This window comes from Eutrigla gurnardus (genome assembly GCF_963514095.1).
Source record: "Eutrigla gurnardus genome assembly, chromosome: 4".
Lineage (NCBI taxonomy): Eukaryota > Metazoa > Chordata > Actinopteri > Perciformes > Triglidae > Eutrigla > Eutrigla gurnardus.
In genome coordinates this window covers 13,919,096-13,991,184 of record NC_139918.1, presented here as the reverse complement: position 1 = coordinate 13,991,184, position 72,089 = coordinate 13,919,096, and the positions used below count along the sequence as shown (strand labels likewise).

At 41.6% G+C, this 72,089-nt stretch overlaps 4 protein-coding genes across 6 annotated transcripts in view; 1 reads left to right on the top strand and 3 right to left on the bottom strand.

The window, feature by feature from the left end:
• LOC311012227 (arylsulfatase I-like) overlaps positions 1-5,360 on the top strand; it is a 10,485-nt gene extending 5,125 nt beyond the window's left edge. The window contains exons 7-11 of the mRNA XM_084007599.1: positions 293-529; positions 1,087-1,233; positions 1,884-2,046; positions 2,285-2,856; positions 2,933-5,360. Coding sequence (XP_083863725.1) covers positions 293-529; positions 1,087-1,233; positions 1,884-2,046; positions 2,285-2,856; positions 2,933-3,352 — 1,539 coding nt within the window. The 3' untranslated portion in view covers positions 3,353-5,360. The remainder of the gene's footprint in view (positions 1-292; positions 530-1,086; positions 1,234-1,883; positions 2,047-2,284; positions 2,857-2,932) is intronic.
• Positions 5,361-11,390: 6,030 nt separating this feature from the next.
• Positions 11,391-42,776, bottom strand: LOC311012057 (enhancer of polycomb homolog 1-like). Of its 2 annotated transcripts, XM_084007355.1 has the most exons (15): positions 42,502-42,776; positions 38,222-38,311; positions 27,849-28,008; positions 24,203-24,348; positions 23,771-23,977; positions 21,839-21,987; positions 21,431-21,578; positions 21,032-21,196; positions 20,507-20,596; positions 19,969-20,117; positions 18,612-19,042; positions 15,048-15,169; positions 14,827-14,965; positions 13,629-13,992; positions 11,391-13,074 (listed from the first exon to the last, which is right to left on the bottom strand). In XM_084007355.1, exons 3-15 carry the CDS (start codon positions 27,946-27,948, stop codon positions 13,002-13,004), a joined length of 2,283 nt encoding a protein of 760 aa, XP_083863481.1. In that variant the 5' UTR covers positions 27,949-28,008; positions 38,222-38,311; positions 42,502-42,776; the 3' UTR covers positions 11,391-13,001. The 2 variants fall into 2 exon arrangements, with proteins under 2 accessions (XP_083863481.1, XP_083863480.1); XM_084007354.1 differs by lacking the exons at positions 38,222-38,311; positions 42,502-42,776 and adding an exon at positions 36,506-36,913.
• Positions 42,777-43,580: 804 nt separating this feature from the next.
• On the bottom strand, positions 43,581-65,807 carry LOC311011859 (integrin beta-1-like). Its single transcript, XM_084007034.1, has 16 exons — positions 65,463-65,807; positions 56,299-56,365; positions 55,672-55,757; positions 53,015-53,237; positions 52,345-52,515; positions 52,003-52,241; positions 51,720-51,875; positions 51,426-51,521; positions 51,233-51,322; positions 50,773-50,913; positions 50,185-50,387; positions 49,689-49,927; positions 49,379-49,601; positions 48,534-48,766; positions 47,899-48,065; positions 43,581-44,885 (listed from the first exon to the last, which is right to left on the bottom strand). Exons 2-16 carry the CDS (start codon positions 56,363-56,365, stop codon positions 44,820-44,822), a joined length of 2,400 nt encoding a protein of 799 aa, XP_083863160.1. The 5' UTR covers positions 65,463-65,807; the 3' UTR covers positions 43,581-44,819.
• Positions 65,808-69,893: 4,086 nt separating this feature from the next.
• LOC311012055 (neuropilin-1a-like) overlaps positions 69,894-72,089 on the bottom strand; it is a 79,367-nt gene continuing 77,171 nt past the window's right edge. For both annotated transcript variants that reach the window (XM_084007351.1, XM_084007352.1), the window contains exon 18: positions 69,894-72,089. This exon is cut by the window's right edge and continues 1,746 nt beyond it. The gene's annotated coding sequence lies outside the window, so the exon portion shown is untranslated.

Here is a 72,089-nt window from a genome sequence, read left to right as displayed (position 1 = left end):
ACCCTATATTTAAAATGTTCAGTTTTAGACCGCACCACTGAACAATATACTGTATATCAATATTTTATGCTTTATTTCATATAGTTTCAATAATATGAACTCAACCACTCGGCCTGTCTACAATTCTATTTTTATATATTATATATTTTTGTTATATTTATTCTGTTCTCTGTTTCACTTTCTCATCGAAACCATGGTAACTGCATGCCATTATTATAACCAGTTGAAAATAATGAAGTCTAAAATAGATCCAAAGACATGTAAGAACACTGTTGCTGATGTTTTCCTCCAGGCGGTTCACACTCCTCTGCAGACTCCCAAGTCCTACATCTACCCCTACCGCGACATGGCCAACGTGGCCAGGAGGAAGTACGCCGCCATGGTGTCCACGGTGGACGAGGCGGTCCGAAACGTCACCTACGCTCTGAGAAAGTACGGATTCTACCGGAACAGCGTTCTCATCTACTCCACCGACAACGGCGCCCAGCCGTTCACAGGAGGCAGCAACTGGCCGCTGCGAGGCCGGAAGGTAGGAATCTGACCTACTGTCCACTGTACATAAAATAAACCCTTTTATTTTGGTAAATACATGGCCTTTTGTTTTCGTAGAGCTGCTGTGTTTGTTTGTTTTTACAGTTGAAGAATATTTTATGGAGTCCTTTTTTGGTCAAATTGGGAGGATTTTCTATAATTTCATAACTTGTGTGAGACTTTTAAAGCAACATTCATGGATCAGGAAAAAGGAATGAGCACTCATAACATTGTCCTCACACAATGTGGTGAAAATGAATATTAGTGGTTTCGACAGAGGAACATGTTTTTGGATCTTCTGCCTACAAGTAGTTTATAGAATATTTGTAACTTTTCTCTTTTTTGCTGGTTTATTTATTCATTTATATAATTTGAAGTGAACAAATATAATCCACTGAACTGTTCAACAAGGTGAAGAATGAAGACGAACTGAATAAAATAATGACTTTCTCATACGGTAGCTTGTTGGAACTAGTAGTATACACTTTGTAGATGTCAAACAGATTACTTTGAGACTATGTAGGTATGAACTCAACTTCCTGACTGCGTTTCCAGGGTACGTACTGGGAAGGCGGCGTCCGTGGCGTGGCGTTCGTTCACAGTCCGCTGTTGAGACGCCGGAGACGAGTCTCCAAAGCTCTTCTCCACATCACTGACTGGTTCCCCACGCTGGTGGGCCTGGCCGGGGGGGACATCAGCGAGGTCAGTGGAACTGTTCTTGATATTTTCTACCCTTATTAGGACGATATGAAACTCTAACTTTAGTTTATGACCCTTGTTTTTGTGCTGTAGAACAGACCAGATCTAGGGATTATTCTCACATCCAAGCTCCTCATATAAAAGGTTTCGGTTCTGTATGATCTCCTCATTGTCTTCCACTGGTTTCATGTTGATGCATGAGTTACAGCGCCGGCTTCATTATATCATTGTAATTTGAGCCTCAGACTGTACTTCAGGTTTCAGCTCTACTGTAAACCTCTATTTATGTACTGTCATGTTGATAAGTGCTCGTGGCTATTGTGTTATTTGCACTATTTCTAATACTTTGCATAAATGACTGTTATTGGCAGGTCAGTGCAGTCTGTGTACGGCTCCCCAAAGAGCTTTGCTGGCTCAGCATGCAAGTACGTTTCTATTGCCAAAGCAGATAAATAAAGCAATCTTGGCTACGATCAGGACAGAATCTGACGAATCCACAAACTCAGCAGCCCCATTTAATAAAGGAAACGTGTTATTGCGTATTCTTGTGTGGTAAATGTGTTTCTTCTGGCAGGGAAACACGTGGATTGTTTTTTAGGGTTTCATTGTGCTAAAGTTTTCTGTGATTTGAGTGCATTTGTTTCCCCTCTCAGAGTCGCGGCCTGGACGGTTTCGATGTCTGGCCCGCCATCAGTGAGGGGAAGGAGTCGCCTCGTCAGGAGATCCTCCACAACATTGACCCTCTGCACAAACCTGGTCAAACTGCTAACGGGGCTAACTGGGCTAACGTGGCCAGCCCTGCTAACGGAGCCTCAGGTAACAACCAAATCTCCTGCTGAACGGCAGCATGTTAGCGTTTAGCTTAAAGCAGCGCCCGGTGCCTGAATACATCCTCACAGAGCTGCTGCTGCATCCGCAGACGCTTCGTGTTAAAACATGCAAACACCACAGACTGAGATATTCTTTGGAAGCAGAAGATGCATCAACACAGTTAATAGCAACGGTGAAAAGAGTGTTTACTTTGCATCCACAAACGTGTGTCTTTTCTTGAAAGGCCCAAAGAAGCCAAAGAAGAAGAAGAAGTTAAACAAACAGAAGCAGAAGTCAGCGTTCAGGGTGAAGACGACCAAGAAACCTGGGACGTTTTCCAAGCCGAGGATCAAACCCAAACCCAAGCCCCGTCCAAAACCCAAGCTGAAGCCCCTTCCCAAGTCAAAGGTCAAACTCAAATCCAAACCCAAGACCAAAGTCTTCCCGCAGACCCAGAGGCTGTCGCTTTACGATCCCCATGTGAAGTCCCAGTTCAGCGGCGCTCCACCGCCGTCGGGAACGTCTCAGCCTCAGATCCAATCACGTTTAAAGTCAAAATCCAGGCGCAACACATCCAAGGACCGGAACCCGTCACAGTCAACACCGCCTCAACCAAAATCCAAACCTGAGCTCAAATCGCATTTAAAGTCCATGTGGACGTTACGCCAGTACCAGAACACGTCCCGGCCAAAGTCCAACATAAGTGTCCAGCCGTCCCAGCCTCTGTGGGACGCGTCGGTCCAGGCTGCCATCCGAGTTGGAGACTGGAAGCTGCTCACAGGAGACCCGGGTCACGGAGATTGGGTCCCCCCCCAGGTACTGCAACACATTCAGCTCTCCTGTTACAAACCGATCGGAAGGAAGATCAATAACTACACATTTTGATCCTCAGGTCCTTCCAACTCTGCCCGGTCGCTGGTGGAACCTTGAACGTGCCGTCTCGCCGCTCCCCAAGTCGTCCCCCCACAAAAACGTCTGGCTGTTCAACATCACGGCCGACCCGTGTGAGCGGCAGGACCTGGCAGACCAGAGACCAGACGTGGTCCAGCAGCTGATGGCCAGACTGGCCTACCACAACCAGACGGCCGTGCCGGTTTACTTCCCTCCCGACGATCCCCGAGCCGATCCCAACCTGCACGAGGGGGCCTGGGTCCCCTGGGTGGAGGAAGGGGAGGACGAGGAGGGGAAGTACCACGGCGTGTACAAGAAAGGTAAGAACAAGAAGAAGAGGAAGAAGCCCAGGTGCCCGCTGTGCAAACTGCAGTCGTTCTTTCTGAAACTGAACACCGGGCTGATGTCCAATCGGATCTGAGCTGTGGACTTCACTTTTTTTTAAATGTTTGTACATCTTTGCTTCCTGAAACCTAGTGGGAAAAAAACCAGATGAGTTAATTCCACGATATTCTGTTGAAGCGAACCTCTTTCTCAAACATCTCCATTCACGGGCTTCACTTTACTATTCGAGCCTCTAAGAATCAAAACCCTTTATGTCACATAGCTGGTCTGAGATCAGGGATCTGAGCTGAGGCTCACAGTCCAGCTGTAAGGTGTAGGTTGACTTTTCATTGACTTTTAAAGGGTCCGTTCACTCAATCACACCATATTTCCTGTAGTACAGGGATCAGCATTGTTTTTGTTGTCAATTTTTCTTTACAAATTGTTTTATTCATTAGCGGTTATCAAATAACAACAAAAAAAAGACTTAAATGAATGATCATGTTTCGTCCACCTTGCTCTAAGCCTTGCAACCAACTGTGTCCACCCGACGAAGCTCCTGTTTCCAGGATGGTTGAAATGCTCGCTTGCACTTCAGCTCATAAACTTTGTCTTTGCCACTCAGCACTGTGCATGTGTGACTGAGAACAAAGCGTGAAAAGTGCTATAATACAGAATATATCTACTTAATCAGGTGGCATCATACTTAATGAGATAAGACTCACTAATGACAGGAAAATGGGTTTTTATTTGTGTGAACTGGCCCTTTAAATCCCTAACTATCCTAATAGTAACATAGTCTTTACTGTTGTTTCAGCACCGTCGCCTGATTATGTGGTTTTATAAATTGTTTGTCCACTGTTTCCTCATGTTTGTGTCTTTCTTCTTTAACAGCCGTCACTCACTAAACAACAGAGTTCTTGTAAGATGTATTTTAACACCGTAAATTATTTGATCATGTTTCTTTGAGACGCTGCTCTCAAGATTCTGTGTGTAAGGGAGGGAAGGTTTTAACAGCAACAGTTCAAACATCCCACATCTGGGCTCTGAAGCTAATGGTTTCCTCGTAGAGTGAAAGTGCATGATTGTGATATCATACGTAGCTCTATAATTCTGTTTGTTTGTTGTCTCCGTCGTGCTCAACTAAATAGGACAAGAGGTTTGAATACTTTCAGATTGTTAGTTGGACCTCACACAGCTTGTTGTTGTTGTTGAATATGTGTCAGGTGTTTGCTTCCTTTAATTGAATGTATTTTTGACTATGAATTTACAGTATGTGTTTTTACTTCACTACATTCTACTGTGAACAGCAGAAACTGTCATTAATATTCCACAATTTATTCTTCCCAGGGACTAACACAATAAAAATATATTTTTAAAGCATTTTCAGGACATAAACTGACAAAATTGTACAAGTGAGACTTATTTTGAAATGTAATTTCTGACACATTTTGTTAACAAATTCATCTATATTCAGGTGGAAGTCAAGTGCTTGATATGTTTAAAGGGATAATTGAATTAATTGGTCATTATCAGAGAGTAAGCAGACAAGGAAGAAAGAATAAAAAGCTTCCCGTACCTAACATAAGTATGTCTTGCTATCACAGACACTCCTCATGTTTGTGGACGCTCAATAAAAGCTCATGCCTTCAGGAAACGGAGAGGAGGAAGTCAAGCGTGGTACTTTTACCGGCATTAGAAACCTCTTTGAAGTAAAGGCGCTGGCTTTCTTCCCTTCAGCGAGACACCTAACCTCTAAATATTTCAGTGTATTTGCACAGAAATCCAACAAACCACGACTGTGGCGAGCGTGTGAGAGAGCTGCCGAGAAAGCCTTTAATGGACGCTCGATGTCTCCGCCTTGAGTAAATAAAGGTTAAATCAAATGAACTGTGACTGTCCTTTTATGTTGCCTGGAAACAGCATTCCATTCATGGAGGGTATGCATGTTTTAGAAGAAAAACAAAGTTTGAACATGTTTACTTTTTTGGTGGGGGGGGGGGCAAAGTCACAACTCTTCTTTCATGTCTCTGAATGCTGACCGTTCGTTTTTCAAACCTGTAACTAATATTAAGTCAGTGCACAAACTAATAAATGTACATACGTCTGAAAAAGGTCTGCCTGTTGCCATGTCATTTCTTTTTTAATGCATTGGGATTTTACCAGATCAAACTGGGGACTGGACACAAAATCTTCATTTTTATGAATTAAATCAAATCTACAGCTCTGATGTAAACTAAATTGATTGTTATTCATGGATACATCATCCCATTTGTTCGTGATAAATGTGTTTGATAGGAGAGCATCAATAATATACAGCGTTTCATTCAAAAAACTCTATGTAAACAACTGGTGTCACCACTAGGTGGAGCCAGATATCAAACATCCTTGCAGACTGGCAGTCTGGAGTCGACCGAGTCATCACACACACACACACACACACACACACACACACACGCACACACACACACACACACGCGCGCGCACACACACACACACGCGCGCGCACACACACACACGCGCGCACACACACACACACACACACACACACACACACACACACACACACACACACACACACACAGAAACTTGCCTGAAAGAGGATTTCCGACGCTTGACGCCGCCTTCCTTTTTCACGCTTTCCTCGAGGGAATAATTGAATCGGAGCTTCTTTCATCCCGAACACTAGTGGGATTATGTAATCCTCTGGGATGAAGATATCATGATCCTGGAAGCAGTTTGGCTGCTGAGAAGCTGTTGGTTTGATGCCCACTAAACTAAAACCAGGTGTGGAACGTAAAGGATGACATTTACATGAATTTAAGTAGCCTACAATTATGAGGTACTTGCGGATTATTATATTTTTCTCTGTACTCCACTATGATTGAAAGAGAATATTATACTTTTTACTCCAGTACATTTATTTGACAACTGTAGTTACTTTGTATATTCAAATTAATGCATAAATATAATTCAATTAACAAAAGCCATATATATATATATATATTCATCACCATTTTACCAGCTGCAAAATTAAAGTAATGAACACATTCATGCATTAATACTTATAAATCAATAATATATGATTCTGAAATGAACCATGCTGTGTCATCATGAATTTGTTTCCTTTGGGTACGTCACGTTTATTTTGATGCTCACACTTTTGTACTTTTACTCAAGTCAGATTTTGAACACAGGACTTTTACTTGTCACAGCGAGTGTTTTTACACTGAAGTATTCCTACTTTTCCTAAAGTAATAGATCTGAATACTTTACTGAAAACCTTGCTCGGAGAACAAATGTGAGTTAAATCCTCAGATCCGTTGGCTGTAAAATGTTGCAGCTAGAATATAAAGTGCACATCATGAACTCCGTTTGTTTGAGGCATTTACACGACTCCTTTTGTAATCCATGCTGCCAAGAGAAATGTTCTCTTGATTCTCTAGATTAACTTCTTCCAAAAACATTAAAGCCATTATAGTTTGTGGCTGAAACAACCCTGAGTAAGGATCTACCATAATCACTCAAACAAAGGTTACCAGCAATAACACACACACACACACACACACACACACACACACACACACACACACACACACACACACACACACACAGAATATGAGATGGGCCCACCCGTGGGCGGCTGTGAAATCAGGATTCCCTCACAGAGCGGCTCTCTGGAGGTTTCTGCTGACACAAACAAGAACTCATAATTGAGTTGTGTTCTGTGGTCACATTGGTACAAGCCTTTGTTTGGACTCTAAAATGAGATTTTTAAAAAATGCAAATGCAATCCAAAAAGGCATAATGTCCCCCTGAGTTATGATGATTCTGGCTTTTATTCTGGAACATTTCTAACATGACGTGTGTTGCAGGAGTCCAGTCAGATCAGTCTGACATTAAACGTGTATTAAAAACTATTAACTACTACTTTACTAGGTAAACTTGATTTTTCGTTGAGCTTTTCACAAAACATCATTTTCATATTTCTCCTCTCTGCTTTCTTGGCTCGCTGCCTGTTCCCATCACTCGCAGCAGAAGAAATAAATGGCTCTCTTTTGTTGTAGTTGTTGCTCTTGGAGGAGCTTTTTGGCTGCAGCTCGTGATGCTCCTTACCTTCTATTTATAAGGGTTGAAATAACGACGGGATGTTTACACTCATTATCATTTAAATTACATTTTCCTTTGGATCGTTTCATTTCGTTTAGCCCACTTGGCCCTTGAGATTCATTTAAGTTTTTTTCTCGTTAGCTGAAAAGGTTTCGTCTTTGAGAGAACAGAGTAAAGTGTCTCTAATGGAACCGTTCTGCAACATGCCTCATGTTGTCAATGTGTCTCTTAGTCCAAAATTAACGTCACTCTGCACCTCTCTGAAGAACCATAATTAATGTGCCTTCTTACTTTTCGTATGTGTGAAAACTTAAAAGCCACTTGAGGCAAATTTGTGATTTGAGATATTAGGGTTATGATGATAAAATTGACTTGAAAAGTGCTTGTGGGACGGTCAAACAGCATCTGAAACCCCCTCCCCTCCAGCACCGTTCCCACACTGAACCTGGGGTCTGCATTTGTAGCTTTCTACAACCAACAATACAACATTCACACCTATGATTCACACCAATTAAGAAAGAAAAACCCCTAAATCATCAAAATGTAAAAGGAGACAAACGTCATTGCAATCTTTACCTCACTGCTTCTTTTTTAACCCTTGAGATCATCAGCTGTTGCTGACTGTGGTGCTGCAGCGTCTTGTAAACCTGAGAGAATTCAGGGGGAAGAAAGGGGTCAGTGCAGAATTACTGGAGTGAAGGATGGAAAGCGATGGATACTTCCCTTTCCAACCGGAGTGGGAGGCTCTGACTGGGTTCAGAAACCAGACAGTTACCTCATCAACGTGTGCCGGCCTTTGCACATAACCTTGATCATCTGTATTTGCCCTCTGATTCATCGGACTTAATGAGCCTGCCAGTTCATCGTAAGTCTGCTGTTCATTAAGCCCCCCCCTGCTAATTGAAAGCAGCGACAGCAGATGATGATATGAAGGTGGCTGGAGAGATAAAGTCAGTGTACATGCAAAGCAAAGTGCACAGATAATGAGGCCTGGGTGTGAAAGGGTCTTTGTGCTTCGCTCTCTTTGACTTTGATTGCGCTCAATAGTGAATAACCTCGCTCAAAGCACCCACGAGCATCCCCAAAGGAGGCTTTCAATGTTAACCGTGGGACTTTTACAGGTTCACCATGAAAAAATCTTGTTTCAGTACTTTCTCTATATTTTGAAAGCAAATACTGTACTTTTTTCGCCACAACATTTATTTGATTGTATTTTTAGGATTTTTATTTTGTTTCATTTTCTTCAGGTTGTAAAACTAAACTAATATTTAAAATATACTAATATATAAAAATATTTAAAAAATATTCTACTCTGAACTATTGCTACATACAATACAATTGTTTGGTCTAAAAAAAGAAATAGGAAAACATGACCATCCCAATATCTCAAAGTCTTTGAATGTTTTCTTTTGTCACAAACACGAAAATATTCAGTTTAATAAGCAGGACATCTCCATATTTGAGAAAACAGCATTTTCTGCTATTGTTGCATGAAAATCTACTTTAATGATTATCAACATAGTATTTTTCTGTCAATTGATTGATCGGCTAATCATTGCAGCTGTAATTTTTACCTGATCGTGGTCGATGAAAAGTGTGGAACAGTTATGAGGATTCATCGACTGGGGAACAAGAATGTCAAAATTGGATTTTTAGATATTTCATTCTGGATCAAAGTAAATTAATCCAACCTATAATGGGCGTTCAGTAAAAGCAGTCAAACTTAGTTCAGTAAACTTTTAAACTAATAAATGTTTTCCGTACAGTGTGCAAACTTTCATAAAGTACTTGACAAATAGACTGTTTTGTAAAACCTCCTAACTACTTTCCTTTCCACCATCCAGTCAGTATTTTATCATTTCTTTGCAAATAAAGAAAGTTGCTTGTATCACTGCAGCCATATTTATCACTTTCAGACTATTAAACGCAGGTCTTGCACCGCCTTACTGAGACTCACACTTTCCCAAAGACCCGATATCAGTTTCTCTACCATCCCTGATAGCTTTGTGCACTGACAGTTTTCCTCTCGTTCTCTCTCTTTTTAGAACAAGCAATTACAAGCAAAGATCTGAATATGAAGTCAGACGCGTGCCGCTAACACAATCTCTCTCTGGGAGTTGGACTGAGCTCGGCACATTTACTTCCCAGTTCTTATCGACCTTCTTCTTTTTCTCCGCTAAGAAGCAGAATTTACATTTAAATGTCATCCCTTATCCTTGCCAATTTCTGTTTACGTCGGTGAATAAGTCACGAGTAAACAGCTACAGGGTTCCAGACTTGCCGTTTTGAATAACGGCCTACACTACTGTAATGCATTAGAGAGCAATAAAAGCTGGAGGTTCTTAGGATCCTTTTTCTACATCAGCGGCCTCGTTTAGTCCTGAACCACCTCGATGTCGACATAAAAGTGTGTTACAGAAAACTACTGTGAAAAACACACCAAATTGTTCTATTGATCTCATTGACCTTCATTCACACCACCTTCAGCCTAACTAAGATCTGGTGCACATAATTAGTAGTCCACCTGAGAGGTAACAAAGCTACTGGACCCTTTGGAGACATTTAGAGTGTTGGGCTCGTTCTCTGCAACCATTTGGCTTAAATGACTCAGATTTAACAACTTAATGCTTCAGTCACGCAATGTTTTAACAGCAATATTATTTCTGTAGACAAAAAATAAGTGACGACTTAATTTCCTGTCACCAATGTTGCATGAAAGCGTTGTAAAATTAGCAAGCTAAGAAGCCATCTGCCCGCTAGTTAGCTTGCCGATTCCACCATGCTTTCATACTGATAACAGAAAATAAGTCAAACAGTAAACGCGATGAAGTATTTTTGTGGGCAGAGCGTAGGTCAATGCAGAATCATTGTCTGAATCCGATCCAAACACACACTCTCCACTCAGCCCTCACACATCTTGAAAATAACCATCAGAATGACGTTAATTGATCCCAGCTCTGCATTAAAAACAATCACCCCCCATGAAACTGACTGGTAAACTCAGCATTTCCTCACTCTGCGTTTATTAAACAGATCTTCGGGCAGTTCAGGCTGGCAGCCTCACCTCATTCCTGCTAGTGACGAACACCGGAGTCCCCCAGGGCTGTGTGCTCAACCCCCACCTGTTCTGTCATACACCCGCGACTGTAAGCCCCGACATGAAGAGAACACCGGTATTAAGTTTGCAGACGACACTACCATCAACAATGTGACACCCCCGTCTTCATCAGAGGAGCTGAGGTGGAGAAAGTGGACAGTTTGGACATGGTCGTCACACATCTTCATCTTGGACAACAGCTGTATTGCTTTAGAAAATAAGGTTCTTGCTAACTTCTACAGAGTAGTAATATAAAACATCCTGACAGGCAACATTTCAAACTGACATGGGGTGGTTACAACCTAACAAAGAAATTAGCCATTGTAGACGGGGGAAGCAGCCAAACAGGTTTTTATCCACCTCAAAAGTCCTCATCAGTTTGAGTGGAAGCTTTACCGCATTTAGAATATTTTCACCGCTGAACCTTACCGTCAAACAGCACCTTCTGAAGGCCCCCTTCACAGCCAGGCTCCTTTGAGAAAGTCATTTTACCTCCCAGGATGCAGGAGTTGCTGGTCCATCACTGCCACTGTGACTTTATTTTGTATTGTGAGACTCTGGAAAAGAGTTGAGATTCACTAAAGTCACAGTATCTCAGTACCTCAAACAACCGCTTCAAAAAACCCAAACTAAGCCTTTAAACATCGACTTCTTTGACTACAGGTCACAAGAAGCCGTTTCACCCAAAATAACCAGCCACCGCCACCATGTTTAAGCAAGGACTTGAATGCAATGTGTTGGTTTACTGCAGACAGGATTGTGCTGGGTTTCATCATTGATGTCCTTCCTCACCTGAATACAGAGACACATGAAACAACCCTTTTAAATGTGGCAGTTATCCCCCCACAGAGAGTCGGCTACTGTTCTGCAAGCCGGTTCGCTTGAGGACACAAAGACAACAAAAAAACGAGACATGCTGGTCAAAACACATAATGCCCTGGATTTTTATTTCATTTTGTGACAATTCAAGAGGATTCTTAGTCTTTCCTGTGAATGTGTGTGTGCATGTATGTTTGAGTGTGTGTGAAGGGTCTACAAAAACAAAACAAAAACTCATGAATCAACTGGGCCACTGGAATGGGCATTGGGATTGTGGTACAGACAAAGAGAAACTACAAGTAGCCTTGTTCTGTACCAAACTCTTCACAGAAGAGAGCGATTTGTTTTTTATAAGGGTTTTATCTTTTTTTTTTCCCCAAATGAAGGCACCCGATAACTTGTGGTTCATGGCCTTTCAGCCTTCTGGAGAGTTTTTAAAAAGTAGAGAAAACTTTCTCTTTTTCTCAATATGTTTTCTTCCTTTTTATGTAGAAGCTGGAATGATAATAAATGTCAGTTACTGCAGTGTTTTTCTTCTCCCTTATAGTTTTTTTTTTTTTTAGATCAACAAGTAACAAAAGAATGAAGTTTTTCATGAGGAAATTTAAAATAAAAAGTGGGAAATACAAAAATATTTATTTTAAAAAATGATAAAGGGGGAAGGGGGATTATCTTTTTAAGAAAACAGAAATGGGGCCGTCTGGTGCAAACCAGAGGCCAAAAATCATACAAAAGCAGCATCAACCAATAAACAAATTATATAGTGCTTTGATAAGTCAGAAGCAGCAAAGTCTTCTGGGAAAGAGTCATCATCCCCATTTTTTTGTTACTTGTCTCAGGAATATTATACGTATGGAAGAGCTTTGTGGAAACTGATTAACCCACTGACAAACTGATGCCTACAACAACCAAATTCACACCCGTCGTCGTCGCCGTCTTCTACCGCCCTGCGTCTGAATCTGTATGAACGCATGTATCCATGGATTCAACATGACACATGGGAACATCGTGGAGGAACGCCCAACAAAAACGGGCGAGCTCCGGGCCATGTTCACAACATCCAAAAAAAATACAGAGTTTTTTTCTTTTCTTTTGTTTTTTTTAAATCTAGCTAGACACTGACTACAGCACGGGGAACCGGTGAAGGGTACAGTGTATTAAAAAAAAAGGATTTAAAAAAAAAAACATGAAAAAAAAAAAAAACCTTTGTAAACACGGCACAATAAATAGATCAAACAGCAGGTTCCGCACCATGCATGTGATGACATACATTTTTCTGTGGTACAACTTTCACACCTCATACTCGCACCAGTATGCAGTTTGTAGTTTTCTCTTTTTGATTTTTTTTAATATCTCGAGTGCAAAACATCACAAATGAACAATTCTGTATTCAAGTAATGTTATATACAAGAACAAGGGGGTGGGGTATTACAAATATGCAGTACTGTACATATAATTGCCATATTAAGAATTTACAGACAATCTCTTATTAACAGTAACAAATAGGGAAATGGAGGGGAGGGAGAAATTTTTTTTTGTACGAGACGAGCATTGCAATTAAGTCCCAAAACGGTTGCCATGGAAACCCAGCCTTGCTCATTCGGCCACCACTTTGCTTTCGCCACTAACGAACGATGCATAGCACCTAAAAAAAAAAAAAACAATAAAAAAACACCGACAACAAAAGGAGGTACGCTTCCCCCGTGCTGCGTTCAGGAGGCTACGTAACCTCCATGGCCACTGTGTTCTCTGATAGACTGTTCAGTGCTGGCTTGTCTTGATCGTGATTCTCCCTGAAGACAAACGAGGACAAAAGACACGGTTAGCTGCAGGACGTTACCATTTAAATCAGTAACATCGACATAGCAACAGTCAGAGTTCTTCCTGTCTTTTCTGCTGTAGTTTTTAAACTACAGTGCTTTTTGAATATACTCCATTAAAGAGGAAAATGTGTGGCCAACATCTTTACATAAAAAAAAGTTAAACTAATAAACAAGAGCTAGAGATGATCAAATACTAGAAGTGCTACCCTCCAAAAACACTTTGGGTCCTGCAAAGTAGCTCAGGCTATCAATGATCATACATATAAAACTTAAATAAATGCATTGTTGACAGTAAGTTCATCCCATCAACAGATGTTTAGTTGCAAGAACCTCACCAAGAATTTTAGAACTAAAGGGGGCTGAGAACAGAAACAAACAAAAACTGACTGAAGCATGTTGACACTCCAGACACTCATTTATTCTCCAAATCAACTCTGATATATTAACTTTTCTTTTATGTCACCGGTCAGTCTGCTTTGTTTTCACCCTTTAACGTCTCAACACTGGTTGCATGACTTCCTCACCTGGGCACTATGTCCAGCGGCGAGGCCGTAGTGACCTTGGGTTTCTGACAGTTGGCGGTTGCTGCGGCTGCATGGGCGAGCTTTAAGGCGGATGTTGACATGGTGGCGCTCAGCGTCCGGGGGACGTGGACGCGCTTGCCGGTGGGAACACCCAGACGGAGGCTGTTGTTGTTTCCCAGGAGGACCTGAGTGGCGGCGGAGTTAGTGGTAGTGGTGTTGGCAGGGTGGGCGGTGCCATTGTTGGTACTGGTGGCGGAGGTGGAGCAAGGGTGCAGCAAGGCGGGTGTCGGGGTAGAGATGGGTGGAGCCGGGGCGGCTGGGGATGGGGACACTGTGCTCGAGAGGTGCAAGCCCTTGTAGACACCTGGGGGGGTCAGAAGAAGCCAGGTGGTGGTGGGGTGGGGGAGGGGGTGGGGTTTAGAGACAGAAGGTTTCAATTATCAACTGATCTTTGAGGAAAACTTCCTTTCTTCATATTGGAAACTTCCAATAACTGTGCAATGTACTGTAAAGAGTGAATGCTTTATATAAGAAATGTGTGCACAGCTATAAAAGGATGTCAAACCAGCTCAACACATATCTCAACTTTAAAATATTAAGAATTTGTTACATTCTAACTTTGAGACAGAAGGTCATTGAGCTGGATTTATTCCTTTTCACCAGAATCACAAAGAAAACACCTCAGTTTTCTGTCGTTTTACTTTTAAAAGTAAAGTAGATCCTTGGTGCACTGTTTTCATCTGCAAAATAACCTCAAATGTAAACTCCATTTTGTCATTTCCCTCTGTTTTCTCTGGAATCCTGCTGCCTGAAAGTGACAATGGTAGTTGGGGGGGGGATAACTGCAGGTTTTGTTCTGCCTGCTTCGTGCTGTTATCTAGTCCGTCAGTGCACTCTATTATGGGGTTTTAGGAGAGTAATTACTTCCCCTGATTGTTTGCTGTGGCTGTTCAGTGTCATTGTATTGCCAGACTTGGGTGAAGTGCACTTTAACTTTTAATTGCTTTTAGTATTTATTACTTTGTGGTTCTTTTGGAAAACAAATTATATTTAGGGGAGGTACATATAATCACAAGCTAGGAAGTGTTGACATATGAACCCGTAAATGGTGCTTGCAAATTATAATTATAATAAATCAAGACCAATCACCACCCTCAAATTTTCATTTTCATATCGCGACATAAGTTAGTTGTCATACCTGAGGGGGAGAGGACGCCATTGACTCCGCCTCCCAGGGCTAGCTCCTCCTTGGTTTTGAGAGCCAGCAGTTTGTCGGTGGTGACTAGGGCCGAGGCGGCGAACTGAGCGCTGGCCGGGTCCAAAGTATTCGCCGGGCTCTGTAGGGGACAAGAAGACTGTTCAAGCCACTGATGAAATCAGTCGAGTTTGACGGGCAGAAGGGGCTTGTGGGATACCAACCTTTGTGCTGTTTGTAGTGGCGGTGCTGTTGGCTTGCTGTTGCAGCTGGATCTGCTCCAACTGCTGTTTCTGCATCAGGGCCAGCTGCTCCTGATGCTGCTGGTACTGTTCGGCTGTGAAAGCTGCCAGACAAGAGCTCGTTACAAATCTGGAATTTAAAGTCCTACCATCATATACATAATAACTGATTAAAACCAAAATCAAAAACAAATGGTCTCCAAGAAGAAGATGCACAGTGTCTGTATTATTTCAGAGACCAATTTGTCTAAGTGTGGGTAGTGTGTGACATCTCTGCCACTGTCCCGGATGTGCAGTTTGTTGCCAACAGAAACGTATTCAGTTTATTCACTCGCTCAAGCACCCGACTACTTTTGGAAACAACCCTTTAGTTGAGAAACATGGTGGTCTTAGGTGAAGGACGGTTTGATGGCACACGCTGAGCCACTCAAATCAATCACGCTGCATCTGTGTGGCATGTTAAGGTGTGCGTGGGAGGACACGTATAAGCCTCCGTTCCTCTCTCAACAATAGAAATCTGGCCATGAATATTTGTTTTGGATTTCTTCTTGGTGAATGAAATCATTCGTTTGGCAACAAACTTTCCCCGTAGGGATGGAAGAACGAGATTTTAAGTTAACACTCCTCATTGCTTGACCCCCCAAATAGACCATCTGGAAATGCGAAACTTCGTTGGTATGAGTGTTGACCACTTTAACTTGACCTGAAAATATCTTTTACACTTCAATATGTGGGCTCCATGCAGTCTGGCCGGGGAATTCAACTCTGAGTCAGGTAGTGCTGCTTGCTGTGGGAGGATCATCAACCCACCGGACTCGTCTTGAAAACACAAGTTTTATTCAAGTTTCAAACTATACTTTACAAGACTAAATTTGAACAAATTGTGACAGCATTATAATTTAGCTCCACCCAGTACTTATTTTAGCTGAGTGAAGCTTGAACAGCCCCCGTTGAAGCCGGTTAGCTCCGTGCTGTGGGCAGAAGACTTGCTCACTGCGATTACACTGAGCAGCAAGTGTCTGATTAAGTAGCTTACTTTGGACTTGCAGTTGTGACAAACTGTCTTCTTCACTCACTGAAACACGTGACCGAAAAAACCCGAATATATAACCGATTGCCTGGTCAGCAGCTCAACACCGCCCTTTTTCGGTTGATGAAGCTCCTCATAATACAGTTAGAAAAACATCCTGCATACACCTCAAGCGATGAGTGCGGTTGCTATGGTCTAGAACTCATGTGCTCGCCAACCAGTGCGTTTACTTTATTCACCAAGTAAATCAGTTGGCCTTCATGGTTTCTTGTGTGCATGTTCACCCAGTCTGATTAGCCTCACAGTTAAACATGTAAATAACATGCCGAACGTCTGTTTATTGGCGTTCTTTGGATTATGAATATTTCTAGGTATTAACGTGGCCTTGTGGCTCAGTGCGATATTGATTCTCTGCGAGCCTCTCAGTTCTCCACTTCACAGGATCCAGAACTCATCATCTGAAAGTCACAGCTCGTCCTCTGGCACCGCCTCCATCTAGAACACCCTTCATGCTTCTTTCATGCAATCTGGCGGTGTCATTTAATCAAAAACACTGCACTTATTAATGCAGCACCGCTTACAACATGCCTTTATGTCTGCTCTCTGCAGGATTTACCATGACAGTTAACAGAGTTTCCTGCAAATTGGCTTTATCACGTCTGTGTCTCAGTTGCTTTATGGTTTACAAGTAAATCCTTTTATTTTCCAACAAATCAATGCGCTGTTTTCATGCACATCAAAATCATAAACAACTCCTGTAAACTGCTTGCAGCGACATGAAGACACCAACTGCCTGACTGTCCTCACAGTAATGCCACCAGGGACCTGTGGCATTTAGTTTGTATTCAACGCTCCACGCCTGTTTGTCCACACACCCGAACAAATCCTCTGCATCTCATGAATTTATTTATCAAACCCCAGTGTTAATTGACACCTTGTGGACTGGGTGGGGTGGGAGGTGGTGCACGGTGAATGCAAAGCAACAGCTGCACACGGCGGACTCCACGGACAAAAACAGTCACACAGCAGCTTGAAGGCATGACGGACACTCATCCTGCAATTAAACCCACTCACTACAAACAGACGAAATGATCACCGCAACGGAAGGAAAATGTCGGAGTACAGGGGTAAAAGGGAACACAATCGTGTTTGGGAGTCTCCACTCTAATTCATCCCAAAGGTGTTCTATCGGGTTGAGGTCAGGACTCTGTGAAGGCCAGTCAAGGTCATTCACACCAAACTCTCTCCTCCATGTCTTTATGGACCTTGCTTTGTGCACTGGTGCACAGTCATGTTGGAACAGGAAGGGGTCATCCCCAAACTGTTCCACAAAGTTGGGATCATGGAATTGTCCAACATCTCTTGGTATGCTGAAGCATTCAGAGTTCCTTTCACTGGAACTAAGGGGCCAAGCCCAGCTCCTGAAAAACAACCCCTCCACCAAACTTTACACGTGGCACAATGCAGTCAGACAAGTACCGTTGTCCTGGCAACCACCAAACCCAGACTCGTCCATCAGATTACCAGATGGAGAAGCGTGATTGGTCCCTCCAGAGAACGTCTCCACTGCTCTAGAGTCCAGTGGTGGCTGCTTTACACCACTGCATCCAACGCTTTGCATTGCACTTGTTGATGTATGGCTTGGTTGCAGCTGATCGCCATGGAAACCCATCCATGAAGCTCTCTACACTGTTCTTGAGCTAATCTGAAGGCCACATGAAGTTTGGAGGTCTGTAGTGATTGACTCTATAGAAAGTTGGTGACCTCTGTGACCTATGTGCCTCAGCATCCGCTGACCCTGCTCTGTCATTTTTCGTGGTCTACCACTTCTTGGCTGAGTTGCTGTCGTTCCCAGTCTCTTCCACTTTGTTATAATCCCACTGACAGTTGACTGGAATATTTAGGAGGGAGGACATTTCATGACTGAACTTGTTGCACAGGTGGCATCCTATCACAGTACCACGCTGGAATTCACTGAGCTCCTGAGAGCGACCCGTTTGTAGAAACAGTCTGCGTGCCGAGGTGCTTCCTTTTATACACATGTGGCCATGGAAGTGGTTGGAACACCGGATTTCAATTATTAGTTTTATTTTCTGGTTTTATGTGCTCAGTATAAGACTCTTATTTTACCTTAACCACCCCCCCAAAAACCCCCAAACAAAACGCAACTTGTCTTTCCATCATCCACCAACCTTGTAAACAGTTTCCACTGAGATTACTCTCTACAGGAAAATAATTCATGTGAAAACTTTCAATTATCAACAGTAATTGGTAAATACTTTCTGGGTAAGGCACCGTGCATTCAGTGAGCTTTGGAAATGTCATTTTTAAAAGGAGGGAACAAAGGAAAAAGTATTGGCCTCCATTGTAGAGGGATGATGGCAGAAGTCTCAGGAGCAAATATCACTACACCTCAGCAAATGAAACAAACTACTGGTGAAGCCAGCCACTAATAATCAAAAGCTGAGATGGCGGTGTGAGGAGCGCAGTGTGTTAAAAACAGCAGATCCACCTACCAGCAACGGGTGCGGGTGCAGGGACAACCCTCACTGGGCGCTGTGAGCCATATGGCTGTCCCCCAGCTGTGGAGGCAGAGACTGGTCGCTTCAGGCCTCGACTCAACTTCCTGAATAGCGGGTGGGCGTTGTCGAGCTCATGTAGTGGTAGTGTCCGTGGTCTAAAGTGCCTCCATCGGCACGACTTTATATTCAACAGTATCTGACTGAGGTCCGTGGAAGAGGGAGAGGAAAGAGTGGAGTTGAAGGAGGAGGAACTTCTGTCCGAGGTATTTGTTTCTGAGGTACTGGCAAACTTGTCGGTGGCCGGCGAGCGTGAAGTAGTTGTAGGAGGAGGAGGAGGAGAGGGAGGGAGAGGCAGGTCGAGCATTTCTGGATCCAGTCCGTGGAAAACGTTGTCATAGTCTGTGAACGCCCTGTCCAGCAACACCCTGCAGGAGAGAGAGACAAGGTCAGGTCTTTGTAAAGATAGTGAACCTCCTTTGTCTGGCATCCTCTGAGGTTTGTGTGTCAAAACCCTCTTCACACAATTCTTCATTGCCAATATCAGTTATAATCAAGTAATCCACATATTTTTCAATTAATCTTATAATCAGATAACAATACTTCCACTAAAAGTAGCAAATAAGTTTAAACTTATAAACATAAGTTATAGTTAAGGAGTAAATAAACATGAAGCAGCTTTTGCATTATTGTCAATAAAGACACGTTGTCTGCAGTCACCTGTGAAATTTAAAAATCTGACACTAACATGCTGCATAGCATTTCACAAGCCATAGAAAAAGTTGTAATATGTAACAACTTCCTAAAAAACAATGTCCACTTTATAGAAAACAATCCCTTTCAAATCACCAACAGAAGTGTGTCATTATCTGCAGAGACTCTGAACCTGCCTGTTTCCCCTCCTTTTCTTCTTATCTATCCGTGTTCAGATTTTTTTTGGCCATCAGAGAATTTGGACCCCATGTGGGATTGTAGCCTCCAGACTAAAAGTAGGGTGTGAATCCGTTCTCATTCCCAGCTCGAGCACTGCTGTCCTACCCCCGGTGTACAGACCTGCAGACAGGCAGGCTACAGCAGGATGCAGCGTGCCTTGGGCTGCTTTCACTCAAAATCTGACACTTTCCCACAGATTTGTAAGGAGGTGTGTTTATTTGTGCTTAACATTTCATTCTTCTGATTCATGGCTCGCTGGAACGCCGCTGCGTTCCCTCTCGCTCATTGAGACGGAGAGGAGGGGCACATTTTGACTGCTGTGTTTGCAAACGGCAATGTGAGTACGTATTAGACCTTAAACAAGCTACATACTTGAGTGAATATCAGTTAAGCATGTGACCAAAACAGTTATTTAACTGACCTGCCGCCTCGTCCCACGCGTCGTCGAGCCATGCCAAGGCAGCGCCGCGGCACGGTGAGCGTGGTGAGACTGTAGCGAAAGCGAGCTTCTGCCAAACCGCCCTCCCAGGGTCCGCACCACGGCCAGCTACCCACGCGGTCCTGACGAGTCTGGAACAGAGACAGGATGCTGAACGCCAAGCCTTTCATTCCTATTGTCTGACCCCTTCCTTCTTATTGCTTTAGTGGCCTCGTAAATTATCTACATCTAAAGTAAGAATCCAACACCTCGAATATTGAGATAATCTTAAATCTGTCGTTCTAAAACAAAATAAAAATTAAACTCTAGCCATCTTTTACAGCTTTATATAATACAACAACTCAATGTAGATAATTGTTCCCATCATAACCCGTGCTTAGAAAGAGCATTTAAAAGCATCTACAACCTAAGGGCACCACTGCTGGGACATTATATTCTGTTAAACCCACCAGCATGTAAAAAACAACTCTAATGGGTCTTTTTTTTTTTAATAAAACACGTGAATGAACACAGTACTCACTGCGTAGTACTGGCAGCCTGCCTTCCTGCGAAAGGCGTAGGCACCATCTGGGTCGTTCTCCTCCTCCGCTTCTGATGAGCCTGAGTGCAGCTGTGGACAGAGGTTAAAAGGTCAGTCTCTGGTCAGTGGAAGAGTTGATGACAGAAGCCCACCCACTTGTCCCATGCAGCTTTGCAATTTCAAGTGGGTTTATCGGGACAAAAGGGCAGAGTGCAGCGGAGGTATGGGACGACCGGGTCGCCAAGTGGTTACAGAGACACTCAAGTTTGTTTTTTCTAACCGACTAGCCTTCCCCATTAGTGAGATAAAACCCAAAGAAATTCCAGTTTCCTACAATAAAGCTTTGCAAGATTACCATGACCTGGATGAGAGATAACCATCACAGATAAGTATAAGAATAGAAATAACGCAGAGAATTCACTTGAACAAACCCAACAGAAACAAGAGGAGCAGCCATGCTTGGCCTGCATAGTGTGCTTGGCTTTGCATGACTGAGGCCTGTGCGAGTACGAGTGGTGCATGTACCTGGGAGAAGGGCTCGTCGTCTGAGCTGGGGAAGTCGTACTGGTTGAGGTCCTTGGCATTGAAGACAATAGGACCCTGATGGTGGGGGGTGCCCGATGAGAGGGGCAACGCCTTTTGTTTCTTCTCATACTTTCGCTTCTGCCGGGGAACATCCGTCTTCTCTGGCTAAAGAAGGAAAGCAGCAATAACTTGTGAGACTTTGGAGCGCCGTAAAACCCACACCTTGAGAGACTACGGCAAACCTGCATACAGCTCACAACATCCCATTTAATGCAGACAAATAACTCTTCATATTGGCATGCCCCGACCGTATTAAATAGGTCATTAGATTTATAGTAACAGCATTTTCAAACTTATCCAGTCTAGTGTCAGAACCTTGTTTGTAATGGTGAGCCTCACCTTGGACTTGTAGTCCTTGAGGTCCATGTGGTCCTGGTGTCGGTACTGGTTGGTGACGGGGACCAGGGGAATGATCTGCGGCCTCACCAGCGCCCGTTCAGCCAACACCTCGGCCATCACCTCACTACCATAGTCTGACATGACGTTCCTGGAAAAGGAAAGAAAACGGTCACATTTCAAACCATTTCTTTTGGCAAAGTGGTTTTCCTCCTCAAACTACATGGAAATGAATTTGGAAGAAGAGAGATAGTTGAAGCCCTCAACTGTTCTTTTATCTCACTCTTACACCCTGAGCAGTCACCCCACTTCTTACTTGCTAGCGGCAGCCTGCCAGCCCTGCTGTCTAACTGCTTTTTGTTATACTTCGGTGCTAATGCCTGGTGTGTGTAGCCCCGGCGGCAGGCTCACCTCTTCTCAAAGATCTCCAGTGTGAGGTGCAGCAGCTCTCTCTTGCTCTTCTCCCTCCTTTTGATCATTTCCAGGATGGTGACGGCTCGGCTGAGATCCCTGCGCAGCTTCAGCATCTTCTCATAGGACGCCTCGTCGTTCTTACGGTTCTGTTGAAGCAGGAAATAGATGAGCAACACTGAATATGCAGCATATAAACTGTAATTTAGTGTGATTACAAGTAAACCTTCTGAACAGCACTTGATTTGGTGCTTTGTGTCTTAAATTAGGACACAACACTAAAAGTAAACCTGTTGCAGTTATAATATAGTTATAATGAAACTGCTAACATTTGCAGACATTCAAACTGTTTAAATGCATTGCATGTTGATTTATGTGCATCAAATATGAAGGTCAACATCTGGCAGGTTTTTTGATAGATTACCACATAGAAGAACAATTGCTTAAATAAAAGCAAACTAGTTACTAAGATCAAAGTTAACACCAAGGCTGAATTCTTCAAAATGACCACATGGTGGCATATACATCCTTTCAAAGAGGGGTGAAAAGAAACTACAAATTCATGGAGTCAGAGTTCAGCAGTGTGATATCACTAACTTAAGAAAATCCACTGCAGTCAATGTTAAATTAATAGAATATTATTTTAAGGAAGTGCAGCGTTTCTCAGAGTATCTGGTCACTTTCTCAACATTTTCAATCAAGACATAAGTCTTTTTTAATCATAGTGATGGTATAAAGAAAACCAATACAGTAATTGTTATGTGATTTCAATTCAGAAATTAGATAAAAATAACCATTGCATGTGTGAGACATTTGATTATTTTCTTTGTAAAAAGATCCTAAGAAGAAGAATTTCATGTTTTAAAGTAAGAATTCCCCTCCAGATTTGAGCCTAAGTCAATGCACAGCATCATTATGTAATAAAAAAATAAAACTGGGCAAGAGCTAAAGGATTAAACCACGCCTCCTTCCATATGATGAAAGCCTGGACAAACATGAGTACAGTGATGTGGCGTGGAGCACTGAATTTGATGGATACACTGTTTCAGACCACAAAAGAGACAAGAAACTCATTCTCCCCGCCGCTGGGACACTACTTTGCCGGGAGGAGAGCGGGCGCCAGCTTCCGAGACCGACTGCTGCAGCAACTCCAATACAGCAAATGTGAACTCGAGCACCTCCGTCTCCGGAGCAGCCGTCTGCTCGCCTCTCGGCTGTCGTCTCCTCAGGGAGCAGTGACCCAGCACTGCTGCCGGCCACAAACCCACTGTTCAGCCAACTTTCAACGTTAACATGAAAGCGTGGAGGAATTAACAAGCTTGAACAGCTTGTTGAGCAGAAAGAATAAAACAGAAGACGGGAAGAATGGAAAGCAGACACAATCTGTCACTATTGCCTTGAACGTATTCTGCTGAGACAAAGCATTCGTAAAGCGTCTCACACAGAGCTATGAGTCAAGACAAGACAGTATGCTGCAAGTGGAGCAAGATGCTGTTCACTGCTGGTGGTGCCCGACAGCATTCCTCTGTTGTCGGCCCGTCAGATTCAGTGATTGATAATATACGTCATAACAGGTTAGACACAGCGTTTACCATTTATTTAACCGGATCCTGTTAGTCTGGCTGTGCGTCACAACAGAGTGACACAGTGAATTGTTATCACTGTGAGAAAATTATTGTAAGTCTGTCTATGTTGAAATATTTCCTGCAACAAGGCATGATAATGCATAATGTCTTCCCCAGGTAACCTCACATCGCAATGGATAGGACCAACTAAAAAATACAACAGCTAACAAGACGGAGGACATTTGTATTTGCCATTATTGCAGCTTTGAACGAAAAGAACCAGGGACAACCCACAGAGACGGGTCTGGTATTACGTTTATGGCCACCATCACAGCCGAATACAAACTGCCAATAAAAGCCTACAGACCTTCCTGGTTTGCATCTTCTCGGTGCGCCGTCGAAAGGCCACGTAGGGGTCACTGGTGCTGGAGCCGTCCCGTTTCTCCTGCTTGACGTTGGGGATGAGACAGTTGGCCCTGCTGTTTTTCCTCTTGCGGCTCCAGTAGTCGAAGACCTCCTTGATGAGCTCGTCATCCTCCTTCAGCAACAGTTTGGCCTCAGGAAGGCTTACCGGCTAAACAGACGAACATAAAGGAGTTAAACTTTTTATAAATAAAAGATGCATTTACACAGCATTGAGGCTGATATTATACATTTGTGTTACAAACTATTTAATACAGGAATCACTATTTTTTTCCTTTTCGAAAACTCATTTTCCAATTATCTGTTAGGTATTTCATGGGCTTTTCTTAACAGCTCTCTGAGTTTTAGGGTAGATTGAGTCTCTAACATAGCCGACCTGCTGTCCACTGCCTTTCTCCAGTCGGTCAATCATCTCCTCAAACTGCAGGAAGCTGATCTCCATCTTCTTTTTCAGCTTGTTGACAAACGCATCGTCTTCCGAGTCGAGGTCGTAGTCGGGCTGCTCTGTGTCCAAGCTGAAAGCTGCAGGGAGGTCGAGGAAAGGAAACGGTGACAGATGAGTCGAGGGGCTAATTAAACATTGCAGATTTGTAATCAATGTGTGTCTGCTTAAAAAGACGAATAAATACTAAATTCAATGCCACACTTGCCATGTTTGTTGGTTTTTGCCCCCCTTTTGTAAATCCCATTTTCACTGCCCCCTTGTTAACTTTTGACTTCTTACATGAATTATAGCATTGAGCCTATCCTTTCATCCATAGTGATATGATCCATCTGACTCCACAGCAAACTGACCGTTGAAAGTCAGAAATCAGCTTAATTGGTCCCAGTAATGAACTGAAGGCATGGCATGCAGCATTACAAAACACAAGCTATTTGCCAGCCAAGCTCACTTAACGTCACTGCTGAACACGGCTCGTCTTTGAAATACCAAAGGCAGACTTTTTATGAAGCTTAACTTTTAGTAATTGTTGGCAGAATGACTCACAACAAAGTGCCATTGCTGTGTGTAGTCTACAGTGGTGAATCCCATAAAACGTAAGTCTCAACAAGACACTTTGATTATTAATTAAAAGAAGAATACAAAGACGGGCCCTGTTCATACCGAGAGGTTTAATGTCATAGATACGGATAGTTGCCTGGCAATACGACTTCAAGGCCAGTCTATACCACATGTGTACAAAGAGATACAATACAACCTCTCCTCTAACACAGAAGCAAGATTACCACCTACACAGCAGTCCATGTTTAGAAATCATCAACATTTGAGTATTTAAGCATTTCCACGACAAGGTTTGCAGCACTGCTGCACACCTAAGATCTAAAGGCAGCCTGACACATGAAAGGAAGGATCCCTACACTACAAAAGGAAACAAATCCAAGCAGAAACATTCACAGCTGGACAGCTTACGGATATTGATCAGTGTCCCAGTACCACACACACACAGTAAAACAGAGCCAGGTTGGGCATTTTAAATAGCCTACTGTGTTGCTCTGACTGTTAATCCTTTGCTCCAGTGATTTAAACGAGAGTGGTCATACAACAAAGAGCACAATGCTTTATGAAATCGTGTGCCTGCAGACACACCAGCCACCAAACAAAAAACAGTAAAAAAAAAACAGTTTCTGCAGCTGAAAGGATTCAGAAAGTTTTATTACATTGTAAACTAATGCAATGACAGAGGGATGAAAGGAGAAGTTTATGTTCAGAGCAACATAACTACCCATAGTATCACAGACCGTGCAATAACAAAAACACAGCAGCGACTTATATTCATAAACGTATTATACCTAGTCACCCAGCAAACTGAGAACTGCATCCAAAGAGAAAACCAAGTTTAGTTTCACCTTCAAGTGTCTATATTTGTATAAACCTGATGCAGTTCCGGTCTGCGGTAGATAGAAAAGTCATTCAGCTACACAGGATGAATGGTACCACACTTGACTGGAATGAATAAGTGCTTTAAGAGTGCGGGCCACCCAGCATGTGTTGGATCATAAGGTTAGGAACACTCGATGATTATCAGGCATAATTACACCAGATCGGACCCTCCAGGCCACAGAAAGCATTAAGACTGCCTGGAACTAACAAACTGTATAAAATATATTTTATTATGTGGAGGTTGGTGCATTGCCACCTCCAACTCAATAACTCAGGCTGGCCCAACACTTCAGTCAACACTTTAATGGAGTCTGCATTATTGTGTATATCTATGCTCTATAATGCACTCTGAATATCTGAGGGTTAAAGATATACAGTATATTTTTAGTTGAAGCAGACATTCTTCCCTTTCCTAATGGTTTAGAGCGTTAGGATGTTTCTGACTCAAAAGACAAACATGTAAAAGCTTTCCACTGTGCTGCAGCTTTTTTAAGCCTAAGGTTGTCTCAAGCCTCAGTGTCTGTTGAGTTGGCGTGCTAGTTTTAATGCCACGATTAAACTTGACTTTCCGTTGTTATGCTACGATTCAATTTAAACATTTGCCATTCCCTATGTTGAATTAAAATTAATATGTAAATCGTAACTTGCTTCACCAGCCAATTAGGAACAAATGTGACGGCGCTAGATGGTATTTTACAACAGGTTGAGTTTCTGAGAGTTTATGGAGGTACACTGTCACCGACAACATCCACATGCTTCATTGTAAAAAGCATTTGTTTATGTAATTCACAGGAAGGTTGAGATGTCACACCGGTGTCTTTACAGGTCTGTTTGTCCATCATCTCAAGCTCTCTGGCAGTGGCCATAGAGTCTGGAATAATGCATCTGGTGCATGCAGGCAGGGGTGGAGATAAAAAACAATAACATGGGAGAATCGCCAATCCTGCTTTTGACTTTGAAGATCGAGATCAAAAGCTTATTTCAATTGATTCAGAATCAAAATTGTGAACCCCCTTTGTGGGAGACAGTCATGTGAAACCATGCAAGGCTGATTCCAACTTCAGACTTATTTCCTTTATGGCTCTCAACAACTGCCTCAAAACTCAGAGCAGGAACACAGCCACAACTACCCAGCTCAAATGACACTGATATGTGCAGATATGCACAGCAGCTGTACGTTCACTCAAAAAAAAAAAGAAAAAGTACAGACCAGAGTAGTCGCTGCTTCATCTTTAAACAGCACTCTGTGATCAGGCCAATTGGATTTGTTTTCCCATGTTAAACTCAGTATTTCTGTGCAGACCCGTTACTACCCCGGGGTGATAAACTGTCACATTAAAGCTTACTGTAAATGTGCAGCTTGATAGACTAGATAGATTCATCATTGTATTTAATTCAAGATATTTTACAACACTGTACTTTCAAGACCTGAAAACGACCAACACAGAATTTCCTACACGTTTCACAACGTTTTGACCTCTGAGGACACCTTGAAATTAGTCCAACAGCAAATTGACACTACGAAACATCTGTCATTTCAGGTTTCAGCTGATACCAGTGTGTGTGTAGGGAACAGAAAATTGCTTTCCTTTGAGAAACAATCATAGCAAACACTTGTGACACAGACATGGTTACTGGATTTAGCAATCTAGCAAACCCATTTACTTTGACAAAATGTCAGTATAAGCTCATAAAACACACACTTGATGTCAGTAAATGGATGAATAGCTGCGTGAAACAGAAGACCCCCCCCCGCCCATTTACTACCTGTGGGCGTGTGAGTCACTGAAAGGACTCACTGTTTCATAACTTCATACAACCAGGAAATAGCCACCTTCTTTCAGTCATAAGATTCTCTGGGAGGATGATACTCTTTATACACTTTATAGGCCACAGGTTAATCTACTGAAATGATACAGGGGTAGGTGTTTAGTGTACTTTTATTCGTAATGTGGAATATTCCACTCATTGCATTTATAATTTTAATCAACAGCTCCCCCAAGTGTCATTTAATGCATTCAAAATAGAGCGGAACACCATTGCAACCCAATGAACAAATCAACATCCCTAATCTGCTACATTAAACTCATTTTCTCCATTTTCAGCATCACAAAACTCATCATTACAGAAGCCCACTTACGCTGTATGTGAATTAGCTGCTTTGGCATCTTGTACTCCCCAGGGTAGAGGGATTCGTAGTAGGTGATGTTGCTCTCTGCCTCGGGGACTGGGATGACCATGTTGTCCCGCTTCTCGCCATACACCTGCTGCGCCGAGATGGCCCGCTGGAGATGGTGTTCCTGCAGAGACAAAGATGGGGGTGAGACACCTAAACACACCGCTGAGCAGGGGTTACGTCTGGCTTGGGCAGCACGGCGGGGTATTGAGAAATCACAATGTTAGATGTTCAATATTACTATAAAAACAGGCACGCTGCTTTTTATGCTGTATTGGTGCGATTTATTGTAGGGCACAGCATGCGCCACCAAAGGTCACTCTCTTTGGGGGTATTTCAGATTTTGTCTTCAAACTACAAAAGCAGTCCAGTATCGATGGGGCTATGCTGCACAGATAGGACCTGCACAGATAGGATTGGATGTCACTGTTCAGCTGAATGCACACAGCTCTGAATGAGCCAGTGACTTTGATTATGTGTGATTCACAAAACTAATGTTTAAATTAATAAAATAGACACATTTCTATGAAAGTCTACAGTAAATTTCCAACTGTCACAGAGGAGCTTTTTCTCTCTACCAGAAACTGTGGGATCAGTCATCTGGAACGCGTTCCTATTCCACTGTGATGCAGTGAAAGGAAATATCAAACCTGTATGACATTTAATTTTGCTGCCACAACAGCACAAAAAGCAAAAGCCAAATCTTAACAAACGGCTGCAACAAACTAAATCCAAGAAACTAAAACATATCACATCTTTAGTGAAGCAACTGCACAAAACAAAACGTTGCCAGACAGAAACAATCCTGTGAAACATTGTCACTCGGGGGAAATAACATGCCGTTTGAGCCTAGAATGATATATAAAAGCTGAATCGAGAAAAATTGGAATCTGCCATCTAAATCACCATCTCATGATCACGAACACAGAAAAACAACCTGACACCGTTTGTCAGTTGCCTTATCTACCCGCCACGAGAGCGCTCCACTGCCAAGCCGGTTGGGGGGTAATGTGCCGGAAGGAAGGCAGACAGACAGGCTGGATGGCTGACTAACTGGTTTGCTGGCGGGCTGCTTGTCTGAGCAGTCCCAGTCAGTCGTAGTAGTAGTAGTAGTAGAGCCTTTGGCCCAGAGCTGGGCGCTGAGCCACTGGCAGGCAGTCTGTCAACAAGGCAGCGTGCTGCCGGCCTCGTACAGCAGCTCTCTGGCAAGAAGGTGTGTATTTATTGTTTCCCTGTGGCTGACAGAGACAGAGCGGGTAGTAAAAGGGGGGCTGGGAGAAAATCTCTCTTCCTAGGGAAGGAAGACCAAGTCAGTGAGTGAATGAGTTGGAGAAAGTATATGTGCGCTTAAATTAATGAGTGTGACGCCGTGGGAATTTTTCCATGAAAAGAAATGGCCTACTGCAAAAACACTGACTATAAGTCAGCCATGGCACAGTCACTGTAGGGTAATGCATGTATATCCCTACAGGGTGACCGACTACATTAGCAAGCATTAAAGAGCTTCATTGGGATTCAACATATGCAGGTGATATTCTCAGAGGGACAGCAGTTGGATTCTAGCCTTCATGAAGTTTGTCACATCTTATCTTTAACATCACAATCCAAATAATACCTTATGTACCCAACAGTTTAAAGTTCCATTTATTACATTGAGTTTTTAATCATTATTAATTTACAGAGATTCACCTTCTCTTCCCCCCGCGTACACACGCACATGAAATATGCATCTAGTAGCAATCTAACAGCACCATAAAATTACATTCACTTACACACAGTAACAAAATCTGATTTTAAACATGGAACTGATCATTTCTGAGCGAATGTAAATAAATGACATTTTGCTGAGCAGGCAAACCCCTCCACAAGAAACGCATCTAAATGCAGAGTGCGGCACGGATATTATTGTCCTACTTCTGACAGTAAATTTGTTAAAAACCACCTAAATACCAGCATATGAAACAATGGTCAATCATCGAGATAGGATCCAATCATCACCAGCTGGCTGGCTATACTGCAAGATGTTAGCGTCTGACACACATACATCAATGCATAGTGAGTGTGCAACTGCCCAGCTTTTCAAATTACTTCTACAATGACTGCTAGCAGTAGCTTTTAGTTAAAAACTTCACCTGCAGGTCTGAGCCTAACTCCACTCATGGCAGGGTGGGTAAGGGGCTGAGGGGGGGGACCGAGTGCATGTGTGAGGCAGCAGTTTCTCAGTGGATGCTAACAGTCTATTTTTAGACACATGTCACATGACAAAGATGCGTCCCGACTGGTTGACCAAGTCTGCATCAGCCTGTAAGGTTCAGGTCTAGGCATGGGACAATGCAAAAATATATCTTCACTAAAATAATCCTGATTCATATCATCATCCCAATAATCAAAATGTGCTTAAAACACTAAACATGTTACTAAAACATACTGGTTAAGAAACAAGTATTTTTATTGCATCACAGATGAGACAACTTTTCTTAGTGAACTTCCTTTTTAAGTGAAATAGGCTCTATTTTTCACTTCTCTACGATGGATAGTGAGCCAGACATCTTTTTAAAATGATTCGTGACGATATCTATAATTATCCAGATAATAGAAATTCACCACAATCTAAAGTCTCTTTTATCCCGATGCCCGATAAAATCCTAGACCTCTATGCCAAACACCTAGTAAGTTATACAGAATTGGAATTGAACACCCAGAGATATATTTAATTTATAAAAAGGTAAATTTCAGTTAGTTCCCATTGTATACAGGTTGTACAAGTTTGTTCTAAAAAAAAAGTATAATTCCCCTACATTTAAACGAAAGTGTAAACTAAAGCTATTCAACTAAAGTACGGGGTAGAAGGGAGTCGGCGACTCCACAGACACAGCTCAGACAGTCAGATGTGTCAGTATGGAATGTAAATGTGTAGCCTAAAATAACATTAACCAATTAGCAGCAACATTTAACAGACTCATCACACACATCCCTACAACCAACCCTATTCACAAGCTATAAACTGCACAGCAATGCACATTTCCCTCTCAAATTAATCTCCACATGGGCAAATTCATGCAGCAAGAGGGCGACGTACTGCGACTAAGCTTGTCAGGATAAAACATTTTGGACAATATATTACCCCAGAAATAATTGCAATCAACGATCAGTCTCATTTTAAGACCATTTTATTGCACTGTTATGATAATATAATAGCATTATAATGCACGACCAGCCTTTAAAAGAGCAATGGACTTTTGAAAGAAAGACATTGGCCTGGGGAAAACAATTTGAAAATAACAAAAATCACACAACCTAAATAAGTAAAATAGACTCTGGCTCTGTAAACAAAAACTTGCAATGTCTGCCACAACCCCAACGACACCTCATAATGGTTGGGAAAACATGTTTGCTATGATGTTGGTGACATTCTTGTATGTAAACAAACATGCATGTAAACACAACAGTGACAGGTGACTGCAGACATGTCCATGTATAAGTTGAGAATGTAACTGGTGACAGGTCAACGGTTCTCAATATAATATTGAACCGTATGGAATTGGGCTATTTTTCAGTTTTGCAAAAATTTCATGTTTCCATCCATGTATTTCTCTCTGAATTGGCTATGTCGGAGCTTTGCAGGAGCACTTGAACGCAGCATGTGTTCACGTGCTGTGATGGGGAAGCGCATCCCTGTCAAGTAAATATCCAATGTCCTGGAAGCAGGACGGCTGAGCAGGTAACGGCTGATCAGTTAAAAACAGTTGTCTCTCGTTGATGCCTTCCAACAAGCCGATTCTACCGGTGCAGACAAACCAGAACAGAACAAGTGCAGTGGGACGTTGATTGCTAAAGATTTCCAGCCTTTTTCCGTAGTTGCAGGCTTTCATCACCTAATCAAAACGCTCAATCCACGCTACACTTTTCAGTACTAACGTAATTCCAGACTTCTATTAAACGCTTCTATAAAAAGGCATCGACTTGGAACTGGCTAAAGCACAGAGTCTAGCACTGACCACGGATAGTTGGACCTCTCAGGTAACAGAGTTATCTCACTGTGGCGGTCCACTATATGTCGGAGTCGAGATGAAGAGTACAGTACGTCTTGTTCATTCATGTTTTAAATATGTACATATTTCATCCTATACCAGTCGTCAAGGCTAAGAAGCACTTTTGCATCTGAAAGGGTTACACTTTTCTTTTTTTTTTACACTTATATATGTCTGAATGTAAAACAAAAACTAAATCTTAGCTTATAAGCAAAATAAAGAAATAATTTCTGAATATATAAATAGCAACTTTTTTTCTCCTTGCGCACAACAGGTGTACTGAAACAGAACCAAAACCGTAACCCAAGATCCGAGGTACATATTGAGCCATGGGTTAACTGTATGGTTGTATCCCTACTGCACAGTACAAAATTATTCAGTTCAGTGTGCTCTATAAAACTTGCAGACCTTTATTGAATTTATTGAAGCAATTCTAAAACGTAATTCAGAACATCACCAGAGGAGCAATGTATCCCGAGGTGAGCCCTAACATCATTAACTCAAGTTCTGACCAATAAATAGTTGTTTGGCGGTCTGGCAGACGGGAATTATCCATTTTCACATTTATCCAAGTAGATTTATGGGAAATTTCTTCAGCTGGATATCGTTTTTAATGTAAGCTCCCAGTGGCACCACACGAAGGCCACAACTGAAGTTGAACATTGTGGATGACGGATCAAATATAAGAGCACAAACAGACAAGCCTCTCGGTGCTACAAGGATTTCAACCGTTTTGGTTCCTGATACTCGGAGGCCTTCAAACTCACAGCAGTAATTATGTAATCAGTCTAGGCTTTTCTGCTCAATGTGGTCTAACTTGAGATTTCTTTGAGCAATTAAAAAAATGCAATGCATCCTATCCAACTCGTTGCATAAAACGGTGTCAGTGTTTAAGGACATTTTGTCTACATTTTCTTTATGAGTGTCAGTTTGTGAAACGTCTACCCCTTCAGTTTATATACATTTTGATTGCTAATTTTACAACTGGGAAAGTTAACTGGTCACTCACATCACCCACACAAAAAGATGCCAAAAGTAGCGGAAAAGTACATTTTATAATTTGCAATCTTCAGTCAACCATCAGGTTACTTGTAGTCATCTGTACCAAACTATTGTATCCATTTTCCATTGCATCCCAGAGCAGTGTTCATCAACACCATTTGGGGCTAAATATATTCTGTACAGCATGTCATACCAGAGGCAAGCGATTGAATTTTACATTCATAGCGCCGTGTGCTCTGGCGATCTGTTCCGAGGATAAAGCTGGAGAATCTGGACAAGCCGTTCAGTTTTATTCTCAGTGCTTCCCTAAGGCTTCTCCATACAAAACTCTCACACAGTCATATGTAGTATTTACTGTGAACCGCTCTGTGCTTGTACGTTTGCATAACCTTCACGTTCCTATCCAACTCTGACTGAATCACTCCCCGGGGCCAATGATTAAACTTCCTGCAACATCTTCAGGCCTCTCCACAAGAAAAAAAATAATCAGAACGGACTTGAGCAAAATCACTCTGTTTGCCAAACTTAATCAAGCAATGTGTTTACTTTTCCTGCCACGGCTATTTGCCAGAGAACAGGAAGACTTTCATTGAGGTGAACAGTCAGAATAGAGCATTAGCCGGTGCCCTCACACACCCACTTTCTCTCACACATAAGCGTACAGAAATAGCCTTCTAAAATGACCACATCCATCACTGTCAAGTCTGCTGAGGCAGCCAGAGCCTCCTCTACCTTCCTCAGTCGCTCTTCTGACAGCTACTGTCCCAGACACTGTAAATGCCACTTAACATGATGGACAGCCACAGACGCTGGGCGTGTAGGGCCACCAAGGGACACATCGCTACAGTAAAGCAACTGTATAAACCGCGTGGGAGACCATGGCTCTGGTCACTCAGTGTACCCGAGGTGGGATATCCACTGACTGCACATTTGGCCGGTAGATTCTACCTCAACCTGGCAGTTTATAAAGTTACTGATCATGAATCGAGACTTTCCATTACATAAATGATTATCGCTGTCACACTAAGATAGGATCAAAATAGGTTTTTACATTTTTCTACCTTGAGTGTCAGCCCAGAATTGCATAATAATGAAGGGTAAACATTCACTCACAAAGCGAGAACGTATTAAATCTCCCATGCTTTGGCCAACGACCAGAAAATTCCTAAATTCACTGGTCATTCTCAGAAGTTGTTCCAGCTGAGACTCATCCAGCCAGCTAACTAGATGTGGATTCAAGAACCTGCCGGGAGTCGGTTGTTGAATTCCCACGCTGCTCACGCAGACATCAACAACGCTGAATGAAAAGGGCAGGAAACGACTGTGGCTTCTAATTTCACAGCCAGTAGGGTGCAGCGAGTTTGGACAGGTGACATGCCCCAGATTCCCACTCAGCAAGGTTACACACAGAGAACTGGGGGCCTGCCAGGATGTGTCCGTTAGTGTTGTTGTGCGAGTCCAAGAACTGTGTCTGGCAACGCGGCAAACCAAACAGATGCCTGTGGGTTCCCACCAGGGCTGCAGACACTGACCTCACTTTCACCCAAATGTAAACACAAGACAAAAGTGTCTGGCCCAAAACAAACACGGCGCACGTGCTCAGGGAGTTTCAGCAATGACGGCTCGTCAGGCAAGCCACGCTACACACACACAACGCCGCCTTTACTATTACAAAACCACATGATGGACCGAACGTTGATTCTTGAAACGGAGGTCCAGCAGCAACAAGGAAAGCAAGAGTGCAGCCGTGTGTTACTAAATTATACAAACAAGCCGTGTTAAGTGGAGCGTACAGAAACTCCTAGGCCTAAACCTACAAGTGGTTGTTTATTAGAAGAGTTAGGAAGCACAGGGACACCACACATTTACCCTGCAGACCACACATCACTGAGTGGGGAGCAATGTGGTCGAGGCTGTGGCAAAGTTCAGTGGGTCAAGTGTATCCCTAGAAATGACACTATACTGTGAATGCAGATCAATGAACGAGGAATCAGGGGTGAAAAACACATCCACTTAAAGTAGAATAAACCACCACCATTTGAAGTGCTGTCCATCAAACATTTGATTTATGAATTCAGAAGAGACAGCTCCACACAGCAATTGGCATGCAGCAGGCCGTGGCCGTATCTTTTGATAATACAACCGTTACATAACAGAGCACTTCAGCATCCCTCCCTCCTGCTGCCCTGGTCTCCTCCTGAGTGCCACGTGCTGCTGGTCTGCCAGCCTGCTGTGCCATCTGACACACTGAACCCCTGACACAGAGCCACCATGGGAGCAAGGAGGCAGACTGACTGGATCCACCAAGGACATGCATGGATTGATATTCCCCTTTGCTTGCACTTATTTAGCCTAAAACATCAGTCAAGTGCTGGGCCAGCAACATAACAGTGGGCAGTCTTAACTTAAAATGTCCCGCCTACATCTTTAAGATAACAGCCAGCATGACCAAGAGCAGGAAGCGTACTGTATTTACATGCCTCAAGGGCCAACGCATTCCTGTTACTCACTTGGAAACATCAAGGTTTCTCTTACTAACTCAACTACCAGAGTACAGGTTCCATTAAAAGGGACATGGGCAGGTAGAGCTTTCAATTTCATTTGTAAATGATTTATTTATTTGCTAGCACTGGAAAATGTTTGGTTTGCAGATGAGATTGAGTGTCCTCATATCAACCGTCAACTCTGGGAAACCACAGACGGTTACTGTGGTCACAGTTTTACTAACAAACCGCCTTGTTCCCATAATATCCCGCTATAACGTCAGCACAAGTTCATGTGTTCAGAGAAACGTCTCCAGGTTAGTGGCGTAAGAGTGACAGATTGAACAGTATCTTCCTGACCGCTACACAAGCAGGATGGTTAACCAGCGCATTTACTGTTCAAACAGTTGCAGTAAGTGTATGACAACAGGTGCACTACATGAATTCAGTTAAAGACAACCTACAGTCTCCATAGAAACATGAAGGGCTCGGTCATACTGGCATCACTAACTGGAATTAGCTAACTGTACCCGAGAACTTAAACCACAGCACAAATGTGTCCAAATCATGTCAACACACGCAATAATGTGAGCAAAGGCACGCACAATAACACGCACAACATCCCGTTCAAGATGACCCGAGGCAGGGCTTTTCCCTTAATGCATGACAGCGGTGTTGACATTTCGGTCTGCTAGTAGCACAGATGCCACATATAATCTAAAATCGCTAGCTCCCCCTTGCCCTGGTCCTTCGCTATTACGCCAACACAAGGCCCCGTCCTGACAGACGAGACAAAATGTCGGAATCGCTGAAGTCACATGACTCCTTTGTACTCAGAAAATCGCCTCACGCACAAACAACCCGTCTAAACCGGACAATTTTATCCCATAACGGCACAATGCATCTCCGCGTAACCCAAACAGTCGCCCCAGTCCCACATATGAGCCGTTTACAACGGAATTCCGTCGTGTTTCTCCTGAGAAAACTGGCGGCCATTTTGTGAAAGCTTGCGCAGAAAAAAAAAGAGGGACGCCTCTGATCATATCAAAATAAAAAAATAAACCAAAGCATATACTTTCACATTTTCGGACGGTTAAAATCATACCGATTCCTCTTCTTTCTCCATCCCAGTAGGCATCTGCGGCACCGCTCGGTTAATGGATGCATATTCGTGTAGGTCGGGTAAATCCTCACAGCGGAAGACGGGTAGTGGCTTGGAAGCGTCCAGCGCCCGTGCCCGAAACGACAATTTACTCATTTTTCACAATTCGAGATGCAATATAAATCTATCGGATCTCCTAATATTCAAAACGGTACCGAGTGGCGCATTCATGGATGTTTCTGTGCGGTTATCTCTGTTCTAACGTTCGAATTGTTGTAGCTTGTATTTAGGGCGTCGCCAACGGAGCCGGGGGAAGGCCCGGATCTCGGTCGCTCTCTCTCGGACTGTTTTTTTCCGACGCTCCGCTCCCTATCGCTGGTTCAGTGCGCCATGGACAACATGGCGGACATTTAAAACTCTTTTGCACTGTTTCGCTCGGAGCGGTCCAACCCCCAGTTCGCGGACCGACCATTCCCACACGATCCCGAGCGCTTGCGCGTTGCGGGGGTGGGGGGAAGGGGTCATTTCTCGCAAACTAAGTCCTCTCCATACATACAGATATTATTGAAATTAACATTAGGCAGAGCTGGAAAAAATTATATCTATATACACACACATACACAACGAACAACTAAATAATTCATTATATATTAATGAAGTATCTCGATACAAATACAGAATAGGTATACAAGGTATATAACAAAAAAATAACCTACATTCAATACTATTAATATAAACCAAAATAGATACACTAATCAATTAATGAATTAAGAAAAATATTCACACGTGTATAACAAAATAAAGGTACTATTTAATGTCAAAACATTTTGTTGTAATTACAGCAGCCAATCATCAGACAAATGGCATTACTTATTTCAAATTTGGTGTTGCTTATTTATATTTAATGACTGTATAGTCCACATTTAAATATTAAATATCATAACCACGTTTGTTTTTAAGTCAGACCTCAAATCATGAGAATCCAAAGTTTATCCATCCAAGTTCATTCAGTTGTATAACTTATTTTCATCATTCATTGATATTTAATTTTTAAAAAAGGATATTAAAATGGGTGTTTCCTGGTAAGGAAATACAGTATAACTACCATAAAACTTGAGCATTAAAAAAAAAAGCCCCACATAAAAACCCACATTGTCATTTTTTTCTCCCCCAATTAAAAACTATCCTAAATTTGAATAAAATTCTACTTTGAATGTTTCCTTTATGGTCGTGGGTTTTATGCTTCGGTGCAACAAACACCTCAACAGGAGAATTCCACACCATCCACTTCAATTCCTGAAATACAACAGAACTGCTAAGTAGATCCACTGAACCTTATCCACCACTGCTTACCTTGGAACAGTTCACTTATAAAGCAATAAAAAAAAATGTATTCCCAGTGAAACACTTCATGGCAACATCTTCAACACTTGAACAATGTCGCCCTCTCCTGGTCCGACAGGCAACAGCTCTGACTTTCCAGACACCAACATGTTTGTTCTAATGCAGTACACGGACACACTGCACGCAGCATTTGCCGATTGTTTGTATCCAAAACGCAGTGCAGCTCCATGAGTGTGTATTTTATTCAGGTTAGGTGACTCAGAGAACCGATGGATACATGTTTAATCTGCTACGCTCCAATCGCTAAATACATTGTTAATAAATGATGTTCATCGAGGTGTAGCATAATATTTAACAATCATTAAAACACCTTACCTGTTGACGACATGAGGTTTATCCAGGGTCCAACCAGGGGAACTGGGGTTTGCTTTTCTCCATTAAATCCAACGACTGCATGATGATGACCTGAGACCCAACGGACAAGAGCAACAAGGACATTTAGCACAAAACTCTGCACTTTGGGACGGTTCACAGGAACACAAAGCGTGAAAGAGAGAGACATTAAAGACAACCAAGTTAAAGTTGTCTAAACCAAACCGCATGAAAGGCAGATTCCAACAAGAAACTCAACTAGTTGATCAAAAAGGAGGTTTAGGAGAGGGTCGTCTGGGCGGAGCAAAGTGGAAACATTCATCCACCACCTGATTATAATTGTCAGCAGTACTGCCGGGTCGAACCCTCCAACGACCACACCTGACTTTGTTTATGGGCACCGCTAAATGGACTCTGGTGCATTGTGATTTCCCGTTAAGCGCAATAAGTTGTTTGCAACCATCAGTAAGTGACTCCATTGTCACTTTAACTCTATAATATATATACACTATTTGTATTGCACCTTTAAAAACAAAAGTTTACAAAGTGCTTTGACAGACAAGCAAAAGCACGTACGTACACATCTTTAAGATAGTCAAATAAAAGATAGGAAACATTTAAATGAAAGTAAAAAAATAATAAGTAAACATTAAATGAACAGATGATGGGGTAAAAAGACCATAAAAAGATGAGCAAGTCTATAAAAATGTGTTTTAAGAAGAAGAGCTTAAAAAGAAGTCACTGATTGAGCAAGCCTCATCTCCTCGGGCACAACGTTGGAAAGCCGAGGGTCCCTGATGGAGGCACGACCACCTCTGGTTCTGAGCCTCGACTTTGGAGCGGTTAGAAGGACCTACGGTTGTGAACAGGCTTGAGTTCAGCATGTCTGTAACAGTCCGTGGCTAGACCCTGGCGAGCTTTGAAAGTGTTCAGTAAAATCTTAAAATCAATTCTAAATAATAAGCCAATGAAGCGAGGCCATGATGGGAGTAGGGTTGTCACGATACTAAAATGTTCAACTCGATACCGATACTCAGGAAAATATTCGATACTCGATACCATTTTTGATACCACAAGGATGAAAAAAAGACCCCAAAATTTAAAAGAAATATTTTTATTAACAAAAAAAATGCAAAAATAACAAGTTTCAGGTCTGAGGTAGTGCAAAAAATAAATAAATAAAATAAACAATAACAATTGGAACAATATTTTGAGGTTGTAAATATTAGGCAAGCCTGATAAAAACTAAATTAACTTAAGTGTTAAGTGGTATCGATACTTTTGAAAATGAGTATCGTATCCGGATACAACATTTTAGTATCTATACTTTTTTGAGTTTCGATACTTTTGACAACCCTAGATGGGAGTGATGTGATGTCATTGGTTAGAGCCAGTGAGAAGTCTGGCTGCTGACTTCTGGACCAGCTGGAGGCAGGAGAGTGATTTCTGTTTGATGCCAGATAGAAGGGAGTTGTAGTCATCTAAACAGGAGAATGACCATGAATTACCTGTGCCAGATCGGGCTGATAATATGTTTGGGATTTTGGAGATGGTTCTGATATGGAGGAAACAGGACTGGACAACTTTTTAGAAACATGTTTTATGTGTGCCAATGTGGCAGCCCCCTCAACATGTTGGGTTTTGAATGAAATACATTGCCAGCTATTGAATAGATTGCTATAAAATCTGTCCAATAATTGGTAATTATTGCAACAACTACATGCAAACTAATGACATTTCCATCTGCTCAGCTCTACTTTGTTTAATACCAGCTGAATAGCCAATTGGGATTTTTCCACTGGAGCTTGCTGTGGTAAAGGAAGGAGGAGGATACTTAGGCCCACACATTTTGTTCAGCATTTTTACAAAATAACACAAATGTTATGATTTTTTTTTAAATCAAACACAATCGCTAGAAGTAAAAGGCTAATGTTAGGCTATAGAGTGCTAACATGTGGCTAAATGAGACCACAAAACATCATTACAGCGACTAGTCCGTCTTCACAGCCTATTTGTGTGTTTGTACTTGGTGTAGTTCGTTTATAGCCCAATGTTAGCTTTTTACTTCTGGTGTTTTCATTCACGCTTCTAATTTCACAAACGTGGCGCTCATTTGTGAAGATGAACAAAATGTGTACGTTTCATAAATTTGTGTTAGACACAGTTTATTTTTTTGCAATATTCCACAATCCCATTGGCCTTTTGTTAAAGGGAATCAGTGCCATGCTAACTGCTCTACAAGTACACCATGGTCACATGACTACACATCACCACTAGGCTGAAGGTGGACTAGTGCTCGGCATGATGACGTTTTGTAGTGTTTAGCCACGTTTTTAAGACACGTAAAAAAAAAAAAGGCAAAATGTATGAGTGGGATATTAAGCAAGATATTCCGTCATAGAATGAAAACATTTCTTAGGCTTGTGTTAACCACAGACACCTAACAAACAAAATAAAGTGTAAAAATGCTGAGCCATTCCCAGGATTCAAGAGTCATTCCTGCACCAACACTGAACTCGAATGGTGAACATGATAACCATCATAAGTGCCACTCTTGTGTAGCATGTTAGCAGGCCGACGTTAGCATTAGGCTAAAGTTGCTGGCGTGGCCGCAGACTCACATGTCTTTTGCTACGTTTCCACTGGATCTAAAACATGCGTCATGGAAAAGGGGTCACTCGTAGTCACAAACCCAACGCTGCAACTGAACGTCCCCCGATGTCTCTGTATTTTAAGTTAAACCCGGGACTCTGTCCACGTAGATTTCCTCACAATTTGATGGTAACCTGTCCTGATATGTGCTTATTATCAGAAAAGATGTCTGTTATGCAAAGCAGCATTGTGCCCTGTGAGGGCAGAGGCAAATTAAACCTCAGGAGAATTATTTCAATTTGAATATTAAGTAGCTGTTTTCATTAAGGATAAAACTGACAGTCATCATTGTCTGGATATTAAATGACATATTCAAACATGTCTCATCGTCTTCGCCCTACGTGATACATCATCAAAAATAGTCAGAAACGTAGTGATGCATACTTTCTTTGCATGATGGAAATGCAGTCACTACAACATTGTTACCTGCTTCATGAAAATGTATTTCCCTATTTTAGAAGTTTATTTCCCCCTTTGGTTACACTTATATTAAGCTGCTTTGTATACGACCATGCCTCGAAATACTCTTTAATATGCAGATTATACCAGCCTAACTCATTGTTAAAGTGTGCAGTCAGGGCCTCGGTCTCCTAACCTATGATTAGGCAAAAATGACACGAGCTGGGGTGAAATCATTTAGACTTCAAGGTTAATATCTGGGACAGCTGAGCTTTCTTAAAGCCGAGTAAGAACACACAAACGGAGCATCAGCACAGACTGGTTTCATACTTCACACACTTTGCGCAGGCCACAAATGTCCCACGAGGGTGGGGTTTGCCCCACAATAGCCAGAGAGTTTCGCAATCGCAGGACACAGGAAACCCATTTTACTGTAGCTTTCGGATTTGCAGGTTACCTGATGTAGTGAACTCCACCCCTTTTGGTATTGTGAGCAGGTTTTTTATATAGAATTATAAACTCAAACCACTGCTGGACACCATGAGGCTGGGTGCAGGTTTTCCATCCTTCATCTCTTATAAGGGGGGCTTATTAAGACCCCTCCATTTCGAGTCCATGTAGGGATGTGTGTTTAAGGAGGGGGGGGGGGGGGGGGGGGGGGGATCTACTGTGGGTTACAGTAAATAATGCAGGGGGGGACATGAGGGATTCAGACCCATGCAGGCCAGGGCCAAGCAGTTCCCTGAAAGGCCACAGGGCCTGCCTGGCACTGTTTAGCCACACACCCTAAGCCTCTGATCCAACAATGTAACATTTCCAACCAAGATGATGAAAAACCTAGATGTGAAAACATGTCAAACGTACCCTTGAAGCCGTTATCGACCCTTGGCCTCCGCCTCCTGCTCATATTGTCTCTCTCTGTCAACCAGATGGATCAGGTTTCGACATTCTAGTTTGGTCACAGATGTAACAACTAGTAAACTAGATTTATGGTCCACACGTTGAAAAAACAACATTATTGGTGTTGATCGATCGATATCACAGACTGCCTGTGTTGGGAGCTGACAAAGTGATGAGGAACTTGAGGTTTTAGTGCTGAATTGCATCCAGCTGACCAGCCAGGAATTTGATTGCGTGTATGAAATCATCTGATGCCAGAAAACACAGCTCACGATGGGCCTCTGTGGCCACCATCGATTCAAGTTACTAAAACATTACAAGGAAATACTCACCGGGTCGGCGTTTCAGCACACGTCGGGGATTTTAAAGACTGTTCAAAAAAAAAACGCAACACGACACAGCTAGCAAGAAAGATAGACAACTAACATTAACGTTAGCCGCAGCTAGTTCTCCTAGTTGCTTTTGTGATAAGTAGAAACCAACGCAACGGTGAGCCGGTATCCTGGCAGGAAGAGCCGCTGTCCGCGTTATATCCACCTCGTCTAACAGCGTTTATCGCTCGATGGAAAGTCTGTGTTTTCCTGTCGATGCAAAGCAGGCTGAAACTAGAGAGGTGGACACCAAAGTGCTACTGTTGGGGGTTAACAACTTTGCTGTAAAACGCGGCCTGTGATTGGACAGCCGAAGCCACCAATCACCTGTGGAGAGCTCTGGGCTTGTGGCGTCACGTTCCACTGGGGATTGGACGCGACGTGATTGGCTGACAGTGTCACGCTGAAGCTTTAGCTCTTAGCTTTTTATTGTTATTTTTTTATTTGTACCCACTAAAGTTCGACGTTTGCATTAATTCATTGTTTCAGATCAGGGCATCAACGTAGACTCGCTGCTCATTTTACTGTGAGCTGTTGTCCCTTACATAGAATCACAGTCAAGATGGATTTCTTTGCACTAATGATATTGTTTACATCTTACTGAAACACTTGACTTGTAAATCGACATTTTATTTGATATTGGGGCTTTTATATAGATATTTATACAAACACACACACAATGTTATTGCATACATGGGCAGAAACTAGCCCTCTCTATTGAACTTTGCTATCCTTGTTCTGAGCTGTTAGGTCTACTTTCTGTGTAAGAACATTGAGGTCATATGCCTTGTATGTACACTCATTCTTGCCAGATATGAGCAAATACTATTTTAATTCTAAAAATGTATCTGGTTGACTCATCTGTCCGTCAGGATTATCGCCAAGGCGTTAATAAAGAACTTGCTCCATCATCACATCCATGCACATTAATAAAAGGCATCCTGGTAATAATTGTATAACTTGAGACCTGATATGAATACAGCAGTAAGCGCAACATCAAATCCACAAAATGGCAATTGTACAATAATATCATAACAATATAGGGGTCAATTGTTTTCAATGTTTATTCAATAAATAATTTCAGAAATACAGAATTGCAAATGTGAATGTGTTGAATTAAAAAAAGGCACTTAAACAATGGTGGCAGGTGTAACCTTTTTTTCTCTTTACAAACCTAAAGATCCAGAAATCATTACTTTCCCATGATCTTCCTAACTAAATGACATGATAGTCATTCCCATTGTTTTAAAAAAATGTTTGATTGAGGCACCTCAAAAGAGTTGGGTGGAATTACGACACATAGAAAAAATAAAAATGGGATCCTTGCCCAATTAATATCCAACAAATAAAACAAGGCATTTCAATGAAAGCAAATTTAGTTGGCAAATAAGGCAGGTTTGCGTGTATTTGGCATTGCTGTGAAGAATTAAGAACCTGAGTTGGCTTTAAATTAAGCGAGTAAAACATGGAGCCACACAGTAATACTACTGTACACGGATGTCCTTTACTCCAGAAAGGCAGAAAAAAGATCTTTTCTAGAAAGAAAAAAAAGATACATTTCAATTGATTGTTCAGGAGTAAGTCCCCCAGGAGAGATACACTTCAATCCTGTTCTGTGGAGATATCACACGGTACACATTTCATTGCTACCACGCACGGCCAAATGGTGCTACATTTAAACGAGTTTCAATCCAAAGAGTTGTTTAAAAAGAGCGACAGACGCCTACTCAGTCAAAAACAATTAGACAGATTAAGACCTTTGCTCTGATGGCAAATCAATCATCAGCCCTTTGGTCACCCGCGTTTTAAAAACAATGACTGATAGACTGCCACCCAATCAACACTGTATACAGGAGTATTTGGAAAGGAACCCTTCGTTTGTTGCCATTCAACAACATTCAATTCAACCACAACAAAACACTGTTGGCATGATGGCTCTATAAAAAGGCACAGCTCGGCTTTCCGTTACCTTTCCAGTCCCGTGGAGGGAAGAGTACAAATCAGTTCAACACATTCTCTCAGGTTCCGCAGAGGCAAAAACCCAACAAAAATAAAATCCCACATTTATACAGACTGTACACATTTCAGATGATGCATAGAAAATAAAAACAAGTTAGTAAGACAAACCGAAATAGTGGCAAAATGCATTGCTATCATTTGGTGACTACAAAACACAAACAAACAAACAAATAGTGAGAGCAATATAAAACCCGCCCAGCCCTTCACCCCAGCCCATTCTCTTCTCCATACAGTGATGTCACAAGAACGGCAAAGCTCCATCATTTGCCCTCGTACTTTGGATTGACGACAGTTGTTACGGCACTTTTGTAGATCGGATTCTCACCCTGAGAAACAGAGAAGAACAACAACAACAGTGAATACAACAGCTGTCAACTTTAATTCGTCAGGTTAACACATTAAACACAGCATGTGTCAAAGCCTTTCATTTTTTTTTTGTGTCACAATAACAAATTCAATACCAGTGAGCTCAACTTTTGAAGATAGGTTTCACAGAATCACAGCACACAAGAAAAGGCGAACATGTGGCCACATGGTTTGCCTTTCTCACCATCTGGTCAATCATGTTTTATGAACCTTGGTTGAGCTGTGAATGGTTTGACACCGTTTGCCATGGTTTTAGCAGTTAAGAGTCCAACAACTGCAGTCAAATGCCACTCTGTGCAATTAGTAGTAGTGAAGGATTAGAATAGACAGTATTTAAATGATCTGTCCTCTGCAAGTGCACCTTCCCCCTGTCTGAGGGTGACACAGGACAACTGCAGAACATTTGTTTGAAGCTACTACAAGGAATTTCCATTTTGTGTGGATTTTGGCAGTCCCTTTGGACAAATGTGGTAGCGTTTTCATGCACCAGAGTCCCTTTAGAAAACCCCTTATTTTTCTGCTGAAGGTTCTGACAGTCTGACCCACACAGTACTGGTACAGTTCTTCTGAGCCTCCCCATCATTCGGTGGGCCCAGACATCCAGCCTGGTCCATCCTTCTGGTGTGGATGTTGGTGAGGCTAAGCTCTGCTACTGGTTGGAGGAGGAGCTGCTGCCGCCGCTGGAAATCTGAGCTCTCCACATCCCTACAGGCTACAGGTCGAAGGCAGCAGTAAAGCTGCTGGTCCCTGCCAGAGTCTAAGCTGAAGAACACCTGTCTCCTCACCATCGCCGGTGTCACAATCCACAACATGGATTTTGCAATACCGTCTTTACTGTGATAAACACAATATTTGGTTTAGCACAAATGAGGACGAGGGAGCTACAACACCAGATCAACTACATCACTCCCAGTGTTTATAGTGTCCATGGTTCTGTACAGGCTACTGCTATTCCCTTTCATTGTAGAACCTCTTGCTTTTCATTTCAGTGCACGTGTTAACAGGTTAGAGCAGTGTGAGCAGCGTGGCTGCAGCCGCCGAGCTATTGAGGGTAACGTACATGTGGAGTCCACACGGGCAGTCTTCATTATTTTCATCATCTCTGAGAAAAAATGGATGCCACAAGCTAAATCTTGAGATGAGTCCCAAGCAGCGGTGCAGCAACAGTACTGGCTAGGTTTGAATAAACTTTATTCTAATTGGACAAAACCAATCAGGGGATTCCACATGGGTTCTATCGACAGATCTTCCTATAAATATTTGAAGTAAGGCAATTTATAGTCACATAATGTTGAAAAGCATCAATCTCGAAAATGTCCACTTTTAAACTGAGGAAAACAGCAAATGTTGAGCTCTCTGCATGCTTCGATGATCCAATGTATTATTAAATTGTCCATCTATCTGAAGAAGTAGGATCATTATCTCAGGAAGATGCATTTAATCCATGACTATCTGAAATAACAATTCAGACATCACCAAATTTGGAGATTGTTAAAAATAGAACTTATGAACAAAAGTTTGTTTGTTATCACGTTTTTTTTTCACACCAACTTTAGTATCAAACAACTTCCACCTGTGGTTAAGCATGCTTCATATATGCAGTCACCACAGCTTTCACTTCACTACAGCCCGACAGAGTGGAAAACTGCACCCTGCACAAAGAAAGTACATGCAGATACACAAGGCCAACAGGCGATACGAACTTTGACCTAACGAGAAGCGCCATCATTCCCATAGCTGGGATTCTGGAACTGGTTAATAGGACTCTTGTAAATGGGGTTCCCTTGCTAACATAGAGAAGGAAAAGGGGAAGATGAAAGGGGAAAACAGAAGAAAAGTAATTGAGAGGAGTGTAAAAGGACAGACACATACGCCTGAATGTTGAGCACATAGCAGAAAAGGTCAAAGAAAGCTCTTATAGTAACTAAGTACTGTTTTGGCATTAGGCTCTACAGATTTTCCTTTTTCTATCTCCAACACTCTCATAATGGTATGTTCTTCTATAATGTCGAGTAACGGTGCCACAAAAAGACGTTACTCTTCAGTTTTAAGTCTGTTGCAGTAGTAAGTCATTTCCTATCTGTGATTTGAAATACTTCAGCAGGATGTCTTCTCTTTATTTTCCATTCATAGTATTTCAGTCTAGTTGGCACAAAAATAAAAACACCAAATACCCACAACATGGGGTGGGAAAAATATCTAAAACTAAAAACATATTCCTGGCAGCACAAGCTCTCTCTTTATTTAGAGGGGAACACAAATGGAACAAACTCTCTTTTTTCTTACGGATAAAATTAACTTGGCAATGTGTCCACTTTCCTCTACTTAAGTAATAAAAGTAACACTTTGTTGTTGTTGCAGTTCATTTCACACAAACACTGCCTGTGGTGAATGTTTGTTCCCTCCCATTAGGCCATAAATGCAGCTGCTGAGACTATCGCACAGTAGTGGAGCCTTCCATCAATGGTCACCGAGCAGTCCTCCTCCTCCTCAGCTTCATTGCCTTTTATGGTCATGCAGTTGTGCCATGTGGACAGTGAGAGGCAGCACTGTCAGCAGAGGGGAAGGCCGCTCCCTCAGCCAAGACAGACTAAACAAAACTGCAGACCTGAGGTTAGCGAGGACAGAGGGTGGCCACACAGCTGGAGAGTCTGTGTGAATCCTCTAACGTACTCTGGTTTAAATCTCCTTTCTGTTTCCACAGTTTTTCCGCTGATTGTTTCACATGTTTGACTAAATAAGTGACACTTCCCAACATCCATTAATGCTTGTGATGCGTTTGATGTTTATTATTATTTCCCCAAGTATACCTAACCTTATTGCAGATTTCACTTATGTAACAGCTACAATTACACTAGCTGGAAGATTTCAGGTAATCGTTTTTAGTTTTTTTTTAATGCGAGAAAGGGTAAATATGATGCTTCCTCGACTTTTTCCTCGATTGCACCAGATGCTTTGGAGTGACTGACTCACCGTGTCCCACTTTGCGTTCATCTTTTCCTTCTCAAACTTGGCGAACTCTCGGCGGTCGTGGATGATCATGAGCAGCTTCCAGATGAGCAGCAGGGCAAGGCCGATCAGCACAATGCCTGCTACCACACCTGCCACGATGGGGATGATGTCAGGTCCTGCCGGGCACTCTGGAACAGAGAAAACAAACAGCTGCAAATTTAACTTGGTTTCTATGTAGTATATTGTTGGTGACAACTCTTTCCTTCAAACAAAAGAACCATGCAGAAGCTATGATGTTCTATAGGTTTAATGAAAGGAAACAAAACAATGATTGTGTCACTTTAACGCTAAAGGAACTTATGTATGAATTATACAAGTGAGCATACAACTAAATACCAGGAAAGTTTGAAAAAAAAAAAAGGTATAATTTTGATGATTTTATTCCCTTTTCTTTCTCCCCATTTCAAAAACAGGCATTAATTTAATATAAATTAGAAAAAGTCATCATACTATCAGCAATATGACAGTTACACTGTTACACTGAGGATAAAAAATAACCAAACAGCATCATATTTCAGATAACTGAGAATGATGACTGTCTTTTTTGTAATTTTTTTTTACATTAATTTACAGAAAACGTAGCAGTCCAATCATACCGAGCGTCTCCACCACATAGACCTCCTTGGTGTCGTTTCTGATGGCGTAGGTGTAGTAGAACCAGCAGTCGTTGGCGTCCCGCTCTTTGCAGTGAGTCAATGGGAAGCTCTGGTCTGTAGGCTGGGGCAACTTGTCCCGATCCTTCACTTTGATCAGCTGGAAGTCGCTGCATTCCCGCTCACACGTCTCCTTTTTCTCACCAGCCTGGAATGCTCGACACTGCACACAATCTCTGTAAAAACAGGCGTAGGATTGTTTTACTCTCCATGTTGTCTTTTATTCATGACAGACCCAGACTTTGAGGCTAATATTCTCTGCAACATATGTATATAGCCTACATGAAAAGAATAAAAAGGTCGGAGTCTGTCGTTACCCTACGCAGAGAACAACGTAACGTCAAGTGAGGTAACTGATCTGCACAAACATTGAAGTATTGTTCAGCCAACAAAGATTTGTCTCAGTAGATCTCAACCAGCCCACATATACTTTATTATACAATATTATACAAGTATTTGTGCAGCAAATTTCCAATTTCCAAATCCTCTAAATGCCTGGAAATTGCATTTTCAAATGTCATGACATTCCCAGGTTTTTCATGATTGTACCCCTAGTTATAAATATATAAAACAATATTATTATATTATTTTGCCCAAAATCCCAGATAAGTCATTGGTGTCTCAATAGTAGCCCTATTCTGAAAGACTGGAATCTTAAAAAAAAAAAAAAAATTATAAACATACAACCTTTAAAATAACATATTTCATGATAGCTGTGACCAATGGGAACCCATTTCAAGATGTCATTATTTGACATTTCTAGCCAAGCATGCAGGCTGTGGACTCACTTTTGCTCAGCGCAGACTCCGGGGCAGGTGGGACAGATCTCGCAGGTTGGACCCTGGAATTTGGGGTTGGTACATTTGCAGATTGCACATTCACAAGTACCGCGTCCGTTACAGACCTGCCCGTTCTTGGCGAGGCAGGTGGCGGTCTCCAGGGAGCAGTCGCAGGCACTGCCTGTGTAGTTGGCATCACAGATGCACTTCCTGCACTCACAGCGGCCGTGTCCTGGTAAAGCACAGAAAAGGGTTACCACAGAACTAACAATAAAACCGGTGGCAGGCTTTCAAATAATACTATTTCTACAAAACTCACCTCCACAGAGTTTGTTGTTAGAGCGGTCGCAGTTGAAGTTGTCACACTCGCAGTACTTGCCACTGTAGATCTCTGCAGGATTATCCCGCTTCTTGCATTCACAGGTGCCACAAACACAGTCACCATTGTTGCTGCAGATATCTGTACCGTTGTCTTTTCGACAGTTGGCATCCAGGTCCTCTGTCCGTACTTCATCTTTGCTGCACTCGCAAAGACGCCCAATACGTCCTTCATTACACCTTACACAGGAAATAGATGCTTAAACAAAGTCCTCACAAACAGAGAATAGTTACCATTGCAAAGAAATCTAAATGTTTGGGAAACAAGTCCTACGCAGAAAACCGGTCAAAGTAAAAAACACATTTCTCCCTTCTCGTTATCTTTTGTTTGAGGATGTACAGTTGTGATTGAAACTGAAAACCCAAAGCCCTTGAAGGCTCCACGGTACAGGGTTCAGCAGCTTTGATGTGGTGAATCTTTATGGCTGCAAACTTACTTGCAGGCTCCACACTCGAAGGTCCCGTTGCCCTCGTGGCACGTGGCACTGTTAGGCTCTCCTTTTGCAGCGCATTCACAGTCGCAGATGAAGTTCAGGACTATCTCTACCTCCTCAGTGAAGCCCAGTGGTTTAATTGTAATGACCTCAGGCTTGCCATGCGATGGACACTTGTCGGATTTAACGGAAATCTTGAAAGACACCTGGAAGCCAGAGAAGAGTTTATAGGGTCATTACAACTATTAAAAAGCAGGATGTCTTGAAGCTTAATGTTCCATTTCTCAGACTTTTTCTAATTGCATTTTTCCCCCCTTGCTTCCTAATTTAGAAAAGCTAATTCCCCAACTGGTACATAGTTGTTTATAGGTTCACACTCTAGAAAGAGCACATCCAGGCTATAAAGTAACGCTGCTGCCAGCGATTGAGCACTTACACCACTTGTGTCTGTGTTGGCAATGCTTTCCCCACTATTCTATATGGGCACCTCATGAGTTGAGATGTTAAAGAATATAAACGTATAGCTCTTTTTTTCCAGTTGTATCAATTCCATCCATACAAACAAACTGCAACAATGAGGATTGTATGTACCTCGTCGCCGATGGAGATGTTGGAGCACTTCCTGCCTTCCCCATCTGTTCCTACCACACCGTTCTTACAGAAGGACGTGAAATCGACAGAAACTCCCTCTGGTAGTTTGCTGTGTTCCAGAATGACCTCAGATGACAAAGACTGTCCAAAACAAGAGGGATTAAACAGTTACTATAGGCTCTAGTTATACATGTCACTCACAACCTAAGCATACAAGTCCTCTCCATGTGGAAACCCAGCTGCTATTTGGCAGGAGAAGAGTCACAGGAATAGTGCCGTCACTTTGATTTGTCTTACATGAGCTCTCGGGGTGATTCATTGTAATCTTTTATTTAGCTCAAAAATCTTTAAAAGGATGTAGGACATTTATTATAATATTATAAAATCAATCAAGTCACAAGGTATCTCTTAATGCCAGGGACAGTCAGAGGTGATGTGAAGATGGTGCAGTTTGACTCACATTGTAAGCATCAATAATGAGCTTGATCACGTTGCTGGAGTTGGAGGAAAGTGTGCCAACGGCAGATTTCGGAATGAGATTTTTCAACTCCTGAAACGGACACAAGGTTGGAAGGTGAGTGGGGGACCAAATGTGAAACGTGCATTTTAATTTCAAACTGCACGACCATACAATGTGCAGAACAAAAGTGTACCTTGTAAACAGGCTGGAATTCCTCAGTGACAGCAAAGATGGTCTGGATGTTGTTAGAGCTCAGTTTCTGAACCAAATGGGCTATGGAGGGGTAGTCCTATTAAAAATTCATACACACGCATAAATATCAATGAGCCCAGAATTCAAATATCCATTTCAAATCCCAGACTGTCGACAAATGGGGGTTAACATCAATAAGAAATTGAGACAACCAGTAAAAGCTGAGAACAGCACAGATGCTCAGTCAACTCTCCGTGGATACAGTATGCATATTAAATAATTATAAACTACATACATAGTAGTGGCTCATGGTGTACATGTTGTTTTCCAGGTGACACTTCCCATCGTTGGGCAGGACAATGCCGCCCAGTTTGCCGTCTCCAGCGAAGTGGAAACCAGCATCGGTGGAAAACACCAGCAGACGAGTCACGTTCCTCCAGCCGATTTGGTCCTGGAAAGGCAAACACAAAGAGAGTCTTTCTCATTGATATTTAACACTGTTGCAAGAGGCTCTTGTCTAGATACAGAGAGTAACCACTAAAAAGCACAAAGGGAAACACTTGTAAGCCCCTTCTTACCTCGCAGACCGCCACCTGCATGATGGCATCGAAGCCCCCCTCTGGAGAGTCCAGGTTTCCTGAGATCTGCTGCTGACTGACCAAGCGATTGAACTCATCTCCCTTGTTGGTCAGCCTCAGGACATTCTTATAGCTGAAGGGGCTGGTACAGTTCTGGTTCCCTGTGCAGGGGTTGATTAGCCTGGCTGGTGTGGTGCTGATGTAAGGCATCACTGTCTTCTCCACGAATGAGCCAAAACCTTAAAAAAAGAGAATGTTCTTTTTAACTCAGCATTGTGAAAAGATTTGTACTGTTGCAGTTTTCCCCCTCGATTATTATGCTTTTATTGCGGGTTTTCTTACCAATCCTGAAATCTGAAGTAATCTCCTGCATTTCCCTCATGAGGTCAGTGCCGAGGTTCTTGACGTTTTCCAAATCATCTTTCATGGAGAAGGAGAGGTCCATAAGGTAATACAGGTCGATGGGGTAGTCCTCAGCACGCTTGAATTTCAGATCAAAAATCTGAGGCTCACCTGAAGTAAAAATATATATAGTTTTGAGTGGAATTCAAGAGAGTGCGAAAAATAACAAGCAAAACATTCAATTAAAATCAACATTCATTTCTTTTTACTGATTTGAGAGAGCTTGCACAGCTTCTTAGTTGTACCTAGTTATAAGCTAATTACCATCTGTGCTCCCATGACAGGAAATGGACAAAAACAACGCTGTTGAACACTGTAATCTCACATTAATATGAATCTTTTTTCTCCTCATTTTGAAGGAGCAGGCATTAAGGATATTCTAAAGGGTTAGGGTTATATTTTTCACTAAAAGTCTTCTGCTACAACAAGGAATCCTACATTATAGTTGGTCGTTTCAAATACGCTTTCTCACAATTTCACACAAAAATAATGACTTGTAACTTTTGCTCCAGAGATGGTTGACTTGCCTTAGTTTGCCCTGATATGATAGATCGAAAAACTTGCACTTGCAACCCATTCAAAGACTTGGCAACAGAAGTTGAATAATTACCAGATCTGAGTGTCAGGGTGAGTTTCTGGGGCTGGATCTGGGTGATCTGGTCAGCGTTGAGTTTCTCAGTGCCATCCTTCTTGCGGTTGGTGACGGCCTTGTTCTCGTTGATAGTGATACCTCCGCGTGGGTTCTCAATTTTGGTCAGAGCACAATTTCTCTTTTTCAAGGACTCCAGATCATCACAGCGAGCCGACTTGGACTCACCCACAGTGAGAAACTTCTGCAAAACAGCACAAGTGAAAGATATTTGAAAATTGTCTGACATGCCCAACATATTTCCTAAATATTGTTCCTTGGGCTTAAAAGGACACTGAGGGGATCTGATCTGTGACACAAAAGTTAACAAGATGTTATGTTAAAACACCACTGGCCAAACAAACACACCAACATTCGGGACTTTGAACGTGATACGGCAGAGAAAAGAGAAAAAAAGAGAAAAGTATCACACCAGCCATACAAAGACATTGCAGCATCGTAGTGTCATTACACATGAGATTTCAACCTCGAGTACACATTTCTAATGCTTATAGGTGATGAATGTGCAAAAACATCTGGATGGGTCCCGTATATGTAGAGGAATTTGTGTTGGTGGGACTGGCATGAAGAAACATGTTGAGTCTAGACTAGTACAGTACACTCACAGTACATACTGTAGAGTGAAGATTTTGTAGGACAAAGGAAATTGGTCTCGATGCCAGAAGTAACCGTTTGTTGTGCTTTTTGTGTTATTATGTGGGGTTTTAATGCTGCATGAAACATTTTCAGAATTGTACTTTAACTGTCTAGTTCTTTTAGGCCATTGTACTGCAGCAGCAGGGGACGAGGAGAAATGGATGACTGGGAAGCCTGGCTAAGAGTAGATTGGATACACATGATATCCCACAAGGCAGAGCGAAGGACAACTTGAGAAAAACAACTCGGTCAAAAACAAAATAGAAAAAAAGGCCTCTGTGGGTTATTATGTTTTGTAGGAATTGGGTTAAAGTACTTTTTTTTAAACTCTCTCTGCATTTTACCATACCCTTTCAGATAACATGTATTTGAAAGATTAAAACCCCCAGAAATACAAGGAACTTCTTGTCATGTTGTGATTTCAATAGCTCCGGGTAGGATATCAGTCAGATCTGACGAGAAATACAGGCAGGTTTTAACAGGAATGCAGCTCAGTGTGGAAATATACTAACAAAAATACCCAGCCCAAACATGTTATTTTGTAATTCTCCAAGACACTCACCTTGGTGAGCAGTTTCAGAGGAAGTACTGATTTACAGAGCAAGACTACCAATCAAAGCTCATTATTATGAACAAATGTGTTTAATGTTAAAGATATTTGCAGATGACTACTGATGCTTTTGGGTAATCAAGATCTTTTGGGATCATAAATCACTAGGAATGGAGATAAGACAACAAGAAAGGCTGCACTGCATATTTCACTTCTCATCCATCCAAGTAACATCAGAACTTTGATTACTTTGTGTTTGAAGTTATAACAGGTCAGGGTCTCGTACTGTCATATCTCATAAATACCGGTATACAAGTTCAGTGCCCAGTTCTTCTGATCCACATTAACCTCCTCCTCAAGTTCTTGTTGCTCAGCAAAATATATCATTTTATAACGTTTGTCATATATTTGGCCTGCACTTTGTAGCCACCACATAGAAAAATGTATTCTAGATGTGAAGGAGTGAAGATATTGTACATTAAACTCATGCTCCTGTAAATCAGTGACTTCCTGTGGTCTACTCACCCAGAAGAATACTGGCCTCAGGTACCAAAAATGTCTAATTAAAGAAGATTTTACAGCGAAAGTTTCCACTGTGAGTGGAGAAGCAGCAGCACTCATGTTTACAATTAATGGAATAGGTGTGGTTTACTTGGAACAAACTTCCAGAAAGCTGCAGGTCTGCTGCTAATCTCAGCTCCTTTAAATCAAGACTGAAGACTGTTAGCTGCTGCATTTCAGTAAACAATACTATCTATGAACTTCTTATGCTGCACTGTATTTTCTATTCCTTGATATTCTTGTTTGTATTTATTTATTTTTTACATTTTAAACTTTATTTTATTATTGGCTTGTTTTATTTTTCCCCCAATGCTTGTAATGTTTTATGCAAAGCACTTTGAATTGCCCAAGAGAGAAAGCATTGTGAATCTCTTTACTCTCTGGTACTACCCTATTTTCTTTGTGCATGCACTTAAAAGGGCAGATACAGTTTATGTACATGTATTTCTATACATGTATTTATTTATATACATAGTAAAGAAAATGAAATACATTTGAGGAAACAAGGAAAAATATGTTCTTATTTGTTTTAAATCATCCATTTCTTTACAAAATCATTTTTAATTATCGTATCTGTGGATTGTATTTGTTTGTTTAATAGATCCGACTGTGAGTTCAGTCTGTGCTACACAGACATATTTGAAATGATATTTTGAAATGGGTTATCAAAGTTGACAGTTAAAATGTATTCTTTCTGTTGCATTATTGAATGCACAAGATGATAGATTCCAGCTGTTTGTAAGCCATTTTTGTGCAATTCAACAATTAAGCGAGGCTGCCACAGAAACCACAAAACTCTGGAGGTGCCAGACCCACAGATGAAGAATCTTCTCCATAGCTTTTTCATGGCAGCAGTAGTGATTCAACTCACTTCATCCGCACACCATCCACAATTCTCAGCGACCTGGATGCATTCCCCACACGACTGTGCGTTTGCCTTGATGCATATGCTTCCCTCTGAAAGAGACAACACAAGTTCTTTTTTAAGCCAAGATGACAAACAGACTTTCCATTAGTTCACTAACTCAAACCAGCTTTGGTTTTTGGCTGCAAGACACAACCTCTTCCGAGTTCAGAAAACTGAATCATGCTGAGAGAAGCTCTAGGCAGCTCAGTAAACGATGACTTCACCTCTTAAAAAAAAAAAGAAAAAAGAAAAGACTCCCACAAGCCACTGGACCCACAGAGTCATAAACCATGAATTAAAAAAAACAAGATGTGAAGCCTGAAGTGGACAAAAGCACCACTGTATTGCTTTGTGCTGAAGACATTCAGAAAGGGCAATATTTGGCCCAATGCATAGAGCATGACTGTCAAGTCAAACAATAACATACACATTAAGGGTAACAATGACTACTACGGTGATTTGTTTTGCTATAGGGTGTCCGTTTACACAGTTGAAAAATACTCCATGCTAGGGGTTGGCTAATATTTAACAGCTGAGATAAGAAAATGGGAGGAAAATTTGAGCACATTTATGAAATGTCTTTGTTCTTACCTTGTTGTGCCCAGCTGCCACAGAGGACCGCTGATAACGTTGCTATTAAAAGTAACCACAGATCCATCTGCAACAAGAAAAATACAATCACTCAATGTCAGAAGTTAAAACCAATATGAAATAAATAGATCTTCATTATGTGTGTGTTTATACAGACGCCTGACTCTTAAAACGATAGTTTTAATTTTAAAGAGACCTCCAGGATAAATGCATTCAGGTTAATGACGTACTCTGTGATCTCATCTCCCCATAACCAATCATGATGTGTGTTGGAAAAGCTGTATCCTGACGTTGAGGTGAAATACCTCAGTTACGGTTGTGCATCAGAGGGGAGGAGCCACTTTCATTTAGCCTATTCCAAATAGGGAGGAACAATTTGCCCACACTCGGCTGGTGTCAGCTGCCAGGTCATCGGCACTCCCAGGAAACCACCACACTACATACTTGCTTTCTGACTGCAGTCTGGAAACATTCATGCCGTTACGGCCCTTTATGTAAAGGGAGTCGGCTATCTTGACAGGGCATTGCAGATAAGACTTGAAAAGACAGAGGCTTGAGGAGACATAATAAAAACGTTGCGTAAAAGGAGAGAATAGTCACATTGATACTCGAGTTGTTCACTCTTAAACAGAGTGATTAATGATGAGTCTAACAGCAGACCTGTAATGACTGAAACAGACCTGACCAGCAGCAGTGCTTTAATAGTCAAATAATGGACAACTGGACATTTAACACTGCCACAGAATGCAACTGCAGATGAATAAATGTGGTTCATTGAGAAGCCCTGAGACACCTCTCTACCACATTGAGCAAAGCTGCTGAGCATGAAGCAACCAACCACAACAACCAAACAGAACTAAACAAAAGGTGGTTGTCTGAGAGTTCGGAAATAGATTTGGTGGTGGATCTACATTTTACGAAGCAAGTTCTGTGCAGAAAACGGCTAAGGAATGGAAGAAAACAAAGAAAAGAGGTAAGTGTGCTCCCATATTTGGTCGGGCCACTTAATTCTCTACCAAAGAGTTCTGCAGGAATGATGCATTTTTGTTAGCAACCCCAAAAGTTAGCATCACGCTGGTTCCCTCAATAAAAAGCCTCCAGAATATAAACTGATCGATACTGTAAGTTGACAAATTTGAAACACATTTTTGTTCAGTAAGGTTATCTTGACAAATGAACACCCCTTTTATTATTGTTGAAGTATGAATTAATTCAACCATAAGGAAAAAGCTAACATTAGGCCATTATCAAACTACACCACAATCCCATGACTTCACGTCACAACCATTGAGCTAAAGACGAGGACGTTTAGCAGTCTAATTTTGATCCTTGTTAAAGCTTTAACCTCGGAGTGAGGTATCTACTGACGTGTTTTATAATGTTAATCACAAACCTTAAATTCTCGTAAGCTTTCAAAAAAACATAGACTTTGGTACAATGGAGCTGGAAGTGCAAAAATGTTCTCATTTCCAAGTTTAGGACTCATTCCTGCAGCACTACATGACACACTTCCATGTCTTTCTACTTCTAATCCTCAAACTCAGACCAACTTTCTGTGTACTTGCCCCACTAACACATACATAGGAAATCAGACAGTGTTGACAGTAGCCAAGTCAACAGCTGTGCCCCATAGTTTATCACTGTTGGATAACTTCCATTCACACAATGTCATTGTCTATAGATAAAAGTACTATTTACATTTACACAAGAAAGGATATTTTTAAAGTTAACAAAGTAATGCAGAGGTAAATCTGGTGGCTGTGCATTCTACAGGAGATGAACAGTGGAAAGGTGTAATATGTATGCTGCAGTGCTGTGGGTCGGAGGGTACAGGCATCCGAAAAAACAACCACATCCTGTTAAACACAGCCTAATGACCAACTTATTTGCGAGTTCCCCTCAGGGCTTTCATAATGGTTATCATAATGTGGTGGGAACGGTTCACAGTAAAACACATCTTTGGACGAAGCTTTAGAGTATGGAAGCACTTGCCTTGTTTTTCTGAATTCACAAGATTATTATCTTGATCATTCTGATAAAAGATTAACAAGATACCTCAAAATCCTGCAAAAGATATAATTTTCTGTTGATCAAGAGATGCTTTTACAAATACCTGAACCCTGACACAAAGAAGAACATCTGACAAGATGGACAAAACATTCCAACACACAAAATACCAAGCGAGATGTGTAATAAAATTCAAGCCAACACCAACTGCAAAGACTTTCTAGACTATGAGGGCTCCTTCCCAACATTCCTGAAGTACAGCTTTGTTTACCACTCTGGGACTCGTCCTGCACAGGGCTGCAAATTACAGAGAGCTGACAGATTGGGAGAATTCAGGGTCTCCAATGACTGTGTGCCACATAATGGGAGGCATTGGCATTTCTGGGGCTCGATAACTTTGGAAACAGACTTGCTTTAGCATCTACCCTAAATGAAATATTAATGACAGAAAAATCTTCTTTAACCTATCTGATCTTATGGTATTGCCACAGCGTTCATGAAAGCAACAAATAAGAGATAATTCAACTGATTAATATGACCAGTGGTTTTCATGGAGTCTCACCCTTTCAGATTCAAAGCACTGAAGAGAGTGATAGTTGAATTATCGTATGACCGTTGGTTCAGTTGAAATGGCGGGACATAAAAGTCAGCGTTGCTTATACTAAACCAACGTCACAGCTGATAGGAGCCGACACAGACTGATGGCTCTAATCCATGACCAACTGTGGTTAAACCGCTCCTCATAACTGTAAAAACATGATCGAAGGACGCCAGCTGTTATGTGGTTAATTCAGGTGAGCAAAAAAAAACAAAAAAAAGTAGAGGTAATCTCAACATGTTTTTTTTTTTTTTATGTTTTACTTACAAGTGGGTAAGAAATCAATTTTTAGTTGTCCCAATTCAAATTGTTGTATTTATTTGTGGATAACAAATAAGTGTCTTTATTTAAGTAAAGCAAGAGCCACCAAACTGAACTCCTGTTTCAAAGACAGTGGAAATAGTCACTTGTGTTTCAGCTCATAAACTTTGTCACCATTTTCTCGCCATTGCCCAATGTGTGCTGCACAAGTGCAACTCTCAACAGAGATGGGAAAGAAGAGCGAAGGCTCACTCCTTCACAGCTGCTTCCATCATCTTCTCTGGAAAAAAAATGACGCATTTACATTCTTTTTTTTTTTTAACCACTTGCCTGATCGGGGAAGTGGGCAATCCTCTTTTTAAGCCCTGATAAGCATTTGTTTGCCTTTATTACACAGCGTAGCATGTCTAATCATTAGCTGATTTCATGCATCGGATAGAAAATTCCTGTCTGCTAGTCTGTCTGGGCAGGTCACTGAACTACCTACTGCCTCCAAGAAGAGACCACATTTGTTCCACTGTAAGACAAACTACCTGACAACTTTAAAGTAGTTTGTGATCCTGATGATTCTAACTCCTGTAGTATATAACTAGAGGAGTATATAATTACAGCACTGTCTTGTTCGTTTTTTAGTCCAAACCATGAGGCACAGACTTGAAGCTTAGTCTTATGTTTTCTACATATCAGCTGAGACAATTGACATATAGACAATATTACTTGCTTACTTGCAGTGAGTACTGATAAGACACTTTTACAAAGTCTTACTCTACTTATCCTCCCTTTCTATCCCTTACTTCTCTCTCAATTGTCAAGCAGAAACTATGGTCTATAAGTAGTCATGATGACACCCCTGAGAGCCTAATATTTAGAGTAACAGCAGCACACCGTGTAGAATCATGGCTTTGTATGGTCAGGCTGGAGAAGACAAGCGACTCATGCTTTGTGTTTGTGATGCTGAACACTAGCGTCACAATTTTTCATTTACAATTCTACCTCTTGACAAGAGCCACTCAGCTCTTTCCACTACAAGTACAGTCACTTTCTCAAATATGGACATGCATAGTACTGTAGCTATAGGTTCATGGCTTCAGTAGGTAACATTGAATTTGACTTATAAACACATAAAATAATAAAAGATTTGATATAATCAAAATCGCTCTGATAGGTCTGAGAAGGTAAAAACATTTCAAATCAAAAGTACACACTTGACAACATATGCTGGATGTAATACTAACCGTCTGTTTTCCATGCAGATTTGTCACTCATTGAATGGGGAGGAAAACAACACACTCACCAAACTCCTCTCACCAATTTGAAAGCCTGGCAAGGCCAGGCTGTTTAAAGCTGGCTTCATACAATGTAATGCATTAAAAGAGACCATCCTTGCCTTAGTGACTCAGAACCTATAAATTCAAGTATTTTCCTACAAAGCTGTTGTTACTAATAGACACTGGCATGTCATTATGTTCCTGAAAAAGAGTTACATGAAATATGTAAAAATCAAATACCCTTTTATTCGTTTTTGTTGTACATTTAATATATAAACACTACCTGCTTGCTAAAAACCAAAACAAACACCAAACTTTCAAAAGAGGCAGTGGGGGTCATTCGAGATATATAAATGTTTTATCAGGAATTTCTTCTAACAGCTGCTGAGAAGAGCCGACTGAAACTCAATCCTCTGCAGTGCCTCCTTGTTATGGTTGACTGCCTGCCATCAGCATCAGACAGGTCAGAGGCGTTTTGAATCAATCTGCAGTCTGAAAGTGCGCCTCAGGGACCTGAGGCCTGTACTATGAAGCAGGATTTGGGCTTAGCGAGGGAATGTCAGGGTTAACCCTGGGTTTTCCATCCTACGACGCTGGTTCACTGTGGCATTCATAGTGGCATTCCTGTTGTGAAGGACATCATTTCAGATGAACCGTTTGTGAGTGGATGTTGATTGATTGTTTAAAATATGCATGCTTTAATTAACAACCAAACATACTTTCTGATGATTCTGAATAAATGGAAGGCAACAAATCCTGAGAGGATGGAAATTAAATATCAGAGATGTTTCAATTAGGGCTGCAGCTATTAAATCGTTTTGTAATCAAGTAATCTACCGATTATTCCATATATTAATCAAGTAATCTGATAAAAAATTAACACTGTAGAGTTCACATTCGGTCAATGATTATAAACAGGAATAAAGATAAAGGTGCTTTTTTAACGATTCTGAATGACGACACTGAGAGTAAAAGCAGCGTTCCCAGTCAGGCTCTGGCCTTACTGGGCAATGTTGGCCCACCCGCTGCGAACCGGAGACCGAATCAAACGACCGGTTCTTAAAACTAAGAAAAAAACTGTTTTTTGACGCTCAAGTTGACGCTTTGGTCACATGTGCACCAAAAATGGTTGCACTCTGGAGCCCTGGCTTCCATAAAAACAGTCCGTGTGGAACAATGATTCCTGCGCTGAACAGACCGCATAATGCGCAAAATAGGAATTTAATGAAGCTTTGAGGCAGAGTATTTGCCTCAAGCATTTTTTGTAATGAGTTACTCAAGTAATCGTTTCAGCCCTAGTTTTAATTGTGTCTATACTGAAGTAACTATCCCTTTAATATCTCCTGTTAACATCTTCCAGTCTGAGGAAGGTCATTTCCTCTTGATAAGGTCACTCACTGATCTGAACACAGCTCTATTAGGCCTTTATGCAAGTTGAGGTTAATATAGAAAAATGCTTTAATAACTAGTGGTCTGTGGGTTAATAGGTAGGAGTATTAGTAATATGTCTGTGTTATTCATGTCCAAGTGTTGTATTATTGTGATAATAAAAATATGTTTAGAAACTCTGCAGATTATCTGACCATCTGTGACTTGCTGCAGCTAACATGGCTGTGAATTTTTAGTCATTCTTAACCAGGTCCATGTTAAGACTTTGGATGTCCACGGTTCTACAAATGGGTCTCATAATGTTCCTCCAAATGGGTGAGTTTATGGTAGCTAGATATACTTTATATATACTTTGGCATGAATACCAGGTAAGCCTTTGTTTATGGTTCCACTGTGTGTGTACATGAGATTAACTGCAGTAATGTGTGCAAAAGCTACCACAACACCGGTTCTTAGTTTCGTGCGATTAGAGGTTAACCACTCTGTGCATCATTTACCCTGAAGGTCGTCTCACTTTTATCTCACGGAAACAGAATTAGGGGAGATTTTAGTTGTAGTCGTAGAGATCCAACAGCTATATGGGGATGTATCCTAGTGCAGTCAAGTAATGAATGCTGCATTAAATTGCCAAGAACTTGAAAAGTGAAAGGCATGCAAAACAAGTCAGCATTGTTCATGCTGGGTGGGTCATCTGGTGGTCCACGAATGGATGCCCTTCCCCCCCCCAAGCTCCGTTTGCCACCCGGTTAGCCAGCCGCCCCCCCACCTGCTGCAGAAATTGCAGTCCACTTTCAGTCCATTAGGTCCCCAAGCAACTCAGCGGGACTCTGTGTCCATTTCCTTAATTTAAACCACACCCAGGCACCACTATTCTCCCTAACAGGCTGTTGAAGGATCAGGAAGAACACCTCGATTCTGACTGCAACCAGAGCATGTTTGAAGGAAACCAAACCTACATGCTAAGTGCCTCCTTTATCAAGCTAACATCTGCCACGACGCTCGACACTGAACTTAAAAGTGATCTCAAACCAGATGAGTGATCAAAGGTAAAGTCTGTTTCTTGAGACAATGTCAGAAATTACACATTTTGACCAGCAGACTATTAAAAGAGTTGAAAGGATGTCCTTTTCCCATAATTATTCAAGTGTTTGGCCAGTGTCATAACTATGTTTTTTGCCTCACCACTGACGCACTGTAATGCTTGCTCTTGGATGATGTTGGGACTTTGAAGATTCATCGACTTCATGAGTGTGTGTTCTAGACTAGTCCTGCTAGATGTGTAAAGTGTCCTGAGATTACTTTTGCTGTGATATGACATAAAATCAAATTTAACTGAATATTACCACTATCAGTAAGATGCCACTTCTTTTTTTACTTGAACCTAATGGAACAGTTTAACAGAGGCAAGGGGATGGAAAATACTGTTTGCAGTTAATACAATTCCCAAAAAAGAAAACAATGGACAAGTATAAAAACCTTAACTTTTGTGGCAAAATAAATTGAAATTAAATAACAGCAATTCTTTAGTATATTTGGACATAGAAGACTGATTTTGGAAAGCGTTATTCAGTCTGCTGTATGTTTTTTTAAGTTGGAGAACGAACTACGAGACCTGTTGGGGGTTTTGTCGGTCATGTGGAGGAGATCCCGATCTGCCCCCAGAGAGATGAGATAACACATTCCATTTTAACCACCTCCATACATCGTTGCGCAAAGCAAAAACTACGTCACTGAAATATGGGGTGCTTTTCCCATTTCTTTCCAACCTGAACTCAAATTTCACTCAGTCAGTTTGATGCGGACCACAGAAGGATGGAGCCATGGAGCCATAACATACCGCAAACATACACATCCCACATGATTTGTCTGGCTGTTACTGTAAGGCCAGATCATCCATGACTCATATCTGACAAGACGGGGTAAGGGCCTGAAGTTGAGTAATGTTGAATGACCCTTCGAACTGCCCTGGATAATCCTAGCCAAGCGCTGCACTGTTTAAACATCACAACAATGTAACTAAGGGAAGTGACTCAGTGGTCCACATGGAGCCAGTTCTAGTCTCAAGACTCGTCATCCCCCCATGTCTACAATTACCATGCCTGGTGTGTTTTATCTGCGTCCATGTGATTCACACACGATCAAAGATGTGTTTTCTCACCTCGATACAATACGGTTGCTATGTCATTATGATGCCGTCTATAAAAAGCCAAGACAGGCTAGTAATTAAAGCAAGACGTTTTAGTCCCTTGTCACTAAATTAGGCCTTGGTGAACAAAGATTACTAGTTCAACAAATCAAGCCTCTCCCTGAGCTTAACATGGGAGGAAAAAAACACCACTCCAGGCTGCAATTCCTTTACAGGAAGTGAATGAGGCAGGCAAGACCAATCTTGTCCGGAATCAGAGCTGTGGACGAGGCTGAACAAGACTCTAGATTATGGTTAACCAATTTGGCCTGCTCTAAAGTGTCTTGGTCTTACAATATCACCAACCACAGTTTAAACAGTCTATAATGTAGTTTGACTAGACTGGGGTCCAGCTGTGGTGTGTTTAAGGATACTCAGTACAACTCCTACTTCATTTAAATGTTTGTGGTTTTTGGCTTACAAAAAGGGATGTTGTCAAATTTTCGTCTGCATGTACGTTTTGCCCAAAAGGCACACAATGTCTGACGTAACCCGATTGAAATGCTCCTTTCGTACATGTACAAACACAACAAATGTTTGTTTTTTTTTAACATCTGCATTTTTCCTTTCAGACAAACTGAGAAAACGCCTCGTCAGACCAATGGACCAAATTGTTTTATCTGCATTTCTAAAGAAAAACAATTTTCAGGAGAAAACAGACAATTAGAAGACTAAACAAGTCCAAAAAAGTAGTAAGTTTTCTCATAAATAGTGTAACTTGTTGAGCTACTATGTTTAATTTAAAAGCCCCTCCTTACCAAAGACAAAGACCCACAGAAGTCATCTTAGGAGACAAAAAAGTCCTTACAAACCCCCTTTGAAGCAGTAAGTAGAGTAGGTGTAAAAGACAAATCACAGCACTGTAAATCTATCCTTTTGGAACTTAGACTAAATAGAAAAACTGGAGCAATACGACAACAACGACATGGTAATTCAACAGGGCAGAAAAGCCTAAAACATCAATAACTGAGAGAACACGCAAGATGTATGTTTTTATAAATATAGTTACACCCAGTTAGCTCGGTAAAAGCCTCTCACTCCCATGCCTATAATAATAATAGTGTTAAGTTATCCAGGGCTGAAAAATCACACGATCTTCTTCTACGTATACCCACTCACACTGCCCTCTTTGGTCATACAAAGCGGCTCAATGGCCTACTTTCAGTACAAAGCCCAAAGTAAGATTTATTGAGGGACATACTTCAGGTGTAGGTTGAAATAAGCGCACGTTTCACGCCACGTTGTTGAAACCCCGTACTGTAACTACATTCATTTGTTAAAAGTGTTTTTATCCCGCTAGCTTGATAACCTAGTTACCGTTAATCCACACCCAAAGTTTGCTCCGAAGACACATTCCTCGCGTCTCCCCTTTTGTCGTCTACAGTGTTTTCAGTCGCCCTAAGCGTGGCAGACTAGTTCAATGTGAAGAAATGTACGTTAAAATAACAACACTTACCTTGTGTTGATACTATGCTGGCGTTTCCAGATGATTTAGAGTAACATTAGCCCGGAAAAAAAGAGTCCTCTTGTAAAGAAGTGAAACGGTTACCGGGGACGAGGACTAGCTAAAACAGTTATAAGGGTCCGCTTTGTTTTAGCTAATAAAACGTACCGCTCCGCCAAGTAACGTACGTAACGTCTCCACTCACCACACGTTAACGGTCACTGTACTAACACTAACACGTATTAACACTGACGACATGAAACTGACGACATGAAACATACGACAGGACGACGAGTCCCCGGTTCGTCCGAACACGTTACAGCCGCGGCTGCTGCTGCTGCTGCTGGGTCGCTTTTTTTTATGCCTCTATTCAACAAACCTCTTCTTCTTATTTAGACCCCGCCCACACAGGAAGAGCAGCGGCACGCACAGGGCGAAGGAACAAACACACCGGAGAACAGTGAACCCGTCCTCACCTCGGACGTGATGAGCGGTCCAGATTCAGTCAAAGGATATCATTTTTAGCACTTTTAAAAAATCCAGACATTTAAATTAATAATATTAATACAAAAATATATTTGAAAATCAATAAACCTTTACTGAAGTATTGTGCAGTACTTAAATGCAGTTTTGAGCAGCGGTGGAAGAAGTATTCATACCCTAAAATAAATATAAAAATATTACACTGTAAAAATACTCCACTAAAAGAAATGGTTCAGCATGTGTAAATATATTATCAGCAACATTTGAGGAAGTTTCTGCTTTATTACCCAATAAAGCAGAAATTCATTGTTTCAGTTGTGTCCTCCATGATATGCTAGATGTTCATTAACTATTTTATAGATAATCAAGTTAGTAAATGTGGGACCAGGGAGTATCCAGACCAGTATTTGCACAGAGATTGTGCACAGAAAGTGGGAGGATCAGTGGGGTCGATGTAGGCCCCAGGCTCCCCTAAAGCAACATAATCAAGGCCATTTCAATTTTGTGCTACTTTATACTTGTACTGCACCATATTTCAAAAGTAAACATTGTTCTTTTTACTGCATTGCATTTATCTGACATATTATTAGTCACCTTTCAAATGCACATAAAAACAAAACTTTAACTTGTATTTCAATATTATTGCATATTTGTACTGCTACCTATACTTAAGGGAATTATCTGAATACTGCTTTCACCCAGTGTTTTTTTTTAAACTATTTTAGTTGAATAACCACATGGTTGTTCAGTCTTTTCCCACCGCCCTCACTTTGCAAACTGTAAACTGTCCAATACATGCAGTTTGAAGTACTGTCAAATGTAGTGTAAGAGAACAAAGCATTAAACGGTACCAATACAGCACTAGAGCACAATGTCCACCAAACTATTTCAGATGAACAACCACATGTTTTGATTTGGACCATAAGACCAGCCCTATAAGGGGCTCTGTGGCTGAGTAAGTGAGTAAGAATGTAAGTAAGTAAGTTAGTAAGTTAGTAAGTAAGTAAGTAAGTAAGTAACTGACTGATTGAATTGCACCATTGGTCAGTTGAGTTACGCAGACCTAATGCGTCACCAAAAGGCGTTGCTCATGAAGCTGCATGTCGTCAGAGCAGCAGAAAGACTCAACATTAGGTTTGTTTGAATTAACAACAAATGTAATGCATGAACATAATGTTGTTGTATGTAAAAACACTATACGGTATAGAAGTGTATCTGCTGTTGAGGTAGTAGTATCATAGAATATAGTGCCCATAAGTAATATGCTCATGTGTGCATGACATGACAACAAGTCGGGATCAAGTCAGACATAAAACTAACCGGCATGCATTGTGTGGCGATCAACGGTGATGCATGCATATTAATGTTTACATTTAATGGAATGGTGCAGCCATGTAATACATGTCTTGGGTGTGAATATTTCACTAATGTAAGTATCATATAGAGCTGGAATAAGGTGATACAGAATGTTATTTACATTTACATTTAGGGCATTTAGTAGACGCTTTTGTCCAAAGCAACTTACAAGAAGTACATTTGTCAAAAGAAGGAAACAACGAAACCACAACGTATCATTGCCGATAAAGTAAGAGCTAAAAATAGAACAAGTGTTAGGTCCTCATCTGAGTAAAGTAGTAGCTGTTCAGCAAACATACCTTAAGAGCAACAGTTAGTTAGTGGGTCATGCTATGTAGAGTCGAGGTGAAGTCTGAACAGGTGAGTCTTGAGCCTTTTTCAGGAAATGGCAAATGACTCTGCTGTCCTGACATTGGTCGGGAGTTCGTTCCACCACTGAGGCGTCAGAACAGAGAAGAGTCTGGATTTTGCTGAGCGACATTTGTTTGATTTCAGCGATGGTGGTACCAGCCGGCCAGCTGAAGTAGAGGAGCGAAGTGCTCGCTTCGGGGCATGAGGTTTGACCAGTGTTTGAAGGTAGATGGGTGCCGTTCCATTGATGGCCCTGAAGGCCAGTGTCATCGTCTTGAATTGGATGCGTGCTGCAACAGGGAGCCAGTGGAGGTCACGGAGGAGGGGGGTCACATGGGAGAATTTGGGTAGATTGAAGATAAGGCGTGCTGCAGCGTTCTGGATACGCTGCAATGGTTTAATCGCAGAGGCCGGGAGTCCGGCCAGGAGAGAGTTGCAGTAGTCAAGGCGGGAGATGACCAGTGCTTGGACCAAGAGTTGCGTTGCATCCTTTGTGAGGAGGGTCCGAATCCTGCGGATATTGTAGAGGGCAAATCTGCAGGATCGGGCCACAGCAGTGATGTTGGGGGTGCAGGATAGTTGGTCATCGAGGATTACACCCAGGTTCCTCGCAGTTGACGACGGCAATACTGTGATGCCCTCGACAGTATTTAATAGGATTCTGTCAGAAAGTGTGAGACAAGATGATTCTAGATTATATCTAACATGGAGGAAGTTGCTTCACCACCATTAAAACATCTCTTATCATCTCTTATGTACCTCTAATCAAATGAACAGAGACAGGCGTTCAGGCAAAGACGGGCAGTAATTAAATGTTAATTTAATATAATTTGGTGGAAAACCAAATGGAGAAGCATAAAACCACATAGGAAAATATGTATATATGAATATGTATATAATACAGCCTTTAGAATCATTGAAAGATATGTGTGAAGAGTATGTAACAGCTGGCCAAATAACAGATGAAGTCCCCATCTCCATTTCATCTTTCATCTCAATCATCGTCCTCGGGGCAAGTTTCGCAGAGTCCTCCTTTCCAGTATCAGTTTCACACGTTCATTACCACGGCACATCAGAGTGAAATGAACAGAGACCCCCTCTGCAAGACGAGACCATGCATGAACCACTTTAAGGCACTTCATCATTTCAGTTGATGGTGTGCTTTAGCGGTGGAAATTCCCAAACAAATATGCACTTTATCAAATTACCAAAAACGTCATCTAATAATCTTGCCACGATGCTATTAATTATAGTAATAATAATCCGAAAAAAGGACTCTTCAATTTGAGATCTCCTCATACATTGAATTTATCAGGCTGTGTGCAGTCACAGGGCAGCAGAGGTCAAAGGGTGGAAGCACGCTTATTTACGGTATCATTCCTTATGTTTGATGTGCATTTACAACTAAATGATCAAGAGCACAAGTAATAGCTACAACTGTGTGAGTCAGAGACACATTCCTGCTTCTTTACAGCTGTTTCACAGACAGATCGTAGTAGGACATCAATACTTCAGGATAAATGTACTGAAACTCTTTGCGGCACAGAAATGACACAGCAAACAGCACAAACTGAAACAGCAGCGCGTGGGAAACCTCAGCTAAACCGAGGTCATGTGACTGACGAGCAGATGAGATCAGCGTGAGACAAGCTGAGCTGAGTTGAGCTGGTTCAGTGTGGCTGATGAAAAATATTCACCGATCTGATCACATTCACTGGTTTGTGAGAAATGTGAACATTTAGTTTGTGTGTTCTGAAGGTTTCAAGAGGGAATGCTGCCCCTCGGTGGTGAAAGCATGATATGGCACGCAGACAATGGTAGACGAATGCCAATCCACCATTTAAGACCGTTTCTGAGGTTTGGATTTCAACCTTGTCTCTGCATCTTAGGAACTCAACACCAAACCCATGTGATATTTGGGGTGTAGTTGTCATACTATGATGATTCAACCCACAGTGAAGCTTACAGAAGAGCTAAAATGTTAAAAAAAAAGTCAAAGCTGGCAATTTGTTGCTGTTCTTCCTCAACAGATGAAGTTACCTCTTAGTGCGATCCAGCCACGCAGATCGTTTTCATTTAATACAGAGAACAGCAACATCTACTTCCAGACAAAATGTCCCCATTTGTCCGGCTAATCCAAAGAACAGCGGGACTATTTCTTCAATAAAATGGAGCTCAAATGAAAGCAAGTCAAACCCAAACGATGTCCACAGATAAGCAGTCGAGGTTTAGCAGGACAGAAACAGCAGAGCAGCTTTTACTTAAAACATTTATTTGATCCAATTCTTTGGAATGTAATAGTCAATGATCAGAGTCTGAGACAACAGAGACGGATGAGTCTGGGTGCTGACCAGAAAGTCAAAGTACAAACAATACTTTTAGTCACTTAAGGCCTCACTGCTTTTCCTTTTTTTTTTTTTTAAACGTCCTTCTCTCATTTCTTGTTGTTTTTTTTCTTGACAGCAAAAAAAAAAAAATTAATTTACAGAAGCAGTTAAAAAAAACATTTCTTCTTGTCATACAAAGAAAACAAATAATAAAACCATGGCACGTACATCAGTGACAAAAAAACAAGGTGATATCATATCAAGTAAATAAATTTGTTACGTTTCAAAGAGACGCATATAAGCTTTTTCGAGAATGAAAAACATCTCTGTAAATTGTACTTTTCAGAGTTTATAACATTGTCTTCTGAAACTGTGTTAAAAAGAAGCAACAATAACACTGTCCTCTCCTCCCCCCCCCCCCCCCTCTCTCTTTTCATAAATCAACATCATAAACACAGATTCTTTTTTCTTTTTAAATATATCAGTGCAACGTTTGTTTTTCACATCTAGTGCTGCAGCATCCTCTCTCGTCTGAAGGGGCGGGAGCTTTACTGAAACACATTCCGTCAGGCTGGAATGACATTTTGACTCCCAGAATCTTGTCGTTTGCTGTAAACACATTGATCTCTTTTTGAGCCGCCGTTGTTCTCCAGAGCTAACGATGAACATCTGAACAGTCAGAGCACCTTCTTCCTTTGATTGGAAATGTTTGTCGCCGCAACCAGACAATGATTTAATCTGAACCACACAAAGTGTCTCTAAAGCCTCATCTTGAAGAAAAGAATTGAGAATCCACAGTCTTCACTTCACATTTTGAGCTCCCATAATGCTACATTTACAAAAACAAGAAGGGCAGATTGAACTTCCACAGTGCGGCCACACGGGGACAAACACTGTTCTGCCATGTTAAACTATCACACCAGGGATTTGATCTTTATAAGTATCCATCGGCTTAAAGGTGACTCCGTGACTTGGTGACATGTCAGGTTTTCTACCAGCTGTACAGTGCTATGAACAAGTGACTGGTATCACAACACATTTAGCTACCAAAGCTAAAACACAAGAAAGCAGTTTTATTAGTACAATATGTATAAGCCTCATTGTTTTCAATCATTTTAGACCAATTTTTCACCGAAAAATCCCCAGATGTTGTTTTCTAAAAAAATAATCAATCGGTTTGAACAGTTCGCTGCTGGATGAGGACACCGATCACAGTTAAACGAGGCCCTTTTGTAATGGTGACGGCTAAGAAAGTTAAATGAGGATAAAAATGAAAAAGAAGCTGCAGCAGAATCCAACAGGACAAACAACGTGATTTCACTGCAAATCTTTTTAAATCAAATTTTCTAATTAAAAAAAAAGAAGAAAGGAAAATAATGAGCCCTCTTGTTTTACGAGGCATTTCTTGTGGGTCTCTACTCTAATAAGCCAGTTATAAAAATGTGACTTAATTGCGTATGTGTGTGTTATTTCAGCCATGTCTCCTACAAAATGGCATTCCCATACAACTAAACTGCTTCCATGGAAACAGATTTTCTCCCAGATTAATGCTCGCAGTTCGAAACGGATTAAAACATCTGGTTTAACGTTGCAAATGGCAACAAACAAACAAACAAAAAACATGCTATGAAGCTACTTTCTTAGGTTGAGTAAAAAAAACATCATGGTTTGGCTTAAAATTACTATGAAATTGAAACAAAATCGAAATCAAAGTACTTGGTTCACACGGGACAGGAACAGCAGTCTCCTGGGTGAAAGCCAAATTAATTGAACAGGTTTCTTGTATGGGAATGTCATTTCTTTGGGGGCGGAGCTGGTTATTTCCAGGCCACTTTAGCTCAAGAGAAACGGACGTGTGAGGCAATAATGTGACTGTGTGATCAGTCACCTGTTCAGGGTCGTTAGCATCATTTCAACCCCTTCAAAGATTTCCCATTCTGATAGTCAACACAGGGAAACACCGACAGAGTGTACAGCATTGTCTTGGCAAACATTAATTCTTCTTTTTTCATTCAGAGCGTCCACATCCCGTCCCTCCGCCGGCTGGACACACTTCTAAAGGTCCAACAGTCATTTTGTGTGCCAGTGAGAAACGTCAGCCGTTAGCAGGGCAACGTTACAA

Bases quoted from the DNA above. Each gene is read 5' to 3' on its own strand.
- LOC311012057 (XM_084007354.1), bottom strand. From the start codon at position 36,658: ATGAGTAAATTGTCGTTTCGGGCACGGGCGCTGGACGCTTCCAAGCCA. The intron at 23,978-24,202 runs GTCGGCTATGTT...TCGTCTGTTTAG, and splicing joins AGAAAGGCAGTGGACAGCAG to CCGGTAAGCCTTCCTGAGGC. The intron at 15,170-18,611 runs GTAGGTGGATCT...CTTGTCTGGCAG, and splicing joins TGCACCCGCACCCGTTGCTG to CTTTCACAGCCGAACAGTAC.
- LOC311011859 (XM_084007034.1), bottom strand. From the start codon at position 56,365: ATGGATCTGTGGTTACTTTTAATAGCAACGTTATCAGCGGTCCTCTGT. The intron at 50,914-51,232 runs GTGAGTCAAACT...TGTTTTGGACAG, and splicing joins TCATTATTGATGCTTACAAT to TCTTTGTCATCTGAGGTCAT. The intron at 50,388-50,772 runs GTACATACAATC...TCTGGCTTCCAG, and splicing joins ACATCTCCATCGGCGACGAG to GTGTCTTTCAAGATTTCCGT.